Source organism: Apodemus sylvaticus, chromosome 16 (assembly GCF_947179515.1).
Source record: "Apodemus sylvaticus chromosome 16, mApoSyl1.1, whole genome shotgun sequence".
NCBI classification, from domain to species: Eukaryota; Metazoa; Chordata; class Mammalia; order Rodentia; family Muridae; genus Apodemus; species Apodemus sylvaticus.
The window spans coordinates 4,066,008-4,134,529 of NC_067487.1; the positions used below are offsets into that span (position 1 = coordinate 4,066,008).

A 68,522-nucleotide genomic window follows, 5' to 3' on the forward strand; every position below is an offset into this window, starting at 1 on the left:
GCCCACACCCTGGGGCTTTCTGGGGCTTCTGTGATGGTTCTCCTAACAACACATGTCTGTTTAACATGGAATAGATCTTAAAGACTTGAAATATTTGGAAAAACTCCCAGAAGAGTTATGTAGTTTGAAATATTAACAAAATTGGTCCTGTCTAAAAGAAATACAGGGACAAAGATGGAGCAGAGGTGAACGAGTTGGCTGACCAGTGACTGGCCTGTTTTGAGACCCATCCCATGGATAGGCACCAATCCCTCACCCTATTAATGATGCTATGTTGTACTTGCAGACTGGAACCTAGCATGGCTGTCCTCTGAGAGGCTCTGCCTAGCAGTTGACTGAGACAGATGTAGATACAGACAAACATTGGAAAGAGATTGGGAACCCCTATGGGAGAGTTAGGGGGAAGGATTGAAGGCCCTCAAGGAGATGGCAAGCCTACAGAAAGACTAACAGTGTCAACTAACCTGGACCCCTGGGAGCTCGCAGAGACTGAGCCATGAATCAAAGAGCATGCGCAGGCTTATCTGAGCCCCCTCAGCATATATGTAGCAGAGGGCTGCCTCATCTGGCCTCAGTTGAACAGGATGTACTTAATCCTTCAGAGGTTTGATACACCCAGGTGGGGAAGATACCCAGGGTGGGTACTCTTCAGAGGCGAAGGAGAGGGGGTATGGGGGAGCAACTCTGCAAGAGTTGACTAGGAGGGTGCAGCATTTGGGATATAAATAAATAAATTATATTAACAAAATTAAGAAAAAAATTTACTACACCACGAGTCCATTAATTGGATATAAAATGATTTACTACTGAAAGATAAATGGTATCACACTGATAGGCTGCTAACAAAATCCCAGTGCCAGCAGTGGTCTTCCCCCCCTCAACTTGTTGATTATAAGTGTTCTGGTCCCCCCAAACAGTACAGGCTACTACCTGTACTCTCTTGTCTACCTATCAGAACTGGTAAGACCTTACTGCTAAAGATACTATATATACTGGTCACAGGTTATGAAAAAATCAAATTGATGCTGAACTGGGGACTACTGTTTTACTGGTTAGCTTTCACAGTACTGGAAGGTTCTATGAAGGCTGCTGCAAAAGAAAAGTCATCAGTACAGTAGTCTTATACAGCTGTGAACCTTGTGAGCTACAATGTTGATCAGAGTGAAAAGAGACCCATGAATGCAACAGTGTCACAGTGTTATGGTACAGAGTGATGAGAGATGGCCATGAATGCAACAGTGTCCCAGAGTTATGATACAGAGTGACAAGAAATGCATGAATGCAACAGTTGCACAGTGTTATGGTACAGAGCAGTGAGAGATGCATGTATGTGACAGTTTCACAGTGTTATGGTACAGAGTGATGAGAGATTCATGTATGCGACAGTTGCACAGTGTTATGATACTAAGGAATCACTCTCTGACTGGATTTAGGGCCCACTTCACAGGATGCCTGATATTTAAAATCTGGCCAACAGCCTGTGTTTTCAGAGTTGATAGACTCCAGGGTGACTCTACTAAATCTTATTTTACTAAATGGATATAATATCCAATTTCCTTCTAAAAATTCCTATTTCTATACCTATGGATGAGTGAAGTCCTTAGATCCTTTTAAAATTTCTTTCTCCATTTTCTCTTTTTAAACACTTTAACTGAAATAGAATTGCATCATTTCCCTCACCCCTGCTCCCTTACTCTCTCCAGCTCCTCCCAGTTACCCTCCCTTGAATCCTTCCCATAAACTGCACTGTGAAGCCGATAGACTGATTTTTCACTGGTTATATTTGTTTTACACACACACATGCACACACACACACACACACACACACACACACACACACACACACACACACCCTACTGAGCCTGATTTTGTTTTCCGTGTGTATATGGTTTTAAAGCTGACCACTCTGCATTGGACAGCTAAAAAAGAAGTCCCTTCTCTAGGTAGTCAGGAGTTTCACAAAGTGGGCACAGGTGGGAGGCCTTAGGAGAGGGAATTGAAGAATACAAATGTTATGACATGGGAAATGGAATAATAGGGAAGGGTCTCAACTGACAGGAGTAAAGGAGGCCAGTACAGTAGAAGAATGCAGGATAAGGGACCAATAACCTAAGGTTGTTTAATAAAGCCTCAAGGAATCATATTATTATATATTTACCTAAAATTACTCTCTCTCTCTCTCTCTCTCTCTCTCTCTCTCTTGCTGAAGATATCACACACTTTGGAATCATGACTCAAAAGACTCAAGTTGGATCTGACCTGAAAAAAGTTCTTTCCTACAGCTCTAGCTTTCATGGTTCCAAAAAAAGATTATACAAGCTGCCGAGGAGGGAAACAAGTAAACAGCCCTATTCACCTGTAACACCTATGAACCGTGACAATTACCAACCTAAAAGTTCAAGAAGTGCCACTCTTGAGAGCAAAGAGGAATACATAGGAAGACTGGGAGTGGGGAGGGAAATGATGTAATCATATTATAATATCAAAGACTAAATACAACAATTACAAAAAAGAGGTGGCATTCACATGTTGGTGGCAGCCAACAGCTGCCTAATTGGACTTGAGGTCTATTTACCAGGGAGAAAATCATATCTGGTACTGGAAACATAGCCAGCTTCCCTGTAAGTCATGGAAATAATCCACTACTATTGCCATTTTGTTAGTCCAGCACAACTCCTTACTACATTATAAAATTTATCCTTATAACTACAGATAAATGTAGCTACCACTCCTTATCAAAGAAGCTTCTCTTTACAGCAAGTGGAGGCCATGACAGAAACCCATATCTATACACAAATCAGAGATCAACAGCTTGTGGGGAGCCCCGATGGATACATCTACTTCACAGTTGGCTATGGCTCAGGGAACAGGGAAGATGGGGCAGATAGACTCTAAAAGCCAGAATTCAAGAAAGTCTTCTGTAAAACAAACAAACAAACAAACAAACAAACAAAAAACCCCTCTCGTAGAAATGGCTGCATAAACAAGACTGGAAAAATAGCATTATCAATGAATATACTAACATGCAAGAGGGGTAATTTTGTGGAGTCTCACCTCTAAAAAAAGAACTATAGCTTTTAGATATCAGAATGGTTTATTTGTGAAGTTTGTGACTATTAATGTAGAAACTCAGAATTTTTCAAAATGCTGAGAATAAATATCTGCAGGATGTTCAGTCACAAATGTGACATCTGTATTATGCCCCCTACTAAGGCCCAGGGACCATTATGGAAGGGCAGCCAGAGGTTGGGAAGCATCAGAGCAGAACAGTATGTTCTACACTTGCCAGGACTACTGCACTCATAAATCCACAGCAGTGTAGTTGCTTCTACAAGATCAAGTCAGTATTCCAGGATGAGTGTGAGAAAGGGTCATAAGTCCTCACTCCTAACTAAAAAGCTACTGAGAGTTGATATCTCTTGAGGGAGGAAGAGTCAGTTTTCTTTAAAGGGTGTGGCCCCTGGCAGGTCCACCATTTTCCAGTGGGTGGCCCCACAAACATGAGTTTATGGGCAGTACAAAATGGAATTTGTACTGTCAAACACACACCTACACACACACACACACACACACACACACACACACACACACACACCCTGGACAGGAAGTTGAGAGGGATTGGAGGGCTGGGGTTTGATCTGGGAAGAGTGTGAGTTGAGTATGTTCTGTACACATTGTATGCATATATAAGACTCTTAAAGGATATTAATAAAAATATGGTTAAAAGTTATGAAATATGGGGCTGGAGACATGGTTCAGCAGTTAAGAACACTGGCGACTCTTCCAGAAGACCAGAGTTTAGTTCTTAGCACCCATATGGCAGTTCACAACTGTATGTAACTCCAGTTCCAGGGTATCTGACACCCTCATCCAGACATTCGTAGGCAAAATACCAATGTTCATAAATACCAATGCACATCTCTGCCTCCATGTCTGGTACCATGACATACTTTACATCCACAACAATGTCTGTGGTAACTCTTCTGCTTAAATCAATTTGGAGTCAGAAAGACTTGGTCTGAATTCTATCCTTGAGACTCCTATAATAGAAGGAGAGAATAATTTCCTCCAGGTTGTTCTTTGATACCAACATGCATGATATGGTGTATTTATTTGAATGCATGAGAACATAGACAATAAGTTTATAAAATGTGTTTAAAATCATCTTCATAGGTAGTAGGGAGTAGGAGCCATTCAACCTATAGTTTAACCTATAGCTCTACACCATAGATCAGTGTCACTAACTAAAGATTCTCCCTTACACCACGCAGGAATGTGGAATGTGTTACTTAACATCAGCTGTGCCCAGTTTGGACTTTTATGAACACTCCGCTCTCCCTCCTTCTCCTCTCTCTCTCTCTCTCTCTCTCTCTCTCTCTCTCTCTCTCTCTCTCTCTCTGTGTGTGTGTGTGTGTGTGTGTGTGTGTGAACTCTGGTACATTGTAGATGTGCTCAGGTTGGGCACATGATCTCTGTTGGGTACAAAATGAGAGACTGAGGGGCTTGGGTTTGACATGTGACCCTTGGTGGACACACTGAGGTAGACTGCAGGCTTGGATGGACACATATCTGAGGTTGGAACTCCTGAGAATTATGGGGCAAGAGAGAGGCATGCCCTTACTCCATGTGGAGAAAATGAGAAGGGGTTAAGCAAACAAGATAAGGACGGTAAGGAGTTAGGAGCAAGCACAGTTTCAGGTGAAGTCCAACTCATCCTGGTCACAAAGGGATGTCAGGTCATGTTGGCTTGGTGATGGGCTAGCCTGAGGCAGGCCCTGGAGACAGTTCACAGTATAGGCTAATGTAGCATCACCACAGAAGATGGGAGTTCCACAGCTGATGGTGAAAGTAAACTTACACATGGGGAAAGGCTCCAACATCAGCTAGAACTAGAATGTCACACCCTCTCCAAGCCACCATACTGATGTCTGCTTTTACCTACAATGCACCAAAATTCTTGTTCCACCTAGACATGTTGTCAGGCATTTTAGGGTTTCCTTGTGGTTCTTTGATAATGAGTGAGTACAGCCCCTTTCCCTAGATTATGACCATTAGCTACCCTCCTTTCAAATAAATTTGCTAAAGTTCAGGTTTGGAATATACCCAAATGTACCTTTGTGCTAAAGGCTTGCTCTCTACTTTGGCATTGTTAGGAGGTAGTTAATTTTTTTAGGAAGCAGAGCCTAGTGGAGGAGGTTAGGTCAGTGGGGGAAAGTTCTTGAAGGAGACTCTACTACTATAATAGCTTGTAACACCTCTCTTTCATGTCCCATCCATGAGGGATCCACTTTGATACTCATTGTTGTCACGATGGTTGAAGTTGCTGTACTCCAAGCCAATAGGACCAACCAGTCATGGACTTAGAATCTCCAAAACCACGAGTGAAAACAATCCTTTCTCTTTATGGGTCTCTCAGGCATGTCTTACGGTAAGAAAAGATGAATAATTCAGTACCTGCCCATGATTTTTTTTGTCAAAGAACCATCATTTTATTGACTCGTGAGAGCTCTTTACATGTTCAGGGAATACACCTCCCATGCCCTTGCCTCCTAGGACATTTTCTAAATCACATGTAGTGAGCACTAGGCAAGCCTCAGCCATTGATGTTCTGCATAGCTCCTCCTAGGTTTGGATGCCTGTAAAGCATGGTTCTAGGGACATGGCATGGTGGTTGTCTCCCTGGAGGCATCATCTACATTTGGTTCACTGTTTTTTTCAAGGTAATTGTCCATAGCACTCAGCTCTGAGAGCTTTGACTCCCAATTAGCCCTCATGTCTTCCCCTACTCTTGTGCTATGTAAGGTATAGTATGAACAGTCAAAAGCTAGAGGCTGGGAAGGGCAGAATGGCAAGTAGCCCTAGCCCTGTGTATGTCCTGAGTCACAGGTATTGGCTAGTGCACCCCTACCCCAAACTCCTGAGCAAGCACAGCTGTATGTATAGCTGCAGAGTAGCTTGCACTAGAAAGTAGCTGCAATCAATAGGGAAGCTAGGAACATGGTGCACACCATGCATAGGGACATCACTGTACAATGCTGCTATGACCAGCATCCTGGAACTCAGTCAGTGGGCCCTGGCGGCCAGACTTTTGCTCGTTGTGTGGATTTGGGTTTAAGGTGGATTCTCCAATCATTTTTCAGAGGGCCAAGACCTGAAAAAAGTGAGGTCATTGAGACCTGGCAGTGGCCATCATGTGGATGGGTCCTGTTCTATCGTGGGTTATAGGAAGACTGTTGTATTGTCATGGTGTTGACAACTACGTGACTCATCAGAGGTCACACTAAGGATATTGCACTAAACCAGCAGTTCTCAACCTGTGGGTCATCATCCTGTTGGGGGTCAAACGACTCTTTCACAGGGGTCGGATATCAGATATCCTGACTATCAGATATTTACATCATGATTCATAACAATAACAAAATTACAGTTATGAAGTAGCAATGAGATAATTTTATGGTAGGGAGGCGGTCACCACAACATGAGTAACTATATTAAAGGGCCGCAGCATTAGGAAGTTGAGAACCATTGCACTAAACCAAGCATAAGTAAACTCATGGAGGTTTAAGTGTGGCTTGGTCTCACCAATGTCTACTAATCACAATGTAGAATAGAGAACCTAGAGGCCCACTCAGAAGATCTTGAGTTGTGTTTCTGGAAGGAGTTCTCAGTCAGCTATGGTGGTGATTGGCTGAGAGCCTGAATCTGGATGTAGAGGGAGTAGATAGGATGCTGTTGGGAAGAGGAGGTCTGGAGGATGATGAGCAGTGGGCATTGGGCCCTGCTGAAATGAGAAAGTGTAATACAAAGTGAGTGGCATACACATCACAGACATATGGACCTGGAGCAGAGTCAGTACCATCCCACTGGTGAGGGAGTTCCAAGGATGAACTTGATCCAGGAGAAGTAGGTGTGGAGATGCAGAGGGGATGTAGAGTGGGGTAGGGGACAGGCTGAGAGGTACTGGGATGAAAGAAAGAGTTCTTTCTAGGGGATCTGGGCCCACCCCTTTCCTCATGTATGAGCTGGTGAGTTGGATGTTGTACATAATAACAGAGCCAAGAAACACATGGCAGCATGAATGAGCCTGATTCCAACATATATTTCTTTTATTGTTTATAAGGACCCACACGAGATACTGGCTATAGACACAAAAACAGATGCTGACAACACCTGGATTTTTACATGGAGCCACTCCTCTGAGAGGAGATGGTAAACCTGATGCTTCTTAGCCATACTACAGTCTCACAAATGCATACAGGCCTGCATTTCTACTCTGGTAGTACATTCAAGATTCTTGTGCCAATGTCTACTTGCAGAGAATACCTAAGGTTCGCTCTCTCAGACAGACACATGGTGCCATTTCTATGGGACACAGGCCAGGCCAAACAAAGTTCACATTTATTAGCTCAAGGAAAATCATGACATCTACTTTTCACTCCAGAGGCTAGAGCCAGTGCTCCAGGGGAAGGTGATTCTCCGAATACCTTCTTCTTGTGCTAATTACTCTTCAGCAAATGGATTTGAACAAACTAATCTTACATTTTGAGAATAATTTTGATTCACACATAAATATGTTTTTAAAAAGCCATTTATAACATGGATAATGTCCATGAATATGACACGAGCCAGTGGGAAATCAAACCCAAGTGTGGACGTCTTTCCCCAAAGATCAGGCAGGGCTCCAGGCCAAGAATATCATCATCAGGTTGCATTGAGACTCTGTGCAGAGCAGGTGTCCAGGAGGCAGGGACACACTGGCTATGAGGAGTACACTTTTTCTGTGGTCTACAAGTCCATACTAAAGTGGCTACAAGCTGGCCAGGCCTTCCAGGGGCCAGGATTAGGGCTTGTCTCCCAACCTTATGTCATGAATTTTATTTATCTCAGTTATAAAGGGAAAAAACCATAATCTCTGGTCACCTGCACCAAGTCCCTTGTCTTCCATGGCTCAGAACAGACCCTGCGTGTATGTAATATGAACAGGATGCTAAGGTCATGGTGTCTGCTCAGAGCCAAGCACCAGGAAAGGACTTGGCATGTGTTAATCTACCAACAGCAAAATAGGATAGTTGACATTGTAAATTTAAGCAAAAGAAATGATCTAGGCAACTACTGTGAGCACAAGGATTATGGCACAGTGTATATACAGGTACCAAGGTCCCTCTCCTAGAATGCAGGGAACAGTATGACCTGTTCTCCCAGGGTGACCACAGATGGAAGAGTCAGTCTTGCAGGGACAGGATACCAGCTAGGCGTTTCCCACCCAGTAAGGATAGGGACATGGTTGACCTCACTGTGTAGAAGTGTGTGTTTTTACAGCCACACACAGACAGAGGCTTCTTTGTGGTATGTATTGGGTGTGAACAGTCAAAGACTGAAGCCCATGCTTCCATTATTTTTCCTTACGGCAAAGGGGAAGTATGGAAGTGGCCCTCCTTTCTTGACACGCAGGTTTCCTTTGTGATCTCCCTGTCCCCGCTATTGTGAGATGGCCCAGCTGGCAGCTGTCTTCTTCCACTTTACACCAACAGCCAGTGGCGCAGCTGGAAAGAATGCATCATTTATTTACAAGTGTAAAGCAGACCTTAGAACCATGGCTTATGGACCACTGACTCTGTGATGAAATCAGGGTCGACTCAGCAGGTGGCACTACTTGCCCATGGGGGAGCTTACTGATGATGGATACCACTCTTGAGGGGCACCAAGGGCTAATGACCTGATGGAGACTTTTAAGTACTTGAATTACTTGATGAAGAAGGGACCTGTAAACTAGGTAGCACAGCTAATATCTGTAATCCCGTGCTCAGGAGGCTAGCAGGTATGGGTTTGAGGCCAGCCTGCACTACAGTAAGATTCTGTCTAAAAATAAAAAAAAGCAGAATAAAGCAAACCAAAGCAAAACCAACATAGCAACAAGTAACCAAGCCTTGTGGAGCTCAGTTGCTTAGAGGGCCAGAGTTCTTTTTGGTCAGCATATTTGTGATCAGTAGCTGAGGTGAGATATGCAGAATATCTTTAGATATAGGGTTGGCTCCATATCGTCTTCTTACTGATTTGTGAGTGATCCAGAAGTGTCTGTCCTTCTCTTCTGCATGCTGAAACTCTCTTGGGTCCATTCCCCAGAGTGCTGGACTCTGAAGCTTGTTTTGCCCGTTGTGATCTAGATACAAGTCAGGAGTAGCTACTGGGTGGCTCAGGGATGGAGAGCAGTTGTTGTTCTGCTGCTTGCTTGCTTATTTCTAATCATGGGGTATTTATTGACACTGACTGATGAGATCTGTGCTGCTAAACACTTTCAAAACAATATTCATAATACTATTGTCTGGTTCAAACATTGAACCAGAGATAGAAAACAGGTCACAGCCATTACCTCCACATTACTCTCTTTGGTTTCCTCACAAGTGGCTCTTTGGGGATTTTTCATTGCTGGTTAAGACATGCCACAGCATGGCCAAGGGAGGGCATAGCCTAAGGTAGTCTATAGGTAAGGCCACCACAGGCACTGGCTAAGTATGGCATGGGACCCAGGGAAAAAGCAGAATTCTGGTTGAAGGTATAAGGAGGAGGGACAGAACCTAGAATACTGTCCAACTGCAGCAGCAATGAGGATAGCCCTACCTGCTTTGTGTCCTTGTCACCAATAGAAGCAGATGATTAAGGTTGCAGGGTAACTTACATTTCAAGAACTGGGAACATGGAGCTTTGAGCAAGGATTATCAAGAACTGGAACCTAGAACCCAGAGCCTAGAGAGTTCAGAGTCCAGGACCAGAGATGTTGCAATTGGTGCAGTGTAGCATAGATATCTGTGGGATGCTAGAAAAAGTGACAGTGTGAATCTAGAGATGTGTGTTTTAGTTGACAAAATGAGGCTTGAAATGTAGCTACTAGAGATGTGGATATGATTGTGGAGATAGGGATAGATTATGGGCTGTTGACATAATATAATATTACTGAGCAGGCAAAGTGGATGGACTTGAGGCACACCCATATTTCTGATCAAAGGGGAATAGAATAACAAGGCTGAACTTACCATCTGAAACAGCCCCAAGTAAACATCATGTGTGGCCATGGGGTTTGCAAGACACTGGACATCAGGTAGTTATGGTTCAATGATACCTCAAGAAGAATGAATGAGGCAGTCATCCTACCTGCCTTTGGGGGCCTCTGAATTTCAGAGTGGGGTGAGAACTCAGAGAGCTACATGGAAATCGAGGACCCATGTGGCTCTAGCTTGCAGGACAGAGCAGAAGAGAACAGCTGCAGAGTTGGGCTGAGGCTTGAGCAACACGTGTGACAGACACCCAGGACTGCTTTGCAACAGTCAGGATATGGGAGGTGGCACCAAGGGACTTGTGGGCTGGAACATTGCCTGCCTCTGTTGGAAACTCTCCTTACTCAAGCCAGTGCTGCAGCAGAGAGATGGATCTATGGCATTTCCTCTTGGGACCCACCCAACAGATCTAAAAAGATCCAAGGAGCTCCAAAAATATTTAAAGGTACTGAAAAATATCCAGCCAGGTGTGGTGACACATTCCTTAAATACCAACATTCTGAAGGCTGAAGTAGGTATGTCTGTGAGTTAGAGCCTAACATGATCTGCATAGGAAGTTCCAGACAGAGTTACATAGTGAAACCCTGTCTAAAATAAAAATAATATAAAAATTGTTGGAAACCCCGTGACCCTGCAGGGGATAATCCTTCAAGGCATGGTTGGCATTTTGACATACTCCTGGACACCAGGCTTCTGACAGGAGGCCGCAGCTCTCCATAAGTCTGTGGCCATCAGTCACATAAGGGCAATGCCCCAAACCCTTCTACAGGTAGAGGACATGACCTGTGGTCACATAGCCTCAAGACAGATCCCCATTTTAATGAGGTACCTAAAGACTTGGAGGCTTAACCAATAAACTCCCCTTCCCAGACACTCCTCCCTGTAAAAGGTATTTAACCTCAGGCCTGCCCTGAGAAAGGGGGTATGGTTTTACTCAGTGCCACTCTCTGCCAAGACAATAAATACCTTAAAACCATGGACCACTCTCAGAGCGGTGTCCAGTGGCTTCACATTGCCCTTTCCACCATAGCCCGACACCTGCCAGGCACTTGTGTTGAATAAGTGCAGTCAAAACTCCCATGTCTCACCTCCCCCAGTGGCCTGAGCCCAGTGGCAGAGTAGGTTCAGGACACCCCATTTAACCTAACACAAAATATCCAATATATAGGGGCTGGGAAAAGCCTGGTTGGTAAAGTGCTGTCTTTTGCTAACAGGAAGACCTGAGTTCAACCCCAGGAGATCTGTGTGGAAATCATGTTATAATCTTAATGTTGGGGAGGTAGAGCCAGATGGCTCCCTGGGGATTTGCATTAGCAAGCCTACCATACTTTGTGAGCTTCAGGTTAATGAAGTAAATGGCATTCTACTTCTGTGAAAACTACTACTGAGGACAGAAACTCAGAATACCCTAGGGCATTCCTCCAGCTTCCACAGGCATGCACACACACACTGCCTCCTACTCCAACATGCACAGGCAGAGTTAAAAATTATCCAGGATGCAATAAGGGAAAAGCCATGTGCTTTGGCTATGATTAGGCTTTACCAGACACAAAAAAGCAAGATTTAAAAACAAAGCCCTAGTGAGCAAAGCCTGACATTGACCCCAACTGACAGAAAAGTTCTCAGATGACTTCACTGTGTTTGTTCAAAGAGTTAAGAAGAGTCATAGAAGATACAAAAAGATTCAAAAAGGACCTCAGAAGAAGAAGAAACTGACAGGCAAAAGGGTAAATGCTCTCTGTACAGGCTCTCAGAAAAACATTGATTGACTTAAAAATGAATGGATGGATCAATAAAGGCGAAGGAAGTTCTCATTGATTCAGTAAGCACAGAAGCATGGGCTGGGAGATGCATCAGGAAGCATCCAAAGGATATATAGCAGGAATGCAGGGAGTGAGCCGGTGACGTATGGACAAGAACCAGAGCCACTGTGCAGTGGTGTCCCTGAAGTCCAAATTTTAAAAAACCTTTGGCACATAAGAGTGCCAAAGGACCCAGACATACTCCAGAGCCCAGAGGCAAATAAGTAGAGCAAAGGATGTGTTTGTTTGTTTGTTTTGAGAAAAGTTGCTTTATGTAGACTTGTCCATCCTAGAACTAGCTCTGTAAACAGGACTGGCTTTGAACTCAGAGCTCTGCCTGCCTCTGCCTCCTGAGTGCTGGGATTAGTGTGTATCACTACTGCCCACTGCAGAGGGGAATTTTCAAATTCTGTGTTTTTAAAACTGTGTTTTAATTTTTAAAAGCTGTGAAGGGCCCTTAGGACTAGGAGTCTGGGAGCTTTCAGAGACACAGGTAACATGAAAGGGATATATATATATATATATATATATATATATATATATATATATTCTACTTCTGTGATGTACTACTGAGGACGACATTCAGAATACCCTAGGGTGTTCCTCCAGCTTCCACAGTCTAAGTTTTAAGATCAATGGGGAGGTGAGAGGGATGTTTCACACAAACTATATCAGATGTAGCTACCATCAAAGGGGATCCTGAGACTAAAGAGCATTGTTGGGGGGGGGGGGGGGGGGGGGAGAAGCCTCTGAACAGGTCACACACTTGTCACCTGCCAGTGTGACACAGAAAATCACCTGGTTCTCAAAGGAGAGAGGAAAGGAGTTAGACCAGGGGGCTGAGAGATCCTGTTCTCATTGCAGCTTCCCCAGCCTGCCTGCTTTCTCCATAGACATAGACCAGGCTGGACCACCGTCCCTCATTTAGACCTCCCTGCCCTCAGGTACTCTGACGGACATCTGACCAACTCCAAGCTTTCATGAGCCTTTCCCCTTTGAACCACAGCCGTCTGGCTCTGTTTCTGGAGCTTCTCTAGGCCCTCTGTCTCCAAGATACTTTTCTTGTCTCCAAGAATAGAGAGCTTTGATCCTAGGGCCTCTCACATTTGCCCTCTCAGGACTCTTTCCCCGCAGGCAGGCATCCCTGTCAATGTCACCTTGGCTGTACATTTCCGTGGATCTTTTCTACTTGCTGGCTGCCCTACCCACAATCCAGGGCTTCTGGGTGGCTTTGGCCAGCACCAACAATCTGCAAATCATTGTGGAAAATTCTTTTATACACACAGCTTCTTTGTCTTCTGGGGGCTACTAGAGCAGCAATAAGGTGAGGATATTATTCAAACCTCTCTGAATCCCCTCTTTAAGAGTTGAATAGGGTGTCAGACTCACCGTGAATTGACGCACCTCTCCTCTGTCTACTAGCTGGCGGTCTTTCTCGGGTGTGATGGCATAGGCCAGTTTCTAAGAGAGAACGAGGTTGTTGATATAGCATGGGGCTCAGGTTGGCACAGACCAGCCACCACCCACTATTATTATTATGATGATCTATCTATCTATCTATCTATCTATCTATCTATCTATCTATCTATCTATCTATCTATCTATGACTTACCAGAAGGAGTCAGGCTCAGGAGCCATAGCCTCAGGTTCTTTCCTGAGAGTAAACCATCGATGCTCTGCAGTGCTGGCTGAGGTCTCTATCCCTCAGTGGATGCATGCAGGCCCCTCAGGGCCTGTCACTTGCCCCCTATAGGAAATGTTGCTTCCTTCTGTTCTTGGAACCCAGATGTTACCCGGGCCTCCAGAATAGACTTCAGGTGCCAGGGTTGTCCTTGATTCTCATTTGGACATAGTGGTAGTCCCATTCCTTCTAAAAGTTTGGCAGTAGAGGGGCTGTGGCCTTGCTACACATTCTGATGTCTGTTCTAGACCTAGTCTGGCCTGACTGACAGGAACCTCTGAGTGCCAGCCTGTGAGATGAGGGACACCAACACCAAGGGACTCTGTGGCTCCAAGGTGGAGTCCTTGAGCCCCATAGGTACAATGGGATTTGCTGCACAATCCAATGAAACTGCTTCATGGAGACCCTAGGACTTCGGTATGGGATTGCATCTGGGAATCAGTCCACTCACAATCCCATTCATAGAAGTTCTAATCTCTTTCAGGAACAGTAGGGGGTGGGGGGGAGAGGGGTGGGAGGGGGTGGGGGGTGTCAAACAGGACATGTGGGTATAGACTAGCATCACACAGACACATGGATGCAGAGAGGCAATTCATACAGATAATGGCATACCTGAGTACAAAGAGACAAACGGGCATTCATAGTTGCAGATGTGATGTACACACACGCACACACACAGACATGTGTCAACACACTAGCACACAAAACACAAACATGGCATACACATATGTGCCCCCTCTTTCCACTGAAACATCCCATCATCCCATCATCCAAGCTCCAGCCTCCTGCTACCTGATATGGCCCAGAGACAGAGACAGTACCTAAACCATTAGAACGAGACACTTGAAATACCCACCTCTCGGAAGGACCCTGGCAGGCTGCAGAACTTATAGGTGGCATAAATGGGCACCATAGCCATGGAGGATGTGGCAATGATCCAGCCCAGGGCGTTGGCCCAGTCTGGGAAGATGTAGGCTCCATAGTGTGGCGGTCTGAAGGTCACAATGCTGACCACGACCACATACTGAAATAAATGGGCACAGACATCAGGCAGCTTTTGCTTGTAGGTATGAAGACAGAGCAGAAAAATCAGCAAGCTTCTTACTCCTAACCACACAAGTCACAAGTGCCAACCCTAGTCAGACCACCTGGGCTTGACTCATACAACAATACAACAGCTTCCTGAGGAACCAATGGCATATCTACACACATGCTGTGTAACTATATATGTGTTTCATACCTAAACATGTGTTCACATGTATGTCTACCAGACTGTTCATGCCTATATTGCACTGATACATGCACTATATATTTATACTCTATGCTTGTGTGTGTACAGTATACCTAAACATGTGCCTCATACTACATGTACTCTGCACATGTTATTTGTATCTGAACATTACAGCCCTTCCTAAACATAGGAAGTCTAGTGGATGTGGGTTAGGATGTATTTTTATGTGCAAACCCTCTCCTGTTGTATATACGTCTCAGGGTCAGCAAAGTTTACTGTCCAAACACATTATCTTGGAAAACACACTTGGACACACATACTTGTCTCATACTTGTTTTTGGTTTCAATAGATGACACATTTCTTAGAAAGCACTGTGTCTGCCAAAGCCACACTCTTACATGTAAATTGATTTTGATCTGGCCAGTTTGTTTGGAAGTGTTATCTTCTGCAGAAATCACGTAATAATATGCTGCAGTGTTCACTTGTCTGTGGCCAGATGGTAACAAAGTGACCTAGAGAAACATGAAATAAAATCTTTTTTTCTGCTAAGGTTTTAGCTACCTATGGGATGGGTTTAAAAATTAGGCTTAAAATTGCATAAATCACGCTTCCATGAAGTTGGTGGAATGAACTAGGTAGCATAATTTCAATGTTTTACCTAATACCTGCAAAGCAATGTATAATGAAGCTCAAAAGACTTTGTCACATCTCCTAAGATCAAGGCCACCTCTTTCATATTGGGGAGGAAGCTTGTCAACAGGAAGAAGACAAAGATGGGATAATTTATTTTTTATTTAAAAAAAAAACCAACTGTTTTATTCAGAGATGAGAAGCCAGTGCTGTAGGGTTTCCTAGGCAGGTCCCCTGGCCACCGATACTGGCTGTATTCTATATATGACCACAGAGTGAGTGTAAGAGCTTCCCCCAGGCTGCAGAGGGCTGTAAGCTGGCTTGTGTAGCTACACATATCAGTTGGATCTAAGTCACTGCTAACTACTGCATGGAGCTGGGTGAGCTCTATGGCATCCTTCTCAGTGTTCTTAAGACGCTGGGATGGATTCAAGGGCAGGGACAGAAATTTCCAGGGTCCACAATCCTTACCAGAAGGAAGCAGGGGCTGACCAGCTTCCAGCATAGCCTCCAGTACAGATTGGGTCGCTGCCCAGTCATCTGCTTGATGTCATCACTGAATTGCTGGACGCCTGTGTGTGGGGAGAGGTGGCTGTGAGACCAGTCATGTAACTGGATGTGCAAGTCCTTCTCAATCCGTCCCTCATCCTTTAGAGCCCATAACCCTGATTCTACTTAGCGGTGTATTGACTGGCTCTGATGAAGCTTCAGAGACGCTGGTGGTCTGCTGGATGAATTGAGGGCCCAATGATACTTCGACCCTACCCTGCTTTACCTCCTTCTCTGGGTCTCACACCCTCCATACCTCTTTTTACAAGCAGTAATTTCCAGCTTGTGAAACACTGTGTCAAGCACATCTAGCATGAAGCATACTATTTTGCAGGTCAGCCCAGGGGCTGCATCACTACCTTCTATCTCCAGGATTTTCTCATCTTCAGCAACCGAGACTCTGTCCATTCAACTCTAGCTCTCACCCCAACCCTTAGCATTCCACTCTCTGTCTCTAGGGACTTGAACTCTTGAGGGATTGTATATAAGTGGTTTCACAGTATATGTCCTTTGTGGGCTTGCTTGCTTCACTTAGCGCATACATCCATGTTGGAGCATGTTTCAAAAATCTCTTCATTTTAAAGGCTGAATATCCCAGTGTGTGTGTGTGTGTGTGTGTGTGTGTGTGAGAGAGAGAGAGAGAGAGAGAGAGAGAGAGAGAGAGGGAAGGAGGGAGAGATTAATTTAAAGTTGTCTATGATTCTTTTCTTTTCTTTCTCTCTCTCTCTCTCTCTCTCTCTCTCTCTCTCTCTCTCTGGTTTTTTTTTTTTGGATTTGGTTTTTTTTTAATTTTTTATTCGATATAATTTATTTACATTTCAAATGATTTCCCCTTTTCTAGCCCCCCCACTCCCCTAAAGTCCCGTAAGCCCCCTTCTCTTCCCCTGTCCTCCCACCCACCACTTCCCACTTCCCCGTTCTGGTTTTGCCGAATACTGCTTCACTGAGTCTTTCCAGAACGAGACAGGGTTTCTCTGTGTAGCCTTGGATATTCTGGAACTCACTCTGTAGACCAGACTGGTCTCAAACTCAGAAATCTGCCTGCCTCTGCCTCCCAGAGTGCTAGTATTACAGGCGTGCACCACCACTGCCTGGCAGTATCTATGATTCTTAATAACTGGAATTTTCTCTTAGCAGTTTACTTTAGAAACATCTTTCCTTCAGCAGTATCATTCAGCTTTTCTTATTCAGGAGCTGGTAAGGAGATATTCTTAATGGAGACCCCCTTCACCCACTTCTGACCTAGTCTCTGGCTTGTGGGACTGCAGTGGGATGTCCAGCTTTGGAAAGCTTGGATGACCTCCACGGTCTCATCAGAAAGTCTCTGACTAGAGTTCTGATCGAGGTCTCCTGGTTAGAGCTCCATACTTCAGTCAAGCTCATGAGGTCCCCAGGACCCTGCAGCTCAGCTTCTACCTCCAGCTGGCTCCTAAGAGGCCTGTGGTCAGCTTCAGACCCCCCAGGGACACTTAGTACATAAATGGCCGATGGGCTATTCTTATAGAAGGACCTATGGTTCTAACTTATGCACAAGCAACTTGGCTGGTCTTGTCCAGAAGGAACTTGTGAGGCACACCTGTGGGTATCAATCATGCTTTGACATCCCTCTCACAGACAAACTGAATTAACTCATCAAGGTCCTTATAACTGAGAGGTAGGTAATCTACCCAGATAGAGCTGAAGCTATTCTGTGCTTGTTCATAGGGCCTAGCTAGCTGGATGGGCATTTACTTTTTGCCAGTGGCTATAAAGGGTCTAGCACCCCAATCAGCCTTGTTTTCCCACTCAACACAGCCTCTCTGAACACCTCTAACCACAACCTGGCTTCCCGGAAGCCACTTGACTGTTCTTCTCAACCCAGTAGACAGGCGTTGAGCATACACCCCGTGATGCCATGAAAGACATAACTTAAACCTCTGGAGTCTAAATGCCTCTTTTCAAAGCGGTTTTGCCAGAAAGCAAGCAGGAAGGCACTAGCCCAGCTATCACACTGATGCCACAGTGCTGGTCTGATCACCAAGACTTACCATAAAACCAGGCTACCCCAATGGCTTCAATGAGCACACCAAAGAGGATAGATGTGCCAGCTGCAAAGTGATCCAGCAGGGTGAAGACATAGATGCCACCCTGGAAGAGAGGGGATCTGAATGAGCTTGGGAACAGCTGCAGCAACTATACCATCAAAGTATCTTCCCTAAAAGGTCACCCATTCTGTGGGTTCACTGTGGAGGTATATCTTATTTACTTTTATAAAGTTTGCGTTGAGTCATGGATTCACACACAACTTCTTAGAGACACATCTATTACACTAAAAATAGAAACCACTTTTCCCCTGCTTTCCTTTCCCAGGCTCCAGATAATAAGGGTCAGAAACACTCAAATGCCAAGCTTGGTAGAGTCTCCTGTAAAAAAGTGGCCAAGACCCCACAAACAGGACTCTGCCACTTTCCAGACCCTCTTCATACCTAGGAAGGCAGCTTTAGCTGCAGGAACATCCCAAATGATGCCTGCGTGCTGACTTATCTCTGGGACCAGGTTCCAGACCCATGGCTGCCTTACCTGTGACTACAGGGAAGTATTTACATGAGGGAGAGGATGAGGTTTCTTAGAAATGATGCAGTGTGTCTGTTCCCATGGCACCAGCTGTGCTGCCAGGCACCAGGGCTGACATACGACAGGAACAGGAAACTACATACGTTGGTGACACAGAAGAGAGACAGCAGGAAAGTAGCCAGGACAATGCCAAGAGTGAAGAGCTCTCGATGCCGATGTAGCAGCTGGAACTCATCGACAAGCCCAGTGATCACAGACTCCATGCCCCCCATCTGTGGGACACAGAGAATGGTGGTTGACACTACCCTCCCAGGCCTGACTTCTCATTTAATGAGTGTATGCTCCGGGTGGTGTGAAGAAGGGAGTGCACAGCAGACTTGGGGTAAGATGAAGAAGGAGCCCTTGCTGGCTAGGAGCCCTAGTGACACAAGCCTCAGAAAGAGTCCAGGGATGGTGACCACAGTCACCTCAGAGTCACTGGGCCTATGAAGTGCCAAGTGGCACTTATGAAAGTCTTATGAGAATGGTAGCACGTGCATGACCAAAACAAAATGTCTGTCCCATGAGCACAGCCCCAGACTGGGCATTGGCTATGTCCCCAGTTGCATTACAATGTCCCCAAGTAGTGCCTGTGATTTGCAGCTGGGTGAAAGATGAAGGTGGAGCTATGGTATGAAGTCTGTGTTCTTGGAAAGAGGGATTCTTGATTCAGGCTTTCCACAAAGTTTACAATAGCTGAGCTGTGTTAGGGTGGGTAAATGACATGGGGCAGCCAGAAGGTGCCACCGGCCAATTCTGATATTAGGGATCAGTAAATAATCTTGAGCAGTTGATGGGGCTGAAGGAGTCTAAGAAAGCTCATGGCTCCAGCCTCTAAGGTTGAAAACCAGGGGGCTGCAAACAGAGTTTCCAAGGCCCAGCCTAGGCTACTGCCAGCTTCCATCTATCCTAAGGGAGTCCAGGGCCAGGAAAGTCGTTATTTTGCACCTCTGAGGCCAATCACTCTGTAATTCTGAGCCAAACCTTTCGCAACTGGGGCACTGCTCTGTGTGTGTGTTCAGACCCTGATATACTGGATTAGGAAGAAAAAGGGTAAGTTAAATTCCAGTCACTACCACTCCGGTCCAGGGAGGGTCCCCAGTGCTCCTGGTTGTGTTTAAACCTGATTGTCAGTCTCTGCAATAAGCACATGAAGTTTGAGGGATTGTTTGGGGCCATACCTACCCCCATAGGAACAGGCCAACAGCGAGGCACAGCTATGGAGCCTTGGGACATGCATTACTCACAGCACTGTCGATACCCAGAGTGAGCAGCATGAGGAAGAAGACAGCAGCCCAGGCCGAGGACAGTGGGAGTGTGGCGATTGCCTCAGGGTAGATGATGAAGATCAACCCAGGTCCTACAGGCAGAAACCCTCATCACCGCCACAAGCTCGCTCCTTGCTTCCCCACTTGGCACACCAGGAGCTCACCACTGCCACAAGCTTGCCTCCCAGTTCCGTACTTGTCACGTGCCATGGTTTGCTTTGTATTGCTGCCTCTACCACCCTTGGTCACTCAGCTGAGCTAATGCCAGCAGTGATCAGATCACTGGAACCCTTCCCCCCCATACTGCTTTCTTCTTGCTTTTCCTTAAGAGTCCTCCTTCCTGAGAATTTAGCAGCTACTGGCTGAGGTGCTCCAGGAGCACTTAGAAGATGGTCACCTGAGAGAGCTTCTCAGCCAGCTTGCACCTTGTTCTCTGACTCACTTATGCCCATGGGAATGGGAAGAATAAAATCGAACCATGAATGAGGGAAAGGGATCACCAGCAGGTGCTTCAGCCTCAGACAGTCTTGATGTCTTCCCAGTTAGTTTCTCTGTACAGATCATACATACCCCACACATACACTAACACACACACACACACACACACACACACACACGTGCAGGACACACAAGTACATGTATATATACTTATACCCACATGCACAGGCATACTATACAGGCAGGAACACACAGCAAGGGCACATATATGCACAAGTACACACACAAATGCACACCTTGTCAAGCTGATTTTCTTTTACATGAAGCACTACATTTAGGGTGTGCTCCGGACTTCTACCCTCCTGGAATACGACAAGACCTCTACCTTTCCTCTGAAGTTGTTGGCAGCCAGTGGCTTCTCTGACTATGCAATGCAGAATACAGTGTCACCTTCAAGTGACTCCTTTGTAAATAAGTGGGATTTCTGTTACCCACTGACCCTGCAGCAGGGAGCCTGAATATTTAGTTGAGAATTCATCCACTAGGGTCCTGAGGGGTTTAGAAGGGTACAGCATACCATCAATTCCCAGAGGACTCAGAAAGAAAGCAGGAAACAGCTTCAGCCTTAAGCTACCAAGATACTGGTCACTGGAGCACAACCCACAGTCCTGTCTGACATGGGGACTGAGGCTGGAGGGTCCCTAACATGATTCTGTTACCTTGTTTCTTCAGCAACTACAAGGGCACATTAGACCAAGGTGACACAGGGACAAAGAGGTGTCTGCCTCATGGCTTGTTGGGGACACTCCTTCCTCACTTCCATCAGTGACAATATTGTGTGGGCAGGGGCAGGCACACAACAGGCACCATGCCAATACAAATGCAATCTAATCTTGGATGATCCCTAAGCAAAAAAATACTACCCCCCAACCATGCAACCCAGAGTTGGCCATTTTTGAGACTTGACTTGGTGGCAGGGCTCCTCATTATAGGATAGACCCTACATTTCTAGAGATATACTTGGAACCGGTTGCTTCTGTCCCTTCTCTCCCCCTTCAGCAGAGCAAACTCTGCTTTACTCTAAATGACACACCACTTAACAATCTTCAAAGAGTCAAAGACCAAGGAAGTTTGCAGGGAAGGCCTTGGCTCCAGGTAGTTATCAAGGTGCCCTAAGGGACAGGGCACAGTTTTCAATACTCAAGTTTAAATGCTCCAGACCCTGAACCTGGGAAATGATCCTTCAGTTCTGCTGAGGATGAATGACAGACACCACGCCCTTCTCTTTCTCCCTTAGTTCTTTCACCTGTGGCCCAAGAATTAGTTGTAAATGACATTTGCTTTTCTTGTTAGAAAAGGGACAGAGGCTGTCCACTTTACTTTCAGGAGTCAGATTTTACCAGTTAGAGCTGTTTGTGAAGACAAATGGGAGGGAGGACTCTGAGTGTAAAGGTGAGCAAACTCTTGGCTGTGTTTCCCTGCATTGCGTTTCCTCTCTCACCTCAGCTGTGCTTTCATAGAGGAAAGAACATGGCTGAAGAAATTCTGGCCATCTTACTGTCTTCCTCCAGGCCCAGAACCTCCCTTTGACTCAAACCTGCTTCCCATTTGTAATCTGAAGGCCCTATTCTCTGTTCTCCAAGAACCAAGGGAACAATTGAAGTGGACCCCAGCTGGTCCTCAGGGCACAGGTGGTATAGCCCATTAATCTCTATGTTCCCCTCCTTGTATCTGACACTCAGAAGTGATTGGCCAATGGTGATGTCAGTCATAGCAAGGTGTCCCTGATTCTAAGCGCAGCAGCCCAGCAGGAGAGAACCCCAGGGGTGCCAAATGAAAGCACAGGATGGGGTAACCCCCAACTAACTAGATCAGTCTCTAGAGAGAAATGATATCTTTGTTACCAGTGATGGACCGCAGGATAAGCCTGAAGGCAGGGGAGAGGTCCCAGCTGACAGACCCCCTCCAAACCACCTTTGGAGAATTGTAGTTCTGTGCTGACCCACCTTAGGGGCTGTTGAGCCTCATCTATAGCCAGACAGATTTCTTCAATGTCCAGAAGCCCTTTTGCTTCACACTTGTATGTCCTGTGGTCTTCTACATGCATATCACACTGAGAGGTGATGTGAGTGTATGTGATGGCGCACATCTTTAATCCCAGCACTTGGGAAGCAGATGCAGGTGGATTTTTGAGTTCAAGGCCAGCCTGGTCTACAGAGCAAGTTCCAGGACAGCACAAAAAGTCATCAATTAGTCTAGGCTGCCTGGCCAGCAATCTCCAGGGATGTGCTGGTCTCTGCTTTCAAGCACTGGGACAAACATGTGCCAGAGAACACAGTATTTTAATGAGGGTTCTGGAGACTGAACTCAGGCTCTCAGGCTCACCAACTGAGCCATCTTCCCAGTCTCCCATGTTGAAATTTAATTGAAGATGGATTGATTGATAATGAGGTTATAGGGCCTCCACGAAGTATTGTGTTATGGGGGACACCACCCTCGTGAAGAGATTATTTATAGAGATTAAGTTAAGGCTCTCAGAAGTGGGCCTCTTGGGACTGCACTGCTATTACATTTTGGATGGTGAAGACCTAGTTCATAGTTGGTGGTTTGTTGGGAAGTGTTTGGGTCTTAGAGACATCATCAGTGAACAGGTTCGTACAAAATGGGCCCTTGTATGTGGTCCTAGGTGGGGAGAAGAAGGTTATGTGGGGTGTCCCCAATTATTCTCCCCTTGGCTTATTAGTCGCCTGGAGTTTAGCATCTTGTCTCACAATGCTGACCCCATCATGATGTTCTGTCTTGTCACTTGTCCAAAGTGATGACCAAGGCGTGCTGGGCACAAAACTCCAAAACTGAGCTTGACTAAGCCGTTCCTCTTTTAAACTGATTTTCTTATGTATTTATCATAGTGACCAAAGGCTGACTAGTGGGATTAAACATAAAGTGGACACTTATAAAGTGAGGCCACCCTATGTGCTTAGCCCATTTGCACTGGGCTGATTCTTTCCTCTCCCTTCCATCTGGAGGCCCTCACCAAGGACATACTCATGGGTGCAACATGCTCTTAAACCTCTGTGAACTAAATTAACCTTTTCTTGTAAAGTCATCTAGCTTCAGGCATTTTGTCATAGCAATAGAAAATGGACTAAAATATAACATCATCTGATCACACTGAGCCCTCCCCTCTACCTTTCCTATTCTTAGTTCCAACTTCTAGTTATGGAGAGATACTCAGTGTCCAAAACTCAGCCAAATGAGAAGGAAAAGATATCATAGTCTAAAGATTCAGGGACTTTTCTGATAGGCCAAAATCTCATTCAAGCCTGTCAGAATCTCTAGACATTTACTAGGAAACATTGATAGCTAATGCTCATTTTGGCAAGTGATGTTAAAATCTAGAACCATCCTGTCCTGATATTATGTGACTGGAACAGCTCAGTATTCACCTCCCCTGTCATGGCAACTCCTAGGGGGCTCAAATGACATCTGACAATATCTACCCAGACCTCCATACAGTATTTACAAGCATCAGGCTGAGGAACTGAGGTGTTGGCTGAACCACTGGTTTCATGTGAGCTCAGCATAGAAGATATGGAGGGAGCAGGGCAGGAAGAACAAGGGGGGGTGGACTGGGGCTGGAGTCAGCAGTTCTTAAACCCCAAATCCTTTGGGCCTTAGCCATGTCCCTCTGGTCTTTCTTCAGAGAGGGCAGAGTGCGAGTGTGTGGGAAGAACTCACCATCTGTGGCCACATCCCTGATGGGCACATTGTGCTTCTGTGCCATGTATCCCAGGAAGGAGAAGACGACGAAGCCAGAGGAGAAGCTTGTCAGGGAGTTAATGGAGGTGGTGATGATTGCATCTCTGTAGAAACAAGACAGACTGTCCTGATACCAGTTAAGCAGTGGTTCTGGGAATTCCCACTGTTATGCATTTTCAGCATCTAGAGCAGCAGTGGGTAGACTTGGAGGGAAGCTTCTAAGAGGGGCACCATCCAATCACCTATATAGCTGGGAGAACCTGTCTGGTACTCCTGGGCTTGGGGTAGTGGAAAATATGACCACTCTGTGTCCCACTCACTGTGTCATGGTGGCACTGGGCTACCTCATATGAGTCCTGGAACCTCAGTGTGCATGGGTTTTGGGGCCAGTGAAACAAAGTTTTCATGCACACCTGGAGGTGCTAGAGTGGCAGATATGGTGAACCTACTCTAAGCATTAATGATAAGGGACAGAGGCAAGTCTAGAGAGCACTTGGGAGGATCAGGGTTCACCACTGTGGCCAGTCTACTGTGGAGGACCCAACAGTTTGCTGTGGTGTGCCTACCCAGGTACACACATGAGCTTCAGGTAGGGCTTGCCTCAAGACTGTGGTTTGCCCCCATTCTTCACTTTATTTTCCTCCATGAAACTTCTCCCAGTGCCTTGGAATCATTTTTCTGTGTTTATTCTGTATTTTTAGTGCTTTTTGTCCTTAGGATGAGTAAGCAAACTTAAGTTCAAGGAGAACAGGCCTCAGCATCAACTGCATATGTTTTTAGGAGGACTGGGGTCCACCATGTAGTTGCAGGTGAAACAGGCCAAGCTTCTCAGAGCCAGAGACATCCTCCCAAGCCCAGGAGCCCTCAGTTTAGGCTATGAGGTTTATAGTCAGATGCCTTGAGTAAAGGTCTTAGGTAAAACTTGATCCTGAGCATGAGAGGGAAAATCCATGGGGGCTGGCTGGGGAAGAGAGGGTGAAGAGAAGGAAGGAGAGACACAGGCATATATGCAGAGGAAAGGCTAGCCTGTTATCCTGGGGAGTCTGGCTCCTCTTAGAAGGTACCATACGTCACCATGTATCTCAGTATCTTCTTTAAAGTGAGAAGCAAGACTTTGTTGGAAGCTGCTGTGGAAAGCCAAGCATGGTAATTCAAACCTGTAACTCAGTATTTACAAGGCTAATGCAGGAGGAGGGGCCATAAATTCAAGGCCAGCCTGGGCTACATAGTGAATTTCAGGATGACTTAAGCTGTAGCATGAGACCCTATCTCTAACACAAGAAAAGGAAATCCATGTGACTCAAAGGCCTTGTGATTTTCCTCCAGGAATGCTTTATTTCCAAAGAGGCAGATCCCAGGATCAGCAACACTGACTAGGTTTTACAGACTGACTCCCAGCAATAGTACCTCAGGGCTTACCTATAGCAGTTATTGGTGAACTTATTGTAACTGGAGAAGGCAATCAGTACCCCAAACCCAACGCCAAGGGAGAAGCACACTTGGGTGGCAGCATCGATCCACACCTGTCACAGCCAGAGATGGGAGAGCATGAGGCAGATGATTAGAGAGAATGGGTTGTGAGTTAGTTCCACCTGAGGGAAGAGTGGGAGTTGTCATCACGTAAAGTAGGCATCCTATCTGAACTCTGTGTTCACCTCCAACTGTGGCTGCAAAAGTTCTCAGCTTGGTGGCAGTAGGTACCTGCTGTCCCAGGAAACAAGCCTCCTGCCCCTCCTGCATGCCTGGTATGAAAGGAGATGGCAAAATGGAGGCAGTGTTTTATGTATCTCTTGTGGTTTCAGGAGGCACATGGGTAGAGCTCCCAGGACACCGAAGGCCAGAAATGGATGCCCAGCAGACAGCAGGCTCATTTGTCTGAATGTAAAAAGAAGGATGCAAGATCTGATAGTTAAACCAAAATGATAAAGTCAGATATAAGCTTGGGTTAGGGCTATGCTCAGACCACCTAGGGAGCCAGGCCTCAATTGCTCCTGGGTAGCTTTGCTGGGAAGGCTAAGGAGGAGCTGCTGAAGTCCTCCCAGGGATCTGGGCCTACCACCTTAAGTATTTGGGGGCTGGACAGTACCAGGAATTATTTCTGAATGTCCATAGCCCTGGTAATCCAGGGTAACCCAGGGGCCTAGAGACTTGAGACAGTATCAGAGACTGGAGCTCTGGGCTGTGAGAGCCCAGACGGCAAGGGATCTGGTGTCCCTGACCTGGGTAGCAATGTTCAGAGCTTTGGGCTATACCAGTGTTGGGGAATGTGTGTTTGAGGAAGCTGGCCAGCCAGAAGGTTAAAGTTACAGAGATGACTAGGGCATCAGCATGGTAGAGAGGCCAAGTCCAGAGTGGTTGAGCAAGTGGGTAGCCAGTGGAGTGGTCTTACTGTCCTGTGTGGCCCTTATATCACAGCACACTCAGTCATCGAGATGGCTCAGGTTGGAGCATTATCACCAAGGACTTGTCCCAGTGCTTACCCAGATCATTGTGTGTGCTTTTCACTGGGCTCACAGCATGCGTATTGCTTGGGCTTCTATCACACCTCATTCAATGCCTCCATGGCCCCTGCTCAGAAGCCTGGCTGACCTTACCTGGACCACTTTCCCCTGAGGTACTAGAAACAGTTTTCTTCCTTTTTTTCTTTCTTGGTTGGTTCTTTGTGTTTATATATTTGATTATCTAGGTATCTCTTTCTATCACATATTACTCAGCCATCTATTGACAATCAAATCTATCAATATCTAGCACCATCTAATATCTATCTACCTACTGGCTACCTATCATCCATCCATCCATCCTCCATCCATCCTCCATCCATCCACCATCCATCCATCCACCATCCATCCATCCATCCATCCATCCATCCATCCATCCATCCATCCAATCTTACTGTCATCTTAATTTCTCACAACCTCTCATCTCTGTGATTTGCCTTTTTTTTTAAGCACCTTTTCATACGCAGTGTCTTTCTGCTTTCTTTGTGGACTGCTCATCTGCTTGCTGACACTCCAATAACCTTCATTTTACTTTTCTCTTGAATTCTCAAACATGTCCTCCCTGATCTTGGCTTTTCTAGGTTCCCACAGGGATGATGTCCATAGTCCTCCTGGTTCTGGTTCTACAGATCCTTTCTGCTTTCCCCCGGCTCTTCCTTCACTCTGTGGGGTGTGTGCATGCACTCAGGCCTTGCCTCCACCTTCATACAGACTTTACTAAGGATACTGTTACTCCCCACTGAGCTTCCTTATCCTGATCATCTCATCCTATCTGCTTCTGCCTCAGGTTTCTACTTCAGCACATTCAGCCCCAGTACAGATCCACAGCCCTCCTGCCTCCCAACCCTCCTGCCCTCTCCATTGGAGACCCACACACCTGACCAGCTCAAGCTTCAGCCCTAGTGAGACCTACACACCTCTTGCCCTGGCCCTAGTCTCAGTAGAAACCTACACCCCTCTAGCAGGACTACCACAGTATCTGAGCTTTACTCTACTGTCTTTGTGTTCTATCACCTGTCCCAATTTAGCCCTAATGGCTTCCAACAACTCCTCGTGGAATAATATCACAGCTACCTCTCTAAAATGCCTTCTGTTTATTTTTTTCCAAAAATGGTGCTGCCCTTTTAATCTCTCAGGATCATCTCCCATAGCCTGGAAGAGCCCACCTTTTATGAGGCCTTCTCCATATCTTTTAACCTAGAGTAACTCCTTCCTTTACTTAAGAAACCTTCAGCCTACGAGAACTTGGGACTCCCAAAGATAGACCTTGATTCATAGGGCCTTGAGGCAGCTCAGCCTGAAGACAACTAACACAGAGCCACAGACCATGCTCTTGGTGCCAACTTAGAAACACACATACACACAATTCCTGGAACCCCAGATGAAGATTCTCTTAGCTCCCTGAAGTGTCTTATGACCCCTCTTCCACTAAAGCTGCCTATGAACAGACAGATATATAGGCTGGCCTGCATCTGCTGACCTCACAGGATGGGAAGGAAATGCTGCTGAGCCACAGATTGGGCCTCTGACCCATATGCAGGAGCCCTGTCACAGAGCCTCACTAGCCCAAAGGACTGCAAACCACGATGGGGGCTGCACTCACAGATGCCTCACAGAGACGGTAGAAGTCCACACTGAGGTATGCTCTAATGCCATCCATGGCCCCAGGAAGGGTGACTCCACGAAGGAGCAGGGCTGTGAGGACCACATAGGGCATGGTAGCTGTAATCCACACCACCTGGAAGAAAGAGAAGACAGTATCTCCAAGGAGCATGAGTCAACTGCAGTGGGACTTTGCAGGTGGGACCTTATATTGATGCATCTTGAGTAGTCTGTGGGAAGGCATAATTCGAGGTATGAGGGCAGAGACAGTGATATCTGCTATTGTTGGAGGGTTCCATGTATTGGCACATGTAGTATCACAGGATTATTTGGTTAAAATAGCCATATGTACGCATACCAATATAACTCCCAAGTATTTTCATCAGTAAGAAAATAATTTAACTTCATGCTGGACATACTGTTATGAACAATGTTCTTCTCCATATTCTACCCCAAACACAATGTCTATGATCATCCACCATGATCATGCTTCCCCTGATCCCACCAAATCATGGTCACATGTCCATTCTCATTCAACCGTAGTCATGTCCCCTCTTTACCTAAACATGGCCATGTATTCATAGCCAAATCAACTATAGCTACCCATCTACTCTCAACTCAACCATGACCACCTGTCTACTTTCCACTCAACCATATTCATGTTCCCACTCATCAAGCATCACCTCATGTCCACCTCCCACCCATATCCACATGTCTGTATACCCAGTAAAGGCTATGTGACAACTTACCCAACCATGGTCGCATGATCATCCATCCAATAATGACTACATGTCCATACACTAATCACAGCCACATATCATCCACTGACCACTGTCACATGTTCACTCACCTACCCATGGCTACATGTCATTTATCAGCCTTAGTCATATGTCACCCATCAACCATGGTTACAAGTTCACCCACTCAACATGGTCACATGGCCACTTACCAAGCACAGCCATGTGTCCAGTCACCAAACTATGGCCATGTATACACCCATGCAAACATAACCCCATGTTACTCTACCCAACTATGGCCATGAGTCTACCCACCAACTGTGACAACATATCTGCTTACACACTATGGCCATATGTTTATCCACCCACCTATCTACCCATACCCACCCACTCCCAACTATGTGTTCTCAGGTCCTCTTGGCTAGTACCTCACCTTCCCTGAGGTCTTTACTCCCTTCCACAGACTGAAGTAGAGCAGAACAATGACCAGCACTAGGCAGGCTGTGAGCTGCCACCGTGGAGGGCCCAGGTCATCAATGCCACGGCTCTGGTGGAGGTGCAGCACACCACGCCTGGAGGAAAGAGGCAACAAGTGATTCTGGAGGAAGCAACTGCTTCCCAGGATAGGAATGGGACAACTGAGCTAGTCCCTATTCTCCTCATCTTTGTCATCAGGAAAGTACCTGATATGATCTGACTATATTTATAGTCACCCTACCTGCTGAGAAAGACCCAAAGCTATCCTCTGAGTTACAGAACTTTATTCATCCCAATACCTCGGAGGCAGAGGCAGGTGGATTTCTGAGTTTAAGGCCAGCCTGGTCTACAGAGTGAGTTACAGGACAGCCAGAGCTATACAGAGAAATCCTGTCTCAAAAACCAAAACTAAACAAACAAAATGATGGACGGAGAAGCTTGATGCCTTGCCAGGAACCCTGAAGAAGGTCAACACTACCCTGCTCCATCATTAGATCTGAATTTTGGAGTTGGGAGGGAATAGGTAGCTTGGGTCTACAGAGAAATGGAGATATCAGACACTAGAAGGTACTGAATGAAGCCACCATGCGCTGCTGTCTTGCAGTAGTCCCAGGATACTTTGCAGGGATGAAACTAGAAAGGCTCTGGGCCGTAAAATCACATGTGCATGTTCCTGTGCATTTTGTATTGACTTTTCTCACCCTTGCTTGCATAGTTCCTACTGCTCTAAGCAGTCTCCCTAAGGAATGACCTGGTGTTGGAAGTAAGTCCATCTACACTCATCTTTGAGGGAAGCCATGATAAGGTGAATGTGTGGAAGGTACACTTGCTTCTAATGTCGATGTAGGGTGGAGTGGGGTTGCTGCATCACATTCATAGACAAGGGCTTTGAGACCCTAGTTATTCTAATGCTGATTCTGCCTAAGGAAGTGGACTTCATAGGGAAAGTAGCCACTACAGTCCAGGTTGGTTTTACTGTGGGCCAGATGAGGTTTCCCAGGAAGTTAATACCCAGCCTCACAATGGAGTACAAGTAATCCGAATTTTCGGGAGATTTTCATCAGAAACAGGCCTCATGGTACCAAGTTGGAGGACTTTGTTTCCTGAAGTTCTAGAGACATACCTCGGGTGCTAGCTGTTAGCAACAGAGACAGTGTAGCACTAAAAAGCTAGCTCAACCCTCCAAACATACTCCAATAGCAGTTAAGGCCAAAAACCCCAGACAGGGGTCTCAGTCTGGTAAGGGTAGGGGGACAGACTCTTGCAACATGAGACAGCCAGAGTTGATTTCCGTCCTCAATATATATATGCACATACACGAATACCTAATGTGTCTACATGAGGAAATGTTTATATCTATATAAGCATACATGCATAAGTACCTACATGTATATGTGTAAACATCCACACAAACATGCACATACATTATACACACACAAGTGCATGGCGCACACACACAAGATCTCATGGACAATTTAGAGGAAAGTCCATCCCTCTCCCCCTACTCCACAGAAAACCTTACATTGCACAGTAGGGACACTGCTCTCGAGAGCGGGTCCTGAAGTCAACAAGGAAGGTGAAGGTGATTTATGGATAACTTTAAGTGATATGAAGGGCTGCCATGGCTAGCTCAGCATACTCACCAGCACTGAGAAAGGCTTCACAGTACCAGTTCTTTTGTGTTTTCTTCCAAGCTGAGATCCCAACTATGTGTCTTTTGCCCTGACTGAAATCTGTACTAGGAGCATCATGTATAGAGTCTCTCTGGGTCCCTTCTCCCCATTTTACAGATAGAGGAACCAGAGCATAGAGAAAATGAGCTCTGCTAACAAATAGCAAAGTTAGGATCTCAGCCCAAATTTCTACCTCCAGTCCCTGGATTTGCCCACAGTAGCATGCTGCAATAGATAGGTGAGGCAAGACTATAGCCTTGCCCACAGAAGGGTGCTAAAACAGAGAAGTGAGGCCATGCATAGCTGCACCCTAGCCCTTCTGGAAGGAGAACCAGACACTGGACTGGAGGGAACCCAGGACTGAGATTTGGGGGAGGGGTATGTGCAGATGAATCGAGCCAGTGCCCACTTTCACCTTCAGGAGCCCTCACACCTGCCAGGATAGGGCAGGGTTCTGAAATCAGTTCTGGGTCTTGCTGAGTATAGAGAATGGACTGGAGCACAGAAAGCCCAAGAAACTTCACATTGTAGGACAGAGTCTTGGAAAGAAGGTCCCTTCTAGAAAGGATCCCCACAAATTGGCCTGCAAGTGTGTGAAGTCCTCACTGAATACCAGGGTGCAGTCTGCAGGAAACTAAGATCAGAAAGTATATCCACAGAAGCTGGATTGATGTTATCATAGCTCACTGAGAGCTAACAGTTATTCATTAGCCAGGGAAGAAGACTTTATTGGTTACAGAAAGCCATGAAATTAGAGGCTAAACTATCCTTCAAGGGAAACTCCTAGAGCCACAGCACAAAGCTTAAAGTTGCAGAAAGACCACATAGCACCCACCCACCTGATCTCCCAAAACAGACCTCATGTTCCTAAAGGAAGACAAATAGTATGCTAAATACTATCATCGTATAAAAGTCACCAAGTCTACCATCTAATAAAGATGATTAGACTCCATCCTCTATGGTAGCGTGTGCTACATGTAATCCCAGTATTTGGGAAGCTGCAGTAGGAGGAATACAAGTTTGAGGACAACCTAGGCTTCATGGTAAGACCTTGTCACAAACCAATGGGACAGAATTGTTTGGTGCTAATATTTCCAAGAGCAGTGAAAAGCCACTAGTTATAGCCAGCAGCCTGACACTAACTCAGTGTTCTGAACTTGGTTCTTCATTTGTATTTGTTTCCCACAGATAAATTCTACCTCATACTGAAGTATTAAGGCTGTAAGTGGTCTAGCAGGGATGAGGATATTCTAGAGAGAGTTATGCCCTTCACCTTTGGCCATTAGACTATTGAGACAATGGACTCCAAGAAACTGGAGTACCCCCAGGAATGCTATGCTAACAGAAGAGAAAGCCAGAGTCTGAGCCAGACAGAGAAGACACTTTTCTCTGAAGAGAAATTTACAAGTTGTTATACCACTTTAGGAAAGAGAGAACGATGACTCAGTGTTGTAGGGCCACACCACTTTGACCATATTAAGTCTGGCCCCTACTTAAACCATATCCTAATGTTAAGATCCCTAAAGATGGACTTGGTGGGAGAATAGCTGAAATGTTTTGTCCCCTTTCTCAGGGTGGCCATATAGAATAAACCTCCTTTTTCTGTTTTTCACTATTAATCTGGTTCATTTAATTAGCTTATGGAGAAGAAAAAATACTGTGTAAAATCAGCTGGTACCTCCACACCGTATAAAAATGTACATAAAAACGTGTTGCTACAACATGTGTAAGACCTGTGCTAACATCACACAAGAGACATGAGAAAGTTGAGAGGAATACTATGAGCTCTGAAGGGTGTAAAAAGTGGGATAATGCCACTGGGAGATGGATGGGTAACCAAGACTCATGGTGTTAATGTTATCTACTAAAAATGGGCAATCTAAAGGTTATTACCCAATAGTGCAAATAAATATAAGAATGAGAGTCAAATAATTCAAAAGAGGAGGAACAGATAAAACAATAAAGAAAGAAAGAATTGAGACAAATAGAGAAAACACCGAGAGAGGATCTAAACTCACCCATACTGGCAACTACTGGACAAAAACTCCAGTTAAAAGACAGATTGTTACACCAATTCTTTGCATCTTCCCAGTCACTCACTTCCAACATGACACATCAAGGTTAAAATCAAAAGGATGAAACAGGATTGCCTGGCAACCACTAATTATAAAAAGGGGCAGGCATGCTTATAACTAGACACAATGAATTCACAAGGAGGCATACACCCAAGAGGAACACTTCCTGTTCCTCTTGGTTGTATGGGACAAAATGAAGGCTTAATATTTGTGAACATGTATACTTCAGGTCACCCAATCATTAGGGCCAGGGAGAGAGAGCTCAGTGAGTAAAGATGTTTGCCACCAAGGAAAGAACTGACTTTCACAAGTTGTTCTCTGATATCCACATGCAGGCAACAGTGTTGTAAATACTCATGTGCATACTAGAGCATACACATACACAAAGAGAATAAATACAAATACAAATAAATAATAAAATGTAATAGAACAAAGACCCAAGCTTCAGATGAAGCAATAACCATTAGTGCTATAAAGAGTAAGAGACAAATTAGAAGTATAATTGAGATTTCAAAGACCATTCTCAGTAACTTATTAAACAAGTAAACAAAAAAATCAACAAGACCTGAACATCAATCTCAAAATGCATAGTTGATATTCAAATAATTCTATATGTTGCCCAGACTAGCCTCAAACTCCTGGGCTCGGGTGTCCTTCCCACCTTAGACCCCCAAGTTCTGGGACCACAAGGATTCACTGTGCACCTTGGCTGGGATATATGCAGAACGACCCTACAGGCTTGTCTACAGCCCAGTCTTATGGAAGAATTCCCTCATTTTGGATGACTTTAGCTTTGTCAAATTGACCTAAAACTATACAGCACAGGATGTAACTTTATGGTAGATTCCTTGTCTAGCATAGTCAAGGGTCTTGGTTCAAGACCCTTAAAAACAAAGAGACAAATGGTTTAAGAGTCAGTAAAATAAAAGTAATATTGTGAGTTGGTCAGTTTTTAGACTTCACACTCCCATGAGGACACATCCTTTCATTTTTTTCTCCTGAAGTAGTTTTTATCACTTTTATCTTTGGCTTCTGCCTGGGAAATTGCTGGAAGAGATGGCTAACTGGGGCATGGAGCCTACTGCGGTCAGTCTCCACGATATTCCTTCCATTGTTGTCCTTGGTAGACATGGACCAAGCTGATAGTACACACTATCCAGGCACAATAACCAGGTCTGCATGTAGGGCTGGCCATACCTGAGGAGTATACCTTATTCTGGACAGCTGGCTGTAGAATCAGAGCCTGGGGATGACATGACCAATGTTTGGTGTCCCACCAAAGCCTGGTTTCTGTTCTCCAAGGATGAAGCAGACACTCTTGTACTGCTCTTTTCATTGTTCCTACCAATGTCTTAGCTGTCATATCCACGATGTGACATCACACACATGCAGGAAGGGTGGGACTGCTCCCCATGGATACCTGTGTTACGGGACACAGCTTTCTTGTCAACCACAAGCTTGGTCTTTACACACTTCATAGGGCAATCTCCATTGTCTGTTTGTCCCCACTATGTCCTAGTCACCATTAGTAATAGATCAGTGTGTGGCCAGGGCTACACGTCTTCATGGAGTACAGAGTTGGAGACTTCTGCTCTGCAACCTTCCTTTCCAGACTTCCACAGCCTAATTTTAAAAGATAACATCCTTTCCTTCAACATTTACCAGAAATATATAGACTAATTATATTTTCCCTCTAATTTCCTTATCTGAAAATCACACAGAGAAATCAGTGCTTCCATCCAAAGAGAAACCAAGAAGTTTCCCAGACTCCTCACCCATGCTGATATCTTTGCTCTTTCTAAGTGCTTTAAACCACATTTCAGTCCAGCCAGCCATTGTGAAAGTCACATGAGCTCACCCTTTTCTCTGTGTAGGAGCTAACCCCTACTCAAGCTTGACTTGACTCTTAGCTTCCTTTAGTGCTACTGATAGATCTCCCAAACAAATCCTGCAGCTGGGGGTCCTTGGACACTGCTTTACTCACAGTCTTGCTGATCCTACTTAGGTCAGATACTGCTCCCACAGATAGGGACACATGACAACCTTACACATTATACATTATACATGTGTATAAGGTTGGGACTTTTTTCTTCTTAGAGTATTCAGTAAGGGAACTGTAATGGTGAACAGGCCTTTAAAAAACTAAACCAAACTAACTAAAAAGGCAAAGAGACAGTATCCAAATTATCAGAATCAGAAATGAAAAGACATAACAGCAGACACTAAGGAATCCTAAGAATCATTAGATATTACTTCAAAAGTCTGTATTACACAAAATTGGGAAATATAAATCAAACAGACAATTTTCTTCATAGATGCCACTTACTAAAGTTAAATCAAGATCAGATAAACTGTCTAAACAGTCCTATAACCTTTAAGAAAATAGAAGCAGTCATTAAATGTCTCTCAATGTAGGGGGAGGGGAGCCCGGGGTCAAATGGTTTTAGCACAGAATTTTACCAGACTTTCAAAGAAGAACTAATACCTATATTCCTCAAACTATTCCACAAAATAAAAACAGAAGGAACACTGCCAACTCATTCTATGAAGCCACAGTCACCCTGATACCTGAAGCACACAAAGACTCAAAAAAGAAATAAAATTTCAGACCATTTTCTCTTAGGAACATTGATACAAAAATACTCAACAAAATACTTGCAAACGTCAAAAACAATCATCCACCATGATCAAGTAGGCTTCATCCCAGGGATGCAGGGATGGTTCAATATATGAAAATCCATCAATGTAATCCACCATATAAACAAACTGAAAGACAAAAATCATATGATTTTCTCATCAGATGCTATAAAAGCCTTTGACAAAATCCAATACACCTTCATGTTAAAAGTCTTGGAGAGAGCAGGGATACAATGCACATACCTAAACACAATAAAGGCAATATACAGCAAGCCAATAGCCAACACCAAATTAAATGGAGCTTAAAGCACTTCCACTAAAATCAGGTACAAGATAAGGCTGTTTACTCTCCCTATCAATATAGTACCTGAAGTCCTAGTTGGAGCAATAAGACAACTAAAAAGGAGACCAAGGGGAAATAAATTGGAAAGGAAGAAGTCAAAATATCGCTATTCACAGATAATATGATAGTATACATTAAGTAACTCCAAAAATTCTACCAGAGAACACTTTCAGAAAAGTGGCTGGATACAAAATTAACTCAAAATAATAGTCCTCCTTTAAACAAATGGTAAATGGACAGAGAAAGAAATAGGGAAACATCACCATTTATAATAGCCACAAATAATACAAAATATCTTGATGAAACTCTATCCAAGGAAGTGAAAGATATATATGACAAGAATTTCAAGTTTCTGAAGAAAGAAACTGAAGAAGATATCAGAAGATGGAAAGACTGTCCATGCTCATAAATCAATAGGATTATCATAGTAAAAATATCACCAAAACGAATCTACAGAATCAGTGCAATCCCATCAAAATTCCAACTCAATTCTTTACAGACTTTGAAAGAGCAATTCTCAACTTCAAATGGAAAAACAAAACCCCAGGGTTACCAAAACAATCCTATACAATAAAAGGACTTCTGGAGGTATCACCATCCCTGACCTCAAGCTATAGTATTGGTATAGAAACAGGCAGGTTGATCAATGAAATAAAATCAATGACACTGAAATAAACTCACACACCTATAAACATTCCATTTTTGACAAAGAAGCCAAAACCATACAATGGAAAAAAGAAAGCAGCTTCAACAAATGGTACTAGTCTTTTGGATCCCTGCATGTAGAAGAATGAAAATAGATCCATATTTATCACCCTGCACAAAACTCAAGTCCAAGTGGATCAGGGACATCAACATAAAATCAGATACACTCAATCTAGTAGAAGGGAAAATGAGAGAATAGCCTTGATCACATTGGCACAGGAGAAAACTTCCTGAACAGAACACCAACGGCTTAGGCACTAAGATCAACAATCAATAAATGGGACCTCGCAGAACTGCAAAGCTTCTATAAAGCAGAGTGCACTGTTGATAGGATAAAGCAGCAGACTACAGAATGGGAAAAGATCTTCATTAGCCCTAAATCAAATAGAAGACTAATATCCAAAATATATAAAGAACTCAAGAAGTTAAACTCCAACAAACCAAATAACTCAATTAAAAAATAGGGTACAGAACTAAACAGAGAATTCTCAACAAAGGAATATTGAATGGCCAAGAAGCATTTAAGAAAATGTTCATCGTCCTTAATCATCAGGGAAAATGACTAAGGCAAATAAAAATAACTGAGATGCTACCTTATATCTGTCAGAATAGCTAAGATTAAAAAAACTCAAGTACAGTACATGCTGACAAGGTTGTGGAGCAAAGGGAACACTCCTCCATTGCTGGTGGGAGTGCAAACTTGTAAACCAGTTTGGAAATCAATTTGGTGATTTCTAAGGAAATTGGAAATAGTTCTACCTCAAGATCCAGCTCTACCATTCCTGGGCATATACCAAAAGATGTTCCACCTATGGTGGACAAAGACCCTTGCTGAACTAGGTTTATAGCAGCTTTATTAGTAATAGCCAGCAAATGAAAACAACCTAGATGTCCCTCAACCAAAGGATGGATAAAGAAAATATGGTACATTTATATAATGAAACAATAGTACTCAGTTATTAAAAACACAGATATCATGAATATTTATAGGCAAATGGATGGGACTAGAAAATATCACTGTGAGGTAATCCAGACCCAGAAAGATATGTATAGTATGCACTCACTTATAAGTTGATATTAGCCATAAAGTACAGTATAACCATGCTATAATCCTCTCAATTAAGCTAAGTAACAGGGAAGGCCCAAAGGATGATGCTTGAATCTCATTCAGAATGCAATATAAAGTAGACATCAGAGGTGGATGGAGGGAGGGACTGGCCAAGAGAGGGCAAGGGGATCAGGTGTGTGTTGGGAAGAGAACTGGGAAACAGAATGGAAATCGATGTGGGGACATCTCTAGGATAAGTTAGAAACTTGGGACAAGGGAAGTCCCCAGGAGTCTATGGGTGTGACCCCAGCTGAGACTCCTAGCTACTGGAGATGTGGAGACTGTAGTGGTCACCTCCTGTAGACAGGCAGGATTTCCAGTGGAGGGAGAAGAACACCAATCCACTCAAAAAACCTTCAACCCCAAAATTGTCTGGTCTACAAGGTGTGCAGGGATAAAGACAAAGCAGACACTGAGGGAATGGCCAACCAATGACTGGCCCAACTTGAGACCTACTCTATGGGAGAGAGCCAACCCCGACACTATTAATGATACTTTGTTATGTTTACAGATAGGAGCCCAGCAAAACGGTCATTTGAGAGGCTTAACATAGCAACTGATGGAAACAGATGCAGAAACTCATAGCCCAATATTAGGTGGAACTTGTGGAGACTTGTGGAAGAGTGCGGGAAAGGATTGAGGAAGTCAAATGGATCAAGGACACTACAAGAAGACCTATAAAGTCAGCTAACCTGGGCCCATGGAGGTTCACAGAGACTAAACCAACAATCAATGAGCATGCAGGGGCTGGACCCAGGTCCCCTATACATTTGTAGCAGATGTGCAGCTTGGTCTTTATGTAGGTACTCTAACAATTGAAGTGGGGTGGGGGCTGTCTTTGACTCTGTTGCCTGCCTTTGAATCCCTTTCTTCTAGCTGGGCTGCTTTGTCTGGCCTCAGTGGGAGAGGATGTTCTTAGTCCTGTTGCAACTTGATATTGCAGGGTGGGTTGCTTTCCTTTCTCTGAGGAGAAGGGGAAAGGATAATAGGGGGAAGGGTCTGTGAGGGTGGGATTGGGAGGAGAGAAAGGGGGCTGTGATTGGGATGTAAAGTGAATTTAAAAAGTGCACTGAAATCTTCAACAGATGGTGGGACTATTCTTTGAGAAATGCCATTGCTGATTTGCTTGTCACAGGAAAACAAATGGGTAGTGCTTCCTTTCACCTCCCCAGAATTTCAGTAACCCTAATGAGCACAACTTTTAAAACAGGTGTAAATGAACCTGCTTGCCCTTAAAGCAGAAATGGCTTAATTTCTATTGGTCAAAGCCCCTTCTGCTAAGCTTCTGATTCTTCTCTGTAGTCCAGGCTGGCTTTGAATTTGCAATTCTCTTGCCTCAGCCTATTGAGTACTAAGATCAGAGGCACTGGCCCAGTTGCAGATTCTTCTGCTAAGTGGTAAGTGAACTTAAATAGTAACACATGTTCAAATAGACCAGCGAGAGTTCAGTCCCACAAAAAAAGTCAGTGTCCATGGGAAAATTCCGACCTTGACATAACTGATTTGATGCCGTTTCCCCTTGTCTGTCACAGAAGCCACACTTCAGCAGACCCTGCCTTAGCTGAGCAAGCCAACACCAGCAGTGTCCCAGGAGAGGGAGGCAGCTCCAGAGTCCCATGGAGGAGTCAGACTTCCTTTCATGTTTGTAAATTTACATTTCCATAGCTAACACCTTGAAAATCATTCAGAGGAAAATATTGCCTTTGACAGTGTGGCTCTTTATGGTAAGCATTCACATTCATACACAGATATATCCTTGTGCATGTATACATACATAAGCACACATGTTCACAGATGTGCACACACATATGAGTGACTGTATGCATGCACACATGCCTAGATTCCAAAAGAGATCAATAATGGGCCTATGGGGTGAGTGTCACAGCTCTTCCAGGATAGGCCACCTCATGAAATCAAATTTCAGGAAGGGTACTAGCCTAAAGGTGGGTAGCAGAAGGCCATGCCTGCCAAAGAGACAGAAAACTAAGAAGGCATTGGGGAAGGAACATTAGCACCATGCATGGGAAAGGGCTATAGCAAAGTAAGTGAAGAAATGTTTATAAAGGAGAAAACCTCATGGCAAGGGGACAGCCCTTACAACATATCAGCAGCCTGCCGAAGCTGAGGCACCCAGGCAGCGATGCTCAGAGAGCTCCCTTTCTGGAGCTAACAGAGAACTTGCTTGTTCTATGCCTTATGCCCTGGGAGCCTGAAGCCAGAGCTCCCCTTCCTTCTAAGCAATGCTTCTATATCTTGAGCAGCTTCATCCCACCCATGATAGGGGTAGGGTAGAACAAATGGACAACAGTCTAGGGTCCATCCCTCCTGAGGCCCCCATCATTAGAGTTTAGCTAAGCATGTATAGGACTATCCTTATGCAATAATACTGCATAAGGAACAGGGCTCAGCAGCTATGGGCAAGGATAGGGACTTGTTCAACACAGCTTTGAGAAAAACAAGGTGGGGTGGTATCCTCAGTATTGCACCTGAGTTCCCAGACCTGCCAACCCTCCCATTCTCCAGACAGGATAGGAAGAACTGACCACTCACTTACTCAAAGTACTCAGCAGCTGGCGTGGTCCCAAAGGTGTCATTGAGGCCCAGGCCATCACTAGAGTTGCTGGGATGGGCATCAGAGCAGTTGGGGCTGTTCCAGGTGTTGTTACAGTGGGTCCATGGGAGGTCCATGGTGAAGGAAGAGAAGAAGTAGTGCAGTGCCCATGCAATGATGACATTGTAGAAGAAGCCCACGTAGAAAGAGATGAGGATGACAGTGAAGCCCACACCTGTGGTGACAGTAGAGCCAGCATCAGCAGCATGCCCCTTCCCAGCATCTACTCACTCTGAGATGGGGCACTGACATCTCTTGCACTCCACAACATGATAACACTCGGGAAGGATGGGTAACAGACTTTATTCTGTGATTATGGAGAAAGGGTTGTCACTTTTCAAAATTGTCTGTATCTACCTGAGAGACAATGAAAATCAGAGGGATTATTAAAGGTCATCAAAAAATATCTGAGACTGCTCTCTGAGCATTCTAGTACCCCTAAGGGTCAGCCATAGATACACTAGACCACCTAGGGTCACCCATAGCCACACCGAATTATGGCCATTTGTTTCTACCACAGTCACTCAAAAAGCAGCCAGGGTAATTCAGGCCCTATCTATGGTCATCTACAGCTTCCTTGAATCACTAAGGAAAACCAAGCAAAGTTATCTATGGCTACTAGATCTACAACAAACTTTTAGAATTTGTTCATCATGAATCATTAAGAGCCAACTAGAACATTTTTTGGGCATCCACAAGAACTCACGTTTATCCCAAAACTATCAAAGGGTAAACAAGATTACCCATTATTACTGAGGAAAATATAGGACCACCCAGAATCATATGGACCATACACAACCACATCTGTTAAGACCACCCAGAGTCTTTCAAGACATAGCCATTGATACCTACTCATACCCTTTCCCCAAGACCATCTAGGACAAACACAGTCATCAAGCATGTTCACAGCCACTCAGAACTGTCCAGGTACAGGTAGATTGGCAAGGGACAGGATAGCCCAACTTCTCTCAAGGAAATGTTCAGTCTTTTATCTCACAGTTGTGCTGGATATTTTAACTGTCATCTTCATTGTCCATGTAGAGCTTAAATTTATTAGCCATGAAAATACAGATAATTTTCTTAAACTTTTGAAGATATAAAGAAGGAAAGAGAAGGCATGTTTTCTGATGAAGGGTCAGAAAAACAAGCAGGAAAGACACTCTGGGATTGTGTGGCTGGTGTGACATTGAACAAGCCAAGGTGTGTGTGTGTGTGTGTGTGTGTGTGTGTGTGTGTGTGAGAGAGAGAGAGAGAGAGAGAGAGAGAGAGAGAGAGAGAGAGAGAGAGAGAGAGAGAGCTCAGACACTAGAACTGGCATTTGCTTCTTTGAATGAATCTTCCCTAGCCTCAGGTTAGAGATGAGAGAACATCTCTGACTGAGATCCCACACCTGGGGTCTACAGGCTCTTCACACATCCCTGCTTCTGCTCAAGCATCCCTGACTACAGACTTATCTCTGGAATGGATTGAAAGCTGCTGAGGAATGGGGATAGGATCACCAAAACCTAAGGTAGCAAGTTCACTGGACTCTGCTCACATTCTCTCAGCTACCCAGTCACATAGCCACAGTCTTCTGTTCTCTACAAAGCTATCAGTACCAATACCTGTTCATCCACTGTGCTCCAAGCCAAGTTTTGAGAACCTCGTAGTACTGTGAAGCTCTTCAAAATGGTTTACTGATATTTTACAAACAGAAAAAATGCTTTAGTGGTTTTGCAGAAGAGCTTTTCTCAGACAGCCTTTTATGCTGCCAGGGTTGTCCTAGAATTTGCAATCCTCCTATCTCAGATTCCTTAGTTCTGGGATTGTTGAGTACACCATCACTAACTTCCAACTATTAAGAGAGAACTTTGTGCTGTGAGAGTAGGTCTATGTTTGAGCTAACTAGTTTTCTTGGGCTTGCCACAGCCCTGGACACTGAATATTTCCTCCTTTCCTGGTTTCCTGTTGGCCTCAGTCCTTGTGACTTCCAGTGAAGACTAGGATATTGGTTGGTTGTATCCTGTGGAAACCTATGCCACACTCCACAGTCATGGACCATGAGCTTCAAAAAGTCCAGCAGATTCAATTCTGGCATCACATAGCCACAGGATGCCACCAACCTGGACATGTCCTTTATTCAAGGACAGGCAGTCTGGGTCTCCCATTCAGTTCCAAATGGCCACCTGAAAGCCAGATTTGGTTGAAGCTCATCGTGGCTACCACCACAGCCTAAGAAGTGGTGTGTACTCCCTGGGTCACATTAGCACTGCTAGATAGTCTAGGAGGACATGACAAGAGTCATTTTCACCTGGAGCTCTTAGATTGAGCTCATTGACCTTGGCCCAACAAAGCTTGTATAGTAATTGGACTTCAACACAAGAATTATCTCCTAAAGTCCCAGGGTTCTCATGTGCCACAGTAGTCCTTAATTAGAAACCAATGGTGGTGTTGGACAGTCCCATGCAGTTCTCCTAAGTGCTGAATCCTACATTGTGATCACAATGGGGGAACATCCAGTGTCAGTATACATATTCAGAGGATCTGTCTGCCTCTAAAGTTGTGCATGGAAGTTTTGATAAGGTCCCATTTTTACACAGTTTCATTTCACTGTAAACCAGAGAATCATTTTGGCCAGGGCAAAGTTTTCTGCCATTCTTAACATTTACCAGTTGTGGATCCCAAACCAAGAAGCCTACTGTCTGTCTCCAACAGCCTCTGCATTTCACATTTCCACTGTGCAAGAGCAGCATGTTCATGAAGAGCATGGGCTGAGCAGCTGTGAGAAGCCCTTTGCTGCTCCTATTCAGAGCAGCAGTTTCTGGTCTTGGGTGTCAACCACTGGCCCACAGATGCTGCACAGGGGAACTTGGGCTCTGCTTTCTTCTGTGCAGCCACTGTTCAAATACTTCTGAGAAAACCCAATGCTAATCTTTCAAGGGTTGTTTTCTCAGCAAGTGCCAACTACTGGAGGGTAACATCACTGGGTCTCTTCCAAGAAGAGTCTTGAAGTCTCCTAGAACTCTATCTCCTTGGGGTGGCACTGAGTAAGTACAAGGGTGATCCAAAGCTCACTGGTGGTAAACAGGGCTGGGGCAGATCCAGGATTGGCTTTTAACACATGGAGAACCCCTTAGCATTGTTCTAAGTGTCAGTATTTCCCATGCAGAAGGTACTGTGTTCTCTAGCTGGGATCTCCTGGGACAAGGGAGTTGATATCTGGGAAGTATCAACCACTGAGCAGGCTACCTAGACTCAGTGTAAGGTACCTCTGCCTCATAGTTCTGAGGCCTTTTATAAACATTCTGGGGCTCACTGAACTAGACAGATGGTTGATAGACACATGATTGGTGAATATACGAATTGTAGATTGATGGATGAATGATAGATAATTGATAGGTGAACAGATAGTATATATATAGTTGATAAGTAGATAAATGAGTAATAAATGGAGGTAGATGTCAGTTGATAGATGATAGAGAGATGACAGGTTGTTTTTAAATGGTGCTTGCTGGATAGACCATAGATAGGTAAGTAGATGGCTGATAGACAGATGGCAGATTCATAGATAATTTTTTTTATCTTACCATTTTAACACACTGACAAAAATACTGTCACTTAGCTTCAGGGAAGCCTGGCCTGGGAGCAAGGAATGCTCTAGAAGATTCCTAGTCATACCAGTCTTTAAGGTATGTCCTCTAGTAGAAGAGCATGTCCACATATCTACTCAGTTTAGGAAGTCAGAACCTATACATAATGCCATCATCTTGTTCTGAACCCCTAGAGACACAACCGTGTCTTATGTGGGGCACATCCCTGCATATTACCTTTCAAGACAGGGCAGATCTTCCAGACACCAGCAGCTCCTTCTCTGTTGAACTGCCCGAGAGCCAGCTCCATGTAGAAGAGGGGCATCCCAGCAATAACCATGAAGAGCAGGTAGGGCACCAGGAAGGCACCTATGAATAGGACAGCAGCTTCAACTTGGGGGCCACAGAAGGGGCAGTTTTTATTATCTGCATGTGGATCCTGATGTTGCACTCTCAAGTATGACCTTGTCACCCAGCTTCCTGGCAAGAGTGGTAGGCTCCTCTATAGCTACCACTCAAGGGGATATCCTAGATTTGTGGTGATCCCCACCTCCTTGCCTGTGGCAGCTGCTGTCAGTGTTGGACATATTCCCCTTAATGCCTCTGGTTGTCCCCTGACCCCATGTCCTGAGCTCAGCCAGAAGCAAGGCAGTCAAGGCCCTGAACCATATCTCAGGCCAATTTCTAGCACTGCCTGCCCCTTCATGCCAGGCCCCACTTCGTCTTAATCCTATTTGTCCCTGGGGGTTATGGTTCTGGGATCTGTGACCCAGTCCTGGCATTTACAGCCTGCCTTTCTGGAGACGAGAGTTGAGTTTCTGCTGTCAGGAGTTTCCTGGAGCTGGACTGCAGGGCTTGATCTGCACAAAAGCCACCCCCACCCAAGTCTGCTTGCTCCATGAAATATGACTGTGATTGAGGCAGAGATTGGCCATAGCTTTCTTCTGGGATTTGGATGAGCTGGGAGCCTCCTCACCTATGTCTTTGGGTCACTTACTGGAGCTGAGACCTTGGGCATTTCAATTTCAAGAGCACATTATGAGGCCACAGTCAGTGCTCACAGGTTTGCTTCAGCCCTTCCTTCCCAAAGCAACTCTTCATTCCCTGTAGCACTCAGGGAGACCAAGTCATGAAAACAGAGGTCTTTTGGGCTCAACTTGAATTTCTTTGATAACTCTGCTCCTTGCCCTCTTTTTAGCCCTGCTGCACAGCTATGGCTCTAAAGCTGAGATGAGAAGGTAGGGGAACCAGGCTTAGTGGCAGTGCCATAATCCAAACTACTCTAGAGGCCAATGATTAAGGCCTGCGTGATCTGTAGAGTTCAAGAATTGCCTAGGAAACAGTGAAATCCTTACTCCAACTTAAAAATTCAAGAGGGCAATGGATGTGACTCTATGGTAGAGTGCTTGCCAGCATGTAAAAAGCTATGGGTTCAAGTGCTATAACTGTATTTAAAGAATGGAAGGGAGGAAGGAAGGAAGGAGGGAGAGAGGGAAGGAGGGAGGGAGAGGGAGGGAGGGAGGCAGAAAGGGAAGAAAGGAGGGAGGGAAGGAAGGGCAAAGCAGGGAAGGAGAGAAGAGGGAGCAGAGATGGGTATATTTCAGTTCAGGGGCATCTTCTCTTCTCTTCAGTTCAACATGAATTTTTACAAAGTTCAACAGCTTTAGAGACACTGCTGAAGTTGACTGAAAACAGGTTTTGACCTTTGAGAATTTTCCTTCCAAATTAAAAATACTAGTGGAAATAGAATACTAGTGGACTAGTCAGGGCCTAAGGCCTCTGTCTACTTCCTTCTCCTTTCTGCTTTCCGGGTTCCATATTCCTTGGCTGTCAGATTTTCTCTGAGCTGTACAGCTTGGAAAGGTTGGAAACTACTGCTGGTGAAGCAGCCCCACTATCCTATAGGACAGCAGGATTGTCTCACTGAAAGCATTTCCCATTGTATGCACGTTCCTGTGTATGCAGGAGCATGTTTGTAAATACCTGGGAGGCCAGGCATTATTCTTGGGTGTCATTGCTCAGACACCTTGATTTCTGAGAGAGTGTCTGTCATTGGCCTGGTGCTTCCTGGATAGGCTAGACTGACTCTGATTGGCTACCAGCCTCCAGGGTTGTCCCCTCCTCCCAGCACTAACTAGGATTACAAGTGTGCTCACCATACCCTGCTTTTTGTACGTATGTTCTGGAGATCAAACTCAGTTTTCATGCTTATGTAAGAAGCGCTTTACTGAGTCGTCTCCTCAGCCTTTGCTGTGAGCATTTCTTGAGATCACAGCCCACACTGCACCATGGCTTCTATGGCTTCCACTACACCCCCTGAATCCCCTGCCATGGCCCCACCCTCAGAAGACACAGGAGGCCAGGACACACTCACCTCCACCATTTTTGTAGCACAGGTAGGGAAATCTCCAGACATTGGCCAGGTCCACAGCAAAGCCAATGACCGACAGCAGGAAATCGATTTTCTTGCTCCAGGTCTCTCTCTCTTGAGCCTCCACTGGTGTCTGTGGTGGGTTGATGAGGGTGGAGTTGGTCAACTGCACTCCGTTCTGCTCCTTGACCAGGATGAGCTCCACCTCTCTGGGGCCCACAGCATTGGGCTCTTTAGCTGGGGCCACCACGGAAGACATTGGTCCCACGGAACATTTGCTCTTACTCATGGGTAGACTGGAGCCAAGGAACACTGTTTCTTCTTCAACTTCAGCCAACATAAATAAAACAAAACAAAACCACACAGCAATACATAGATTCAGTAGTCATGTCTAGAGGATTCTCAGGTTGAACACAGAGACCTGAAGTAGTCCAAGCACCTGAAATTCCATGGCCAGAATCAAGGATAGATAGGGGATGTATGGCGGGGGTGAGTGGGGGTGGGGGAGGGAGTGGGTGGGGAGTGGGTGGGTGGGTGAGCGGTGAGGCTGGGGGAAAGTGGGGGGAATTCAAAGAGATGGGAGAGATTAGCTATCGAGACCAGAAATAGACACACCCTCTTTCCCGCCAAAGCCCTCATTCACATTAATGCCGGCTTGTGTGACTTCTAATTTGGTTCCTAATAACAATCTCAGATGCTGCCTGCATTGCTTACCCACATTCCCAGGGGGCAACTTTACATCCTGCCAACAGCGGTAGCTCACTTCAGTCTTTGCAAGGATGTGTAGCTTTCTTTATACTTAGGAGTACAATAAAAAGCAAAGTGAATATAAACAAAATCAGCTACAGTAACGGAAAGTTTAAAACAAATCAGGGTTAGGGTTATCGGTTTCTCCAAGGAGAGTGGGTACAAACCACCCTGCCCATGACCATGGCTTCACAGTTAGTTAACAGAATGTCACCAGGGGAAGGATCAAGCCACTGCTACACTAGCAGCACTCCCAGAGAAACCCTGTCTTATGCTTCTGCAGAGCCAGGGCCATGGGGCATAAGGGAGGCAGCAGCACTCTCACCCAGTGACAGCCTGTTTCCACTGAACTCAGACAAGCACACTGATGGAAGCCTGACATCTGGGTGGCTGCTCTAATGGGGTGACTTTCCTCTGCATCCCTAAACAAAAACTCCTGACAGAAGTTATTTTATGCACCACTTCTCTGTGGCCTCTTTACCCTGGTGACAAACCCAAATGCAAATTCCTCACATGTGTCAAAAATGGGCTAAAGGGTTGCAGCTGCTAGGGAGCAGGTAGGACTGCTCCCTAAGTTGGTTGGGAGACAGCAAGGAGCTGAGCAAAGGGCCTGGTCCCAGGCTGCGTTCTCTGCTCTCTCACAGACACAGGTGCAGAGGTACCTGTCTGCCCAACCCTACTCCTCAGCTTACTGCTCAGAGGCGAGGTTTAGGCACAGAGAGTAAAATGGAAAACATCTTTTTTCACCAGCTGGATCAGGAAACAGGTGGTTTATAAGCCAAGATTCCCTGTCTTACCCCACAACCTGAGTTCAGCCCCCAAAACATAAACAACACAACAAATAAACAAAACGAAGAACGGAGATGGAGCTTTCTGTCATGTTGTGAAAATAACCTCAGCGGGCGTCAGTCTATCACCGAGGGTCCGCGAAGCTCAGCGTCCAGCCACAGATAGCCATGTCCCCTGGGAAGCAAGAACCTCCTATGAACAAGGTCTTAAGTCTGGGCTCTGTGGAACCCTATGCTCGGAGGATAGGCACTGATACACACTCCTTAGTTCTGTGTGGAAGAAGCTGTTCTCCAAAATCCTGGCTGTTGGCAACTTGGACTCTGCTGACTTTGGTTTCTGCCCCTGGCTCTGCCCGACTGCCGTCCAGGATCAGTGGAGCTATGAAGATACAACTGCCTAAGATGCCTAAGAAGCCTTCCTGGTCCTTACCTGCCTCCTACGTTAGACTTCAGCTCTGAGGTCCTGTAAGCCTCCAGTCCCGCTTCACAGCTCTGGTAGGTCTCAGCCTAGAGCTTTTATCCAGCCTCGGGGTCGGTTCGCCTAGCTCCGCCCGCCGTCGGGGGCGCCCACTGGCACTGGCTCCGCCTCCGTCCCGCCCCGGGTGGGCGGAGGACAAGCTGGGCAGCGCCCCTGCATCACTTGGGGACTAGGATGGCTGCGGGGAGCCCAGAGGCCACTGAGCCTGGGCAGGCGAAGAGTTTGGCAGGTGTCTTTGCAAGGTTATAGAGTCTTGATCTCGTGGGATCAGGGTATCTCCAGATTGGGCGCGTTGTGGACCAGAGGGACAGTTGGTTTCCAGGAGGGAGCAGTTCAGGTTTCCGTCCCTGTTCGCGCTTTTCCGCCAGCGCCTGCACGGATCTCTCAACAACTGGTTCCAGCAAGATTGTCAGAAGCAGATCCCGGGAAGAGAGTGAAGTGGCGAGTGCACGCGGATCTGTGCGGAGCTCCCAAGGCTCACCCAGGTCTCCCCAGTTCTTCCTTCGATGTTGTACGACTCCCCGACCCTGCTCCCATGGTCCCGAACAATCAACCTGCGGGCAAGATTCTCCAACTCCAGTTCCGCGGAGACAAAGAAAGTGGGACACACCTCCCGGTGCTGTGTAGGTGGCCCACCTGCGTTCCTAGCCAGGTCACAGCAAGTCTTGCCCTTGCCCTTGCCCTGGCCAGTTTGCTCAGGGACACTAACCTCCTCACTTCGCAAACACCTTAGGGACTAAAGTTCCAATACCCCTTTGATGGGTCCTGATTCTCTGCCACCTTTCTCAGGTCCCATGGTCGCAAGTGCATGTTTGTATTGTGTGCCTCTGTTCTCTTCTGAGCATATTTTTTACACGAATCCAAGCCATCTGATCCAATCTCGGAGACTCCTTCCAATCGGCCTCCTTCAGAAACCGATTTCCCTGGAGGGACCTATAAAACATGTGTGGCCAATATTCCTGTTTCAAGGGCTAAAGGATAGGAACTAGAATCCTTCTGTCCAGTTGTGTGTGACATACAGCCACCTAGGGAGGTCCAGGACACCCAGATGTGAGCAGGTTCTAGGGTAAGCCCTTTTCAGAACCCATTTCCTCTCTGCATGGTCCTCCCCATTCCTTGCATTCTTACCTCCTCACACCCTTCCTTTCCATTTCTGCTTTCCCTGAGAATAGCTGAGAGTTTTGTCCAGAGAGGGGCGCCCTAGAAAGGTATCTCACCTGCAGGCTCCACTGAGCTAAGTTCCTAGCAGTGTCCGCAGTGTCTCATTCTAGTTGCGACCCCAAAATGGCTGGGTCCGCATCTTCCTGGTTACACTGCTGTGCCCATGTCCTGTGGCCCTATTGTTTCTCTTCAGACCCCAAACCTTAGGTTGATGCCTGGCAGGAAGCCCCAAGAGCTGTTTATTCAAGTAGGATTAGAATGGGGAGGGCAGACTGCTCTGGCTGCTGTTGGGAAACATTACAACGTTGGAGTCAGTCAGCAAACATTTATTCCTGTAAAGCCTTAGAAGCTTCAGATCTCCAGGGAGAATTTGGGGAGGGCTGCTCACAGATGGCAAATGGGAAGTTCTCTAGGGTCTCTCTCGGGCAGAGGTGAGCAGAGTTCCCCAGGGCCATTTTATAAGACACAAATAACATTTCTAAAGTGAAGCCAGTGAAACCCAAGACCTGATTCTGAATAGTATCTGACATGAGAGGGTATGATTTTCACTTGTAGATGAGGGTAGGGGAGTAATGTCCTTGATATTCCAGCTGATAACAGGGACTTGAGATGATAACACCTCTAATAGCTAATGCACCAAGGGCCAACTCTTTGCCTCTTTTCTGTAGCAAAACAGTGTTATGTAAATACCTCTTACACTCAAAGAGACTGGTCTTTCCCAGACCTCACAACTGAGTTAACAGACTTTGGAATTATTGAAGACATGACCTTCTACCCTACTGTGTAATCAGCCTTTTGAAGTGTAACTTGTCTTTAAGGGCAATGTAACAAGCAACCTTACTTGCCTCGATTTCCCATGTAGTACCCTCTCACAACCTACACTAATACATAGCTTTAATCTTAAGTTATATACTCTTCCATGGCCCTGATCCAGAGTAGTGCATGCTTGCATGCATGTGCTCATGTGTGTGTGTGTGTGTGTGTGTGTATGTATGTGTGTATGTGTGTGTGTATTGTAATCATTTACTGAATTTGTTGAACACCCTGGAAACAACCTTATACAACAAATATCTACCACAATAATTGGATTGCGGATATAGCTTGATAAAGTTTCATTATTAGTGCTAAGTATTTCTAGGTCAATTAGAATCAGTAACTTCTTACCTTGTAAAACTCTGTTAAAGATTTCTGTAAAGAATCTCTCATTTCCTATGCTATGCTTTCTGTTCTGTTCAATACATACAGAGCAAAGCCTCTTGTTGGGGACAGACAGAAGATACAGGGCAGACTCAGACTTGGGCTCACTAATCAGTCAAGCTAATCCAGGAGGGAGTTGAATTTTCATTCCTTAATGTGACACTGAAGCATTTTGATGACTTTGAGGTTATCTTTAGTGCATTTTACCAACATGATGTTCAGTAGTGATTCTGATGTCAAGAAAGGAGCAAGAGCCCAATGTAGGCTTCCTGAAGTCATCTGAAAACAACCGATGTCATCAAATAAATGAGATGGTTGAGTAAGGAAGGAACTATGGAAATAGCTAAAGGATCATTTAAGAACAGAGACACAGGACAGATCTTAGGGTCGTACAACTCATAAAACAGAGACAAAAGCCAAGAGCCCTGAGGATACAAAAGAATGATCTGCACTACTCAGATTGTATGGAAAGAAATACCATTGTACAACGGGACCTTTAGACTACCCATGGTGTGAGGAAGAAAGTACCAGAAAGTAAGGTGGCATTCAGACAAAACACACCAGCTCAGTAGTGTGAAGCTCAGTGACAGGAGAGATCACATGCTGCCTATCCAGGAGCCCTTTACTCCTCCCACACCTGACTCCTAACCATGCAGCTAAGACAGTGGGACTTGGTATGTTCTCAGAGAAAAGAGTTGAGGGGACTGGCTGAGCCTTCAGACTCACCATAAATGACACAGAGCTAAGAGTACATGTATCTCTATCTCTCTTTCTGGGCTTGTGCAGGAAGATCCAGTGTGGTTGTCTCTGAGTTAATCAAACAGCTAATCTTTGAATGCTGGAACTCTTGCTAAATGTAGAGCTGAGTTCCTTATAGTTGTTGCTGATGCTGTCAGCTCAGAGCATTGGATGAAAACAGGTGGTGCTCTAGGGTATCTGGAATGTGAGGATCAGGAGGGGATGAAAAGGGCCAGTAGTAGAAGAGAGACAGCTAAAATTAAGGAGCATTTGAGGGGCAGTGTGAAGGCCTAATATAGTAGAAACTTCCCAAAGTGCGAGCGCTCACAAACACACACACACACACACACCCACACACACACACACACACACATACACACACACACACCAGACCCAACTGGTGATCTCCTGTCATCAAATGAAGCTTCCAGCACTGGGAATGGGTTACATTTAACTGAACTGTTGTCTAAAGGGGTTCCACTGGAATTCTAAAACAACCCAGGCTGTTGCTAAGACTGTATAGTTGCTTTCCACAAACTGGTAGCAAGTCCCCATAGCTGAACACAACCCATTGAACATGAAGATATCAAGCTGGTGTCCACATTTGTTCCAGGGTCTTTGTTACAGGAAAGCGCTCTTCATGCTATCCAAAGAGAAATGTAAACACCAAGCCAGCCACAAACCCTTTATCTAGAATGGTGTACCATCTGCAAGATATGCTAAGGTAATGCACGATGCTTGTAAGAATAACCAACTGTGCTGGATAGATTTATGTCAACTTGACACACACTAGAGTTATCTGAAAGGGGCGAACCTCACCTGAGAAAACACATCCATAAGGTCCATCTGTAACACATTTTCTTAATGAGTGATGTGGAAAGGCCCATCCCATTGTGGGTGGTGCCATCCCTGGGCTGTTGGTCCTAGGTTCTATAAGAAAGGAGGCTAAGCAGGCCAGGGGAAGCAATTCAATAAGCAGCACCCCTCCATAGCTTCTGTATCAGCTCTTGCCTCCAGGTTCCTGCCCTATTGGAGTACCTGTTCTAACTTCCTTTGATGATGGACTGTGATCTGGAAATGTAAGCCAAATAAATTCTTTCACTCCCAACTTGCTTTTTGATTATGGCGTTTTGTCACAGCAATAGAAACCCTAACTGAGACACCAATAACTGATCTGATTTATGGTCCACTCCACAAGATGGAACCCATATCTGACACTGCTTAGGTGGCCAATAACCTGATACAAGATAGCCCAGGGACCTAGGGAAAAATCAAATAATACTTGTCTAAAAAATGTAGTGGTAAAATGACTCCTAATGATATTTAGCTATAATTGTCTATCAATGCCTTGTTCAGCCATCAGTAGAGAAGCTTCCTCCTACAGCAGATAGGAACAGAGACCTACAGCCAGGCTTTACACAGAGAGTGAGAGATCTTGGAACACTCAGTCCTAAATAGTATGCCTCCGTCAAATCCTGGACTGGCTGGTTTTGTGTCAACTTGACACGGGCTAGAGTCATCAGTGAGAAGGAGCCTCAGTTGAGAAAATACCATGAATTCCAGCTGTAAGTTATTTTAGTGATCAATGTGGGAGTGCCCAGTCCACTGTGGATGGTACCATCTCTGGGCTGGTAGTCCTGGGTTCTATAAGAAAGTAAGCTGAGCAAAGCCATGGGAACAAGCCAGTAAGACCACCCCTTCATGGCCTCTGCATCAGCTCCTGACTCCAAGTTCCAGTCATGCTTTAGTTCCTGTCCTGACTTCCTTCAGTGATGAACAGCAGCGTGGAAGTGGAAGTGTTTCATCCCCAACTTGCTTTTGCTCATGGTGTTTCATCGTAGCAGTAGAAACCCCAACTAAGACAAATCCTTTCAGAGCTCAGGGAAACCCACAGAAGAGAAGGTGGAAAGAGTGTAAGAGCCAAAGGGGAAGAAAGACACCAGGAGAACAAGGCCCTCTGAATTAATATGAACAAAACTCCTATGAACTCACAGAGACTGAAGCAGCATTCACAGGGTTGTACCAGGTTTGCAGTAGCTTCCAGTTTAGTGTTTCTATGGGATTACCAAGAATACAAATGAGTGAGTTTCTGTGCCCTCTCTTTGGCTCTTTTCTTTCTGTTTGTGTGTTTTGTCTGACTTTGATTTGATATTTTGTTTTATGGGTTTTTTAATTTAAAAAAATGAATGAATCAATGTAAACCTAGCCACTAGGGTAAATGTTAACAACAGAACTGTCATTTATATCCGTTGGGGAAAAAAATCAACTTTCTCTAATGGAAAAACATTGGGAAAGAAAAGGAAGGAAGGAAGAAAAAGGATAAGAGAAAATAGGTGGTGCTTATGTGGTGGTTTGAAGAAAAATGGCTAGGGGCTGGAGGGGTGACTCAGTGACTAAGATCACTGACTACTCTTCTGAAGGTCCTGAGTTTAATTCCCAGCAATCACGTGGTGGCTCACAACCATCTGCAATGTGATCTGACACCCTCTTCTGCTGTGTTTAAAGACAACCACAGTGTATTCATATACATAAAATAAATATTTTTTAAAAAAAAGAAAAAAAATGGCTCACATAGGCTCATAGAGAGAAGTGCTACTTGACAGTGATTTGGAAGTATGGTCTTAGGGTGGGTGTAGTCTTGGAGTGGGTGTGGTCTTGTTGGGGTGGGTGTGGTCTTTCGAAGGAGGTGTGTTGTGGGTTAGCTTTGTTTTTTTTTTCTGAGAATTTTTTTATTAATTATTTTTATACACTCCATACTTTATTCCCCACCCTGCCAACCGCTGCCCACCCTCCAACTGTTCCATATCCCATACCACCTTCCCTACCCCCGAGAGGACCTGACCTCTAAACTCCCTGTGTCCTCCAGTCTCTTGAGGGTTAGGTACATCATTTCTGAGTGAACACAGACCCAGCAGTCCTCTACTGTAAGTGTGCTAGGGGCCTCATATCAGCTGGTGTATGCTGCCTGTTTGGTGGTTCAGTGTTTGAGAGATCCCTGGGGTCCAGATTAATTGAAACTGCTGGTTCTCCTACAGGTTCACCCTCAGCTTCATTTAGCTTTCCCTAATTCAACAGCAGGGGTCAGCTGATTTTGTCCATGGTTGGGTGCAAATATCTGCATCTGACTCTTTCAGCTGCTTGTTTGGGTCTTCCGGAGTGCTGTCATGCTAGGTCCCTTTTTGTGAGCACTCCATAGCCTCAGTAATAGTGTCAGTCCTTGGGGCCCTCCCCTTGTGCTGGATCCCACTTTGAGCCTGTCACTGGACCTTCTTTTCCTTGGGCTCCTCTCCATTTCCATCCCTGTGATTCTTTCAGATAGGAACAATTATGGGTCAGAGTTGTGACTATGGGATGCTCCCCTCCACCTCATTTAAAGCCTTGTCTTCCTGCTGGAGGTAGGCTCAGCTTTGGGGTTTTAAATGCTCAAGCTAGATCCAATGTCAGTCTCTTCCTGCTACCTGCTGGTCCAGATGTAGAACTTTTGGCTTCTTCTCCATCACCATGTCTGCCTATGTGTTTGGCATGCTTCCTACCATGATGATACTGGACTGAACCACTGGACCTGTAAGCAAACCCCAATTAAATGTTTTCTTTTGTAAGAGTTGGAATCATCGTGGTGTCTCTTCACAGTGATAGAAACCCTAACTAACCCAGTATATATAGGCTCATATATTAGTCATCCAAAGTCCATGCCAGGTGCTCACTCTGTCTGTCTGTCTGTCTCTCTCCCTCTCTCCCTTCTTCCCTCTCCCTCCCTCCCTCCCTCCCTCCCTCCCTCCCTCCCTCCCTCCCTCCCTCCTTCCTTCTTTTTTCCTCCCCTCTCTCTCTGCCCTGCCTGTGCATCAGTAGGTCTCTAGGTCTCTGTTAATGTTCCAGAGTCATGACTGTTAACATGCCTCTGCCATGTTTCCACCTTGGTGATAATGGACTAACCTCTGAAACTGTAAGCAAACCTCAAATTAAATGTTTTCAGAGTTGCCTTGGAATAATCTTGCTACAATCCACATATCCAGAGAGGCTAAATAACAAGGAGGGCTCAAGGAGGGGATGCATGGGAAGGGGAAATAGAAGAGATATTGCAAGTACACAGGGAAGTGGTGGGGGCAAGTAGGAATTGAGAACAGAATGGATCAGGTTAGGGAAGGATGGAGGGAAAGAGTACTGGGAAAGGCAACTGGAACTGAGGTTAAGTTCAGGAGGGAGGCAGAAAGCTAGTATAATGACAATTCCCAGAAATCTATTATAGTAACCCTAGCCAAGACTCCTAGTAATGGAGGATATGAAACCTGAACCAGTCATGTCCTATAACCAGACAAGACTTTCAGTGGAGGAATTGGGGCACCAACCCAACAAAGACTTTGATCTACAATTTGTCTTACCAGCATGACATGCTGGGGTAAGTGTGGCACAGAAATTGTGGGAGTGTCCAACTAATGATTGGTCCAGCTTGAGGACCAGAAACCAGAGGCCAAATGGATCACAGATCTAGGATAGAACCAAACAAGTATGACACTCTGCTATACTTATAGACAGGAGCCTAGCTCACTCACCGCCAGAGAGGCTCCCTCCAACAATGGATAAAAACAGATATAGAGACCCACAGCCAAACATTCGGTGGAACTCATTGTAACTCAGTGAGTTTTGTGAAAGAAAGGAGGAAGGATTGTAGGAGCCAGAATGATCAAGGACACTACAAGAAAACCCACAAAATCAACAAACCTGTACTCATGGGGACTCACTGAGACTGAACTGACCGTCATGGAGCCTGCATGGGTTTAACCTAGCCCCTCTGCATACATGCTATCCATGTTTACTGTCTTAGTCAGGGTTTCTATTCCTGCACAAACATCATGACCGAGAAGCAAGTTGGGGAGGAAAGGGTTTATTGAGCTTACACTTCCACGTTGCAGTTAATCACTAAAGGAAGTCAGGACTGAACTCAAGCAGGTCAGGAAGCAGGAGCTGATGCAGAGGCCATGGAGGGATGTTTCTTACTGGCTTGCTTCCCCTGGCTTGCACAGCCTGCTCTTCTAGAACCCAAGAGCACCAGCCTAAAGGTGGTACCACTCACAAGGGGCCCTACCAACTTGATCACTATTGATCCAGCCCCACAGCTGGATCTCATGGAGTCACTTCCCCAACTGAAGCTCCTTTCTCTGTGATAACTCCAGCCTGTGTCAAGTTGACACACAAAACTAGCCAGTACATATACCATGTTGGTTTTGTGGTACTCCTAACAGAGGGAGTAGGGGTTATTTCCAGCTCCTTTGCCTGCTTTTGAGATCCTTGTTCTCCTACTGGGTTGCCTTGTCAGTATTGGGAGTCTAGTATCACCTAGTCTTATTGCAACTTGATATGCCATGTTTGGTTGATATCCCTGGAAGGCCTGCCCTTTTCTGAAGGGAAACAGAGGAGGAGTGGATGGGGAAATGGCAGTGGGAGAGGGACTGGGAGGAGTGGAGGGAGGGGAAACTTTGGTCAGGATATAATATATGAAAAAATAAATTAATAAAAAATAAAAGAATGGTCTTGATCATGGTCTCTCTTCAGAGTCATAGTACAGTGACTTAGTCAAGAATTGCCATCTTATGTGGATTGAGGTGAGCCTAGGAGATCAGTGAGGCATACCCTTGGGTGTGTTTGTGCAGGAATTTATATAGGGATTGCTAAAAGGAAGGAAAGCTGACTCAATGTGCACTGCAGAATCCCATATGCTAGAATAAAGGAAGAGACACAGAGCCCACCCCAGTGGGGGCATTTTCGTCATTTCCTGGCTTCCAGAAGGTAAGCAGGTTTCTTCTGCAGTTCCTTTCTGTTAGAATACCTTGGTGTTGTATGACTCTGCCCAGAGAAGTAAAAACAAACACTTGTTCTCCCCAGGCAGGGCACTGACAACAGATCAAAGAAATGATTCCACCAAAGTCCAGTTTGGTGAACCAATCAGTACATTGTGTTTCAGTACACATCAGTACAGACGCTCAGGTAAGGGGTTACTTAGAAAAGTGTGGGTCACCCCAAGTAGCTGCATTCTTAGAAAATCCTACTCCAATGGGAGTGGCAGCCTCCCGGGAGCTGCATAGATAGAATCCTCTCTATGTACTGGTCCAGAATTCCACAGAGCTGGAGCTGCAGGACACAGGAAGGAGTGTCTGTTACCCCGGGTGATGGTTTAATGACCCCCCTCCTCACCTTTTTCAGATAGATCACCAACAAACCCAATCTTGCTGAGGGTCGCTTATGGGTAATCACAGCTACTCTGAATAAGACAGTAATGACTCTGTTGATTGAGCCTGTTCCACAATTTGGTAAGACACTTGAAGAAAGAAACAAAAGATAAGGAACATTTGCCCCTTGGTGGAGTTTCTTTTTTTTTTTTATTATTCGATATATTTTTTATATGTGCTGGTGGGTCTGGGATTGGCTAAGAGATTCATTAAAAAGGTACCATTAAAAAGTGGGAAAGAGCCGGGGCAGTGGTGGCGTGCGCGCCTTTAATCCCAGTGCTTGGGAGGCAAAGGTGGGTTTCTGAGTTTGAGGCCAGCCTGGTCTACAGAGAGAATTCAAGAACAGCCAGGGCTACACAGAGAAACCCTGTCTTGAAAAACAGAAAAAGAAAAAAAGGAAAGAAAAGTAAAAGGTGGGAAAGCCCCTTTCCCTTAACGTCTACCAGCTTGCTCGTTTCTATTTTTCTTCTGTGTCTTCTTGGTCCTTTTTCAGATTGAGCGGGTTTGTTTCACCCCACCTCTCCCCAGCTGTCTCCTCATTAGGCTGTTCTGTCTGTTGCTTCAGTGTATGCGCATGTTCCAGGTCATGTCTGCTTTCTGAGACAACATGCTTTAGCTTAGTATGAAGCATGAACACTTGACCGGAGTGTGCCTGTTTGTTTTTTGTGCCGTCAGCACCAGATATTTTGTTGTTCATGTTATGAACATTGCCTAACTTGTCAAGAGATGTTCACTCTTTAAAAGACATTTAGACAGTGCAGAAAAGGTCTTCTGCTATCTACATAAGTACTTTTTTTATTTTTTGTTGTTATGAACCCAGATTTCCAAATGTTCTCTATCTTGTGCTTGAAGGACTTGCTTCCATGTTGGGGGATTGCTGGGGATGAGTTGTTTGCTTAGCTTCCTGGGTCCAGAAGTCTGTTTCTCTGAGTTGTAAGCTGGTTTTTCCAGGCAGAGCCTGACCAACCAGCAGTTTCTCTCCAACCCATGCTTTGCAGATGTCTCTGTCTCTAGCTCTTGTGTGCACCTTGGAAGGGTGTCTTCTTCTGGCTGAATTTCCTGTATTGTCCCTTTGGTGTTAATTGTGAACATTGCTGTAGCCTGGGAGGAGCTACCTTTGTGTTCTTATTGTCTTCTCCTTAGACAGTTTAGAGTTTGCATCATGTTGGAAAGATGACCTCCTGGACAGTCATTTTGCTCCCTTCTCTGGAAACCTGCTGGCACATAAGTTCAGTGGCATGAATCTCACAGATAGGATGACCTTGTTTTATTTGTTATTTGCTGTTTTTGTTTTTCTTTATTTCATTTCTTTTGATATGACATTTATTTTTCTTTTTAATTAATTAATTAATTTACTTATATCCCAAATGATACTCCCTCTCCTGGTCCTTCCCTCACTGAGTCCCTCCCCTAATTCCCCCTTCCCTTCTCCTCTGCGAGGATGGGATTCCCCTTCTACTATCCCCTCCCCCCCACCCCTTCACCCCACTCCCACCTCCTCCCCCACCCTTCCCCCCACCCCCATCCCCGTTCCGGGCATATCACGTTTCTGTCTGATTAGGCACATCTTCTCTCATTGAGGCCAGACAGGGCAGCCATGAAGATTGAGCTGCCTGTCTGCTACATAAGTGCTGGAAAGCCTCATTCCTGCCCGTGTATGTTCTTTGGTTGGTGGCTCAGATTCTGAGAGCTCTCAGGGGTCCAGGTTTGTTGAATCTGTTGGTCTTCCTGTAGAGTTCCCATCTACTCCTGGGCCTTCAATCCTTCCCCTATTTCTTGCATAAGTGCACCCAATCTCTGTCTAATGTTTGTCTGTAGGTATCTGCTTATGTTTCTGTCCACTGGAAGGTAGAGCCTCTCAGAGGACAGTTATGCTAGGCTCCTGTCTGCAAGCATAACCGAATGTCATTAATAATGTCAGGGATTGATGTTTGCCCATGGGATGGTTTTTGAGTTGAGCCAGATATCGGTTGAATTTTTTTCTGTCTTTGCTCTACCCTGCATTTCTTTTAGATTGGACAAAATCGGGATTAAAAGTTTAGTGGATAGGTTGGTGTCCCTGTCCTTCCACTGGGGGTCCTGCCTGGCTACAGGAGGTGGCCTCTTCAGGTTCCATGCCTCTACTGTAAGGCATCTTGGTTACTGGCTACCCACACTGACTCCTGGGAGCCTCCCCTATCCCAGGTCTCTGGAACTTCCTAGATATTCCCTCCCCCAGGCAGGTTCAGATTTCCAGTTATTCTCCTGATCCTTTGGGCCTCTCTCCTGTCTCTCCCTACACGTGATCCTGCCTCCCCGTTCCCCTCTTCTCTTCCACTCAGTTCTTTCCCTCCCTATGCTTCCTATGACTGTTTTGTTCTCCCTTCTAAGTGTGATTCAAGTATCTTTGCTTGGGGCTTCCTTCTTATTTTACCTTCTTTGGGTGTATCATAGGTATCCTGTACTTTATGGCTAATATCCACTTTTAAGTGAGTACATAGCAAGTATGTCCTTTGGGTCTGGTTTACCTCACTAAGGATGATATTTTCTAGTTCCATCCATTTGCTTGCAAAACTCATGATGTCCTTGTTTTTAATAGCTGTATAGTATTCCATGGTGTAAATGAACCACATTTTCTGCATCTATTCTTTAGTTGAGGAACACCTGGGATGTTTCCAGTTTCAGACTATTATGAATAAAGCTGCTGGAGCATGTGTCCTGAGGGTATGGTGGAGCATCTTTTGGGTCTATGCCCAGGACTAGTATATCTGGGTCTTCAGGTAGAACTATTTCTAATTTTCTGAGAAACCGCTAGATTGATTTCCAGAGTGGTTGTACAATTTTGCATTCCTACCAGCAATAGAGGAGTGCTCCCCTTGCTGCACATCCTCACCAGCATGTCCTGCCACTTGAGTTTTTGATCTTAGCCATTCTGACTGGTGTAAGGTAGAATCTCAGAGTAGTTTGGAGTTGCATTTCCCTAGTGACTAAGGATGTTGAACATTTCTTTAAGTGCTTCTTGGCCATTCAAGATTCCTCTGTTGAGAATTCTCTTTAGTTCTGTGCACCATTTTTTAATTGGGTTATTTTGTTTGTTAAGAGTTTAACTTCTTGAGTTCTTTATGTATTTTGGATATCATCCCTCTCTTGGATGTAGGGTTAGTGAAGATCCTTTCCCAATCTATAGGCTGCCATTTTGTCCTACTGACAGTGTCCTTTTCCTTACAGAAGCCTTTCAGTTTCATGATGTCTCATTTATTAATTATTGATTCTAGTGTCCGAGCTATTGATATTCTGTTCAGTAAATTGTCTCCTGTTCTAATGTGTTTGAGGCTATTTCCCATTTTCTCTTCTGTTAGAATTAGTGTATCCAGTTTTATGTTGCGGTTCTTGATCCACTTGGACTTGAGTCTTGTGCAGGGTGATTCATATGGATTTATGTGCATTCTTCTACATGCAGACATTTAGTAAGACAAGCACTGTTTGTAGAAGATGCTTTTTTGTTCATTATGTGGTTTTGGCTTCTTTGTCAAAAATCAAGTGTCTAGATGTGTGGGTTTATTTCTGGGTTTCAATTCTATTCTACTGATCAACCTATCTGTTTCAGTACCAATAGTATGAAGGGTTTTGTTTTTGTTTATATCACTATTGCTCTGTAGTACAACTTCAAGTCTGGGATGGTGATTTCCCCAGAAGTTCTTTTATTGTTCAGGATTGTTTTAGCTATCCTGGGCTTTTTGTTTTTCCATATGACGTTGAGAACTGCCATTTCAAAGTGTATAGGGAATTATGCTGGAATTTTGATGATAATTGCATTAAATCTGTAGGTTGCTTTTGGTAAAATGGCTAGTTTTACTATGTCAATCCTATCAACCATGAGCATGGGATCTTTACATCTTCTGGTATCTTTTTCAGTTTCTTTCTTTAGGGTCTTGAAATTCTTGTCATACAGATCTTTTACTTGCTTGTTCAGAGTTACACCTAGATATTTCATGTTATTTGTGGGTATTGTGAAGGGTATTTCCTCCCCTAAGTTCTTTCTCTGCTTGTTTATCATTTGTATAAAGGAGAGCTCTAGTAATTTCTTTGAGTTAATTTTATATCCAGCCACTTTGCAGAAGTTGTTTATCAGTAATAGTTCTCTGATAGAATTGTGGGGATCACGTATGCATACTATTATATCACTTATTGTTAGTGATACCTTGATTTCTTTCTCTCCCATTTCTATTCCCTTGATCTCCTATTTTTTGTCTTTTGGCTCTTTAAGAACTATATTGAATAAATGGGAGTGTGGGCAGCTTTGTTTTGTCCCTGATTTTAATGGAATTGCTTTAAGTTTCTTTCCATTAAATATGTTGGCAATTGACTTGCTGTCTATTGACTTTATTATATTTAGGTATGTGTTTTGTATCTCTGATCTCTCTAAGACTTTTAACATGAAAGGGTGTTGGATTTTGTCAAAAGTTTCTTAAGCATCTAATGAGATGATCATGTGATTTTTGTCCTTCAATTTGTTAGTGGATTATGTTGATGGATTTTTGCATATTGAACCATACCATATCCCTGAATAAAGCCTACTTTATCGTGATGAATGAAGTTTTTGATGTGTTATTGGATTTGGTTTGCAAGAATTTTATTGAGTATTTTTGCATCAATGTTTATAAATGAAATTAGTCTGAAGTTCTAATCCCATATCCCTAAGGAAATAGAAGCAGTCATTAAAAGACTCTCAACCGAAAGAAGCTCAAGGCCAGGTGGCTTTAGTGCAAAATTCTATCAGACCTTCAAAGAAGAGCTAATGCCAATACTCCTCAAACTATTCCACAAAATGCGAACAGAAGGAACACTACCAAATTCATTCTATGAATCCATAGTTACCCTGACATCTAAACCACACAAAGGCTCTTAATTTTGTTTCTAATTTGACTCTTTTCAAGATATTAATCTGCCCTTATTCCTAAGTAGCACATTTTTAATCCTAGGAGTTAGATCTGTGTCTTTTACATCTTCCACATGTCTCCTAAGCAAACAATCTCCCTCCAGCTTGCTCTCTGTATGGTAAAATGCAGTTGTGATGACTATCAAGCAATCTGCCACTTCTAATACCTGAGTGATTTCTGGGTCTGTTTCTATTGGTTACAGGTTCCAGTTTCCTACCTGTTTGTATCCTGCTTTGGAATTCAACACCAGACACTGTAGATTCACCCTGTTACATATGTGTGATGTCACATCCTTGCTGAAGTCTTTAGCTTTTCTTTGGCTTCCAGAACTTGGTCACTTTTTCATCTCATATTTTTTACAGTTTGTTTATTGAGACCTGAATAGTACTTATGTCAGGGCTAACATATCCTCACTGGGAATGAAAAACCACCAGAGTTCCCCTGAGATCCCAATGACCTGGGCTTCCTTTTAAAGAGGCAGGTTCAGCTCCTGTTCTTTCTGACCTGAAGCAACTTTTTGTAGCTTAGTAATGAGCCAGCAGCTCAACCGGCTTTCACAAAATTGGACAGGTAGGCACTGCTCACTATTCTGAGGCCCTTGCCATAACTTTTTAGTGAACATAGCTTGCATCCTTTGCTGCTGAATGGGTTTCAGAGCTCAGTTCTGTCTGTGGGCAGCTTCGTGTAGATGAGAAATATACCTCGACACAAGCACTTTGGAACTTACTGAAATTAGCTCTAGAGCCAAGAACATGATCTATGCTGCTCCACTAGTTTGATAGAGATGGTCACTTACATTTTTATATAATTATTACATCCACTGCCTGAAAGGGATCAATTTCCGAAGAATTGTCTTCGGACAATTCTATGTTCACCAATGTGTTGCCTGCTTGACATGTGTGACTGCTTGATGCTACTTACCTAACTCTGCATTATCAGGTGCACAGTCTTGAGGATTTCTGTATCTTGAGGAAGAAACTGTTATTCTCATGAAATGTCTTTTTTTTTTTTTTACCTGAAAGTTCTTGTTTCAAAGTCTACCAGCACAAGGCAACTTTACAACCTGCCCCATATTTGGTCACATCAGCCTGCAGTGCTGCATGTCTATCCTCTCACATCAGCCTGCAGTGCTGCATGCCCATCCTCACATCATCAGCCTGCAGTGCTGCATGTCCATCCTCACATCAGCCTGCAGTGCTGCATGCCCATCCTCACATCATCAGCCTGCAGTGCTGCATGCCCATCCTCACATCAGCCTGCAGTGCTGCATGTCCATCCTCACATCATCAGCCTTCAGTGCTGCATGCCCATCCTCACATCATCAGCCTGCAGTGCTGCATGTCTATCCTCTCACATCAGCCTGCAGTGCTGCATGTCCATCCTCTCACATCAGCCTGCAGTGCTGCATGCCCATCCTCACATCATCAGCCTGCAGTGCTGCATGTCCATCCTCACATCATCAGCCTGCAGTGCTGCATGTCTATCCTCACATCAGCCTGCAGTGCTGCATGCCCATCCTCACATCATCAGCCTGCAGTGCTGCATGCCCATCCTCACATCAGCCTGCAGTGCTGCATGCCCATCCTCACATCATCAGCCTGCAGTGCTGCATGTCCATCCTCTCACATCAGCCTGCAGTGCTGCATGTCCATCCTCTCACATCAGCCTGCAGTGCTGATGCCCATCCTCACATCATCAGCCTGCAGTGCTGCATGCCCATCCTCACATCAGCCTGCAGTGCTGATGCCCATCCTCACATCATCAGCCTGCAGTGCTGCATGCCCATCCTCACATCAGCCTGCAGTGCTGATGCCCATCCTCACATCATCAGCCTGCAGTGCTGCATGTCCATCCTCACATCATCAGCCTGAAGTGCTGCATGTCCATCCTCACATCATCAGCCTGCAGTGCTGCATGTCCATCCTCTCACATCAGCCTGCAGTGCTGCATGCCCATCCTCACATCATCAGCCTGCAGTGCTGCATGTCCATCCTCTCACATCAGCCTGCAGTGCTGCATGTCCATACTCACATCAGCCTGCAGTGCTGCATCTCCATCCTCACATCATTGGCCTGCAGTGCTACATCTCCATGCTCACTTCAGCCTTCAGTGCTGCATCACCATCCTTTTACCTTCAGTCTATGCTTGCCCTGCACATCCTCCACTATTTTCCTTGTCATTCAGCCTAACAATTGCCATTGGGAGTTTTAGTCTGAGTTTACTGGAAATACTGCCAAGATGAAGTTTAAATTTATCACCTGGCTATATTACATTTGTTTTACCTTCCTTCTCACTCTTCCTCCTGTCTTGCCTAGTTTGGATAAAACTCATGATTATAGTAACTATGGTCTTGTTTCCTTTGGAAGACTTGCTATACACATTTCTTTTCCTTTCCTCCTTTTGCTGTGTTGTTTTTTTGTTTGAGATAGAACTTTTGTATGTTCTTTTGTTTTGTTTTGTTTTTTGTTTTATTGTTTTATTGTTTTTTTGAAGACAGGGTTTCTTTGTGTAGCCCTGGCTGTCCTGGAACTCACTCTGTAGACCAGGCTGGCCTTGAACTCAGAAATCTGCCTGCCTCTGCCTCCCAAGTGCTGGGATTATAGGCATGTGCCACCACCGCCTGGTTTTTGTATGTTCTATCCTGTAATTCACTCTGTAGGTCAGGTTGGCCTTGAACTCAGAGACTGTCTCTGTGTCCCAAGTGCTAAGATTACAGGCATATGTCACCACTCTTGGCTGTAATACAGTTTTCAACTATGTACCTTTGGATAATACTTAGCCTCTGTGGTATTCTTGTATTACTGTTGGCAATGATGAATTGGCTCAACTTTTGCTTACTAAAAATGTCTTTATTTTGCTTGACTTTAGAAAGCCAAATTAATAGAAAGATATTTTTAAGCACAGAATTCCAGACTTGCATTTTTCATCTTTAGGATATCACCAGTCTCTAGCTGGCATAGTCATAGGCCACTGAGTAGTTGGTGGCCATCAAGGCGCTGACAACTGTCAGTCAGCAGTCGCCAAAAACTTGACTGCTACTGAGAAGTTGGCAGTTACTAAGAAGGTTCTGGTCCTTGAGAAATTGGTTGTCACTGAGAGTTTGGCTGTCATCACTGAAAACTTGGCTGCTAGTCACTGAGAATTTGGTTCTAATTGAGAAGTGAACTACTGCTGAGAAGTCAGCGGTCATTCCTTGAGGAGTTGGCTGACCCTGGGCGGAAAGCCGTCCATCACTAACCAGTGGGCACTCAGCAGTCACCTGGGCACGCTTTGCACCCTGGAAGCACACACATTTCTTGTAGATGCTTTTACATTTTCCTTTTACACTTTTTATTACATTTGTGTGTGTGTGTGTGTGTGTGTGTGTGTTGCTGCGGGTCAAACTCAGGTCATCAGGCTTGGTGGCAAGCACCTTTTCCCTGGTCTAGCTTGCTTGGTATTTGTTCGATTTGGTGCTCACTGAGCTGCTACTTTTATGTCTGCATTTATAGATTTGGGGGAAATTATGGCTATTATTTTGTCAAATATTTTTCTGCTCCTGAAAGGCTATCTGACCATGTTTCTTGGGCTACTCATTTCCTTTCTCTGTATTTCCTGCCCATGCTTGCTTGTTCTGCTCATTGCTAACCTCCAGTTCCCCCCTTTTCCCTCAGGCATCACCCAGTAGGGCCTTCTCAGGTGTGACATGGTAAGGTGTGAGCTTGTCTCTTTCCACTGGTTGGAAAGGAGCGGTTGGGACCAAATGTGGATCAGCAGCAAAACTGGTCAGCAACTACCTATCCTGGACAGGGTTGTCCTTCAATTCCCAGGCCTGAGCTGGCAACACTCTTGGGAAGGACCTGCCGGCTCCCCAGGGCAGGCTAATCTCTCTGGACCTTTCCATGACTGCAAAGGTCTCTTGATTGATATGCACCCCAGATACAGATTTGGCTTCTGGGATTTCCTGCTAGCACTGCCAGAGTGCAGTGAGCCGCATTCATTACTGTCTATCTCCCACCCATGGCTAGACAATGTACTACACAGCGAACGCAGCCTGGAAGGACACAGGGCTGGACTTTGACATTAGAGGTGGACCTGACATTTTGGTCTGAAATCTCCTCCAGAGAGAATGGTGCCTAACTGAGGACTAGTGCACCTTGCTAACCATGACTGGAAAAAGCATCTGTAACAGGAATTAGCAGTGGCTCAGTCACACCTGGTGAAGGCCTGGGGGCTGTGCCACTGTTCTAAATGCTCCCTTAACCTTTTCAAGGTCCTTCTCCACCCAACTGTACTCCTGCCTCTGGTCAGGTGACCATTGTGCCCAGCAAGGCCAAAGGACAACTGACAAATACGAACAGAGTATAGACCTCTTTCTTCCCTGCCATCTATTAGGTTTCTCTGGAGGGGGCTGGCCTGTCAGCCTGGGACACAGTGACAGTAACAGTGGGCAGGGGTACATGGGAGGATTTTGAGGAAAGAAAGGAAAAGGAGAAACATTGTAATTAAATCATGATCTCAGAAACAAAGAAACGGGAAGTCTTCTGTTGCTGACCTCTACTCTCCTCTGTCAGTATTTGTTACTGTGTAACTTGGCCTTGGCAGATTTACAGGCCCATCTAGAGATTCTGCTTCTCCTTTCAGGCTGATAGATTTTGCTCTAAGAGCCTCATTCCTAAGACCAGAGGTTTCTACCTGGGATCACAAGACATGCTGCACCAACTTAAATAGCTGTCAGCCCTGGGGCTGCTTCTCCTGAGTCAAGGTATAAGAGAGACATGACTATATCAGATGGGGTGGCTGGTCCTAAAGATGGATGGGAAGGGACTATTGTCATGAGACTGGATAGGATGGGCGGCAGGGTGGTGGTGGTGGTGGTGGTGTCACTGCCTTTGGAGCCAGTGATTCTCCATGTGCTTCTTGTAATTAACACTGGGTCTAGGGTGCTGCCATATCTGGGATCAGGGAAGCATAAATAAGTATCGGAAAAATCTTGTAAACACATATTTCCATCATACAGTGAGACACAGAACAGTGGCAGAGAAGCCACAAGATTGTGTGCTTGCTTGGCTGGGTATGTGCAAACCTGTGTGCATGTGAGCTTGTGTGCATGCTTGCGTGTGAACTTGCATACCAGCTGGTTAAATGGTTACTCATTCTTCCCATTTCTCAGGAACCCCTATCATTTTATACGGAGAACATTAAGAGTGGCGAGCAGTGAACTTTGAAACTCAGTTTTTCCGAAAGAAAATGTTTAGATGGGCTCTTGACCAAACTCAGCTCATCTTATGGTGGAGAGAAGGCTGGTGGGCTCCACCTTTCTGGGAGAAGGTACAACTTTGTGTTAATGACTTCAGCACCATGCAAGAGGATGCCTATACTCTGTGGGTATGTGTGGGCTCCAAGTGGTAGGTGCTGACCTCCCTCCCCTGGTTTCATATGGAATCTCCAGGACAGGCAGCTTTCAGAAAGACCTCTGGACTGGCTTCTTGCAGGTTGGTTCCAACTCTAGTGTGGCAGAGCTGGATGATCAGAGCAGCAGAGACATATCCAGTCTGACAAGCACGGGGCTCCAACATTTGAACCTGTTGCTCACCTGGCTGTTCTGCTACATGTGTGTGGCCAGTCTGTGCTTGGAGCTAAAATATCTCCTGTGGCCAGATGATTCCAAGTGACAACTTCCTAGACCAGTTCTGCATGAAAGGAATATAACTCATGTCTTGGTTAGAACCTTTAAAATTTTGTAAACAAGCCAGATATACATACCTTTAATCCCAGCACTTGGAGGCAGAGCAGGCAGATCTCTTGAGTTTAAGATTAGCTTAGTCTATATAGTGAGTTCTAAGCTGGTCAGAGCTGTGAGACCCAGTTTCAAAATAAGT

General features: G+C 45.1%; 1 protein-coding gene across 1 annotated transcript; it reads right to left on the bottom strand.

Annotated features, from left to right (window-relative positions):
• Positions 1–8,519: 8,519 nt before the first annotated feature.
• On the bottom strand, positions 8,520–46,698 carry Slc6a3 (solute carrier family 6 member 3). The gene is made up of 14 exons (XM_052159871.1): positions 46,413–46,698; positions 44,276–44,407; positions 40,413–40,644; positions 29,274–29,412; positions 28,105–28,239; positions 25,423–25,526; positions 23,983–24,107; positions 19,786–19,898; positions 18,643–18,771; positions 17,974–18,073; positions 15,869–15,969; positions 14,392–14,559; positions 13,244–13,315; positions 8,520–8,543 (listed from the first exon to the last, which is right to left on the bottom strand). The coding sequence occupies exons 1-14, from the start codon at positions 46,696–46,698 to the stop codon at positions 8,520–8,522; spliced, it is 1,860 nt and encodes a 619-aa protein (XP_052015831.1).
• Positions 46,699–68,522: the final 21,824 nt, after the last annotated feature.

Coding starts and splice junctions, on each gene's coding strand:
- Slc6a3 (XM_052159871.1), bottom strand. CDS start 46,698: ATGAGTAAGAGCAAATGTTCCGTGGGACCAATGTCTTCCGTGGTGGCC. Junction 18,074..18,642: donor CTCTCTTCTGTGTCACCAAC/GTATGTAGTTTC, acceptor CCTCTCTTCCAG/GGTGGCATCTATGTCTTCAC. Junction 15,970..17,973: donor TGGGGTAGCCTGGTTTTATG/GTAAGTCTTGGT, acceptor CCCCACACACAG/GCGTCCAGCAATTCAGTGAT.